Below are 72,089 nucleotides of genomic sequence, written 5' to 3' on the forward strand. Positions count from 1 at the left end.
ACCGACGTCAGACTCACCGGTCTATAATTTCCCGGATCTCCTCTGGAACCCTTCTTAAAAATCGGAGTAACATTGGCTACCCTCCAGTCTTCCGGTACTACACTCGATTTTAGGGACAGATTGCATATTTCTAACAGTAGCTCCGCAAGTTCATTTTTTAGTTCTATTAATACTCTGGGATGAATACCATCAGGTCCCGGTGATTTACTACTCTTCAGCTTGCTGAACTGACCCATTACATCCTCCAAGGTTACAGAGAATTTGTTTAGTTTCTCCGACTCCCCCGCTTCAAATATTCTTTCCGGCACCGGTGTCCCCCCCAAATCCTCCTCGGTGAAGACCGAAGCAAAGAATTCGTTTAATTTCTCCGCTACGGCTTTGTCCTCCTTGATCGCCCCTTTAACACCATTTTCGTCCAGCGGCCCAACCGACTCTTTGGCCGGTTTCCTGCTTTTAATGTATCTAAAAAAATTTTTACTATGTATTTTTGCTTCCAACGCTAATTTCTTCTCAAAGTCCTTTTTTGCCCTCCTTATCTCCGCTTTGCATTTGGCTTGGCATTCCTTATGATCTATCCTGTTACTTTCAGTTGGTTCTCTTCTCCACTTTCTGAAGGATTGTTTTTTGGCTCTAATGATTTCCTTTATCTTACTGTTTAGCCACGCCAGCTGACGTTTAGTCTTTTTTCCCTTTTTTCTAATACGTGGAATATATTTGTCCTGAACCTCCAGGATGGTGTTTTTAAACAGCATCCACGCCTGATGGAAGTTTTTTACTCTGCGAGCTGCTCCTTTCAGTCTTTTTTTCACCATTTTTCTCATTTTGTCGTAATCACCTTTTCTATAGTTAAACGCTAGCGTACTTGATTTCCTAGTTTCACTTCCTTCAATGCCAATATCAAAACCGATCATATTATGATCACTGTTATCAAGCGGCCCTCGTATCGTTACCCCCTGCACTAGATCATGAGCACCACTAAGGACTAAGTCTAGTATTTTTCCTTCTCTTGTCGGCTCCTGAACTAGCTGTTCCATGAAGCTGTCCTTGATTTCATCAAGAAATCTTATGTCCCTTGCGTGTACAGATGTTACATTAACCCAGTCTATATGCGGGTAATTGAAATCCCCCATTATTATTGTGTTGCCCAGTTTGTTTGCGTCCCTGATTTCCTTTAACATTTCCGCATCCGTCTGTTCGTCCTGGCCAGGCGGACGGTAGTACTACCTCCTATTTAGGAGACGCTAAGGGCCAGATTCAGGAGCTGGAAAAAATCTGCACCAAGCGCTATTCTATAAAGGGTGCTCTAGGCAGATTCCTGAGCCCAAAAGTCCTGAAGCCTGGTGTAAATCCTGGCATGCAAGTTGGGTGTATAACCCCAGTATTCTATAACATTGTGCCTAAACATTTGGAATGCCCATGACCCACCCATACCCCTCCCATGGCCACACCCCCTTTTGGGTTGCATGCGAGGCACTTTGGGTGCACAGCGTTATAGAATAGCGCATGCTTAGATGTAGGTATAAATCTAGCTTAGTGCCAATTAACTCCAATTAAGGCCAACAATTGGTTATTAGCACCCCAAATTGACTAGTTTATACACAATTGTGGCTCCATGTCTAAATTTAGGTGCCCAACTTTGGGCAACCTATAAAGAATCTGCATGACTTCATTTAGTCACGGTCAATTATGCCAACTAAAACCTGGTGTAAATCCCAATGCATAAATTAGGCGCGGAGCAAGTATATTCTATTACAACGCGCATAGATTTTAGAAACGCCTATGACCCACCCGATCCACTCCCATAACCACTTTTCAACTATGTGACTTAGAAGTTACACACACCATGTTACAGAATATACTTAGGGCTCCTTTCACTAAGCAGCAGTAAGCCCAACGCGGGCTTACTGCTCGTTAAACAGGAAGGATGGCTGGGCTACCGCAGCAGCCCGGTGGTACTTCCCATCCATAGTGCACCATTATATCCGACACCACACAAATGTATTTATTTTTGTAGTGCTGCAGTGTACCCGATGGTAATCAGGCAGTACCGTACACTGCCCGGTTACCAGCGGTAAGTGCTCCTCCATGAAATGACCACGTGGCAAGTGCTTTACTTGCCACGTGGCCATTTCCTGCAGAAAAGACAGACTTCCCTTTTACCCGCTATGGAAAAATGGGGCCTCGGCATGCGTGGAAAACACATGCCGATGCCAGCGCAGGACCTCTTTTGCCGCAGCTTGATAAAAGAGGCCCTTAGTGAGGTGTGTGCACAAACCTAACTAATGCCAATTAATGCTGATACTGATTGGCTAGTTAAGCACATAAGCACATAAGCACTGCCACGCTGGGAAAAGACCAAAGGTCCATCAAGCCCAGCACTCTGTCTCCGACAGCGGCCAATCCAGGCCTCAAGAACCTGGCCAAAAACCCTAAATTTAATAACGATCAATGGACTTTTCCTTCAGAAATCTGTCCAGACCCCTTTTAAACTCAGCAAGGCCAGCTGCCATCACTACCTTCTCCTGCAATGAGTTCCAGAGTTTAACTACGTGCTGAGTAAAGAAAATCTTTCTCCGATTTGTTTTAAACCTACCACATTCTAATTTCATCTTGTGTCCCCTGGTTCTATTATTGTTAGAAAGCGTAAACAAACGCTTCACATCTGTCCGCTCTATCCCGCTCATTATTTTGCAAACCTCTATCATATCACCTCTCAGCCACCTTCTCTCCAGGCTAAAGAGTCCTACCCGTCTTAACCTCTCCTCATAGGGTAGTCGTCCCATCCCTTTTATCATTTTTGTCGCCCTTCTCTGCACCTTCTCCAATTCCTTTATATCTTTTTTGAGATGAGGAGACCAGAACTGAACACAGTACTCCAGATGCGGTCGCACCATGGAGCAATATAACGGCATTATAACATCCTCATGCTTGGTTTCCATCCCTTTTCTAATAATACTCAACATTCTGTTTGCCTTCTTAGCCGCCGCAGCACATTGACCTCACATGCAACTTTCTTCAAATCAATCACCTAACTTTCTAATTCTTCCTACTTTCTTACTCATCTATATGTTACAACTTTGCCTTACCCTTCACTACCAATTATAATGTTCTAGTACATATTGAGGGGCATAATCGAATGTGAACGCCTATCTCCATGGGCGTCTATGTCCGAAAACGGGTACGTGAAGAGGCGGGACAGACCGTATTTTTGAGAAAATGGACGTTTTTCAACTGGGCATTTGTTTTTTTTAGTGATAATGGAAACTAAAAACCCAGCTCAAAAACGTCCTAATCCGAGCCATTTGGTCGTGGGAGGGGCCTCGATTCATAGTACACTCGCCCCCCTGACATGCTAGGACACCAACTGGGCACCCTAGAGGTCAGTGCGGTGGACTTCAGACAACGCTCCCACATGCATAACTCCCTTACCACGAGTGCTGAGCACCCAACCCCCCTCCCCCAAAACCCACTACCCACAAATGTACAACACTACCATAGGTCTTAGGGGTGAAGGGGGCACCTACATGTGGGTACAGTGGGTTTTGCAGGCCTCCCATTTACCAGCACAAGTGTTACAGGTAGGGGGGGATGGGCCTGGGTCCGCCTGGCTGAAGTGCACTGCGGTACCCACTAAAAGTGCTCCAGGGACCTGCATACATGCAGGCCTCTAGGACTGGTTGCTGCTATATAACATTGGCACAGCAGTTGACACCTGAAGACTAATCTCTCCGAAAACGTCCTTTATTGGAATAAGCACGCTTACTCACAGTTAACTGCAGATCAGAGGTTGTGCCCCACTGGCAAAGAGTCTCCCTGGTACTGAGATAAGCAGTAGGTCAGAGCTGGCAGAATGGTGTACAATGCCCTCTTTCAGCCACATTCAAGGTAAGAACTAAGTTCTGTAACGTGACTAACACGTGAAAGGGATCTAAAACTGGCTTACAAAAATGGCCACTACCTCATGGACTACCGGAAACAAAACAGGGCACACTCTGACCCAGTAAGCAGGGGGAAAAGCACCATGGGAGTACAGCCTACCAACTACCAACATCATGAGCATTTGCCACAAGCTAGTGGAATCACGGAACCCAATACCCTACACCCACCACAATGCATTGCTGATGTGACTCTGCAGTGCGCATAACAGAAAAGGTGTCACACTCACCCAAGAGCCACATCAGAACCAGGGAAACGCTGTCACAGGATAGAAGACATTCTGCTGTCATAGAGGTGGGTACGGCATTTAAGGCTGGCATAGAGGCTGGAAAAAAAGTTTGTAAAGTGTTTTTTTTTTGGTGGGAGGGGGTTAGTGACCACTGGGGGAGTCCGGGGAGGTCATCCCCGATTCCCTCCAGTGGTCATCTGGTCAGTTGGGGCACTTTTTTGGGACCTGTTCGTGAAAAAAAAAGAGTCCAAAAAAAGTGACCCAAAATTGCGGAAAAAACACCTTTTTTTTCGATTATCAGCTAAAGACACCCATCTCTCCTTGGCCGATAACCATACCCCAGTTCCGCCTTCACCATGCCTCCAACACGCCCCCATCAACTTTACCCGTTTCCGCGACGGATTGCAGTTGGAAACGCCCAAAATCGGCTTTCGATTATACCGATTTGGGCGTCCATGGGAGAAAGACGCCCATCTCCCGATTTGGGTGGCAATATAGGCATTTTTCTCTTTCGATTATAAGCTGGATTGTGTTGTCATTGCAAGTAGTATACCATGCCATACTTTGTATTGTTGTTCAAATATTTTTACTGCTCTAATTGCCTATTGCTCATGTTTGATCTATTCTTACTGTACACCGCCTTGAGTGAATTCCTTCAAAAAGGCGGTAAATAAATCCTAATAAATAAATAAATAAATAAAAGTTACGCATATTGTTAAAGAATACGCTTTGATTTCCCCAACAGAAATTAAGATGCTATATACAGAATCCCAGGATTAATGTCCTTTATTAAAATGGCCATCAAAAACAATAGAGAGTGAAAAAGGCAGAATCAATTTTTATAAAACTACTTTCTCAGAAAGAACTCAAGCACTTATATTGAATCCAAAAGAACTCTACAGGATTCCAGCTGTGAGAGGGAAAAGCCACACACTTAAGCTTAATGCTCATTTACCATTTTAGAAAGTGGTGGGATTTTCTGTGGTGCAGTTCATGTCATTGGAATGAAAAACCTCTCTTATACAGTCTATGAAAAAAGGAAAACTTTAGAGGTCTTTAGTGTGTGGATACAAAAACATGTGACAAATAGGAACAAAAATGTGCAGCTTCAATCCAAAATGCGCTTTTCAGCGGAGGCGGCAGCTGTGTATTTCTGAAAAGCGCACTTTGGATTGAAGGTACGTTTTTGAGATCATATATGATTCTGGGCACCCTCGTTTATTTGTTTATACATTTAATTATTTGAGTTTTTAAGTGATTTGATGATTAATTTTTTCCATTGTAATTTTGTTATATTCTAAATTTTAAGGCACTGTATTAACTGTTTGTTAGAGATAATTCCCATATTAATCCCCAAATTCTATAAATTGCATGCACAATTTGCTCACACGATCAATTGAATAATGAGCCAATTATCATAATGAATTATCAGTGCTAATTGGCATTAATTAAATTTTACATGTGTAAATTTACTCACCTAGATTCATGTGTACCTTTTATGCGCAGATCAAAAAAGGGGGCACAGTCATGGGAGGGTCATGTGCAGATCTGGGGTGTTCTTGCAATTAGGTACGTTGCTATAAAATAAAGGGGATCCGTGCCTAATTTAAGCACTGGGACTTACACCAAGTGGAGGAGTATCCTTATGGTTAGTGCAGTGGACTTTGATCTTGGCAACCTGCGTTCAATTCCCACTGCAGCTCTTTGTGATCTTAGGTAAGTCACTTAACCCTTCATTGCCCCGGGTACAAAAGCTTAGATTGTGAGCCCTCTAGGAACAGAGAAAGTAACTGCATATAATGTGTACAGCACTGTGTATGTCTAGTAACACTGTAGAAATGATTATTACTAGTAGTAATATTAGGTTTCACTGGAGTAAATCTAGTCATGGTTCCCAGCACTTAGTACTATTCTTATAAGCACTGTTTATAGCATAGGGTTTAGACCTTTCCTTCAGCTGTGATTTTGCGGTGCTATTTATAGAATTTAGTCCCAAATAGCGAATGCAGTTTAGGGGCCTAAAATTGTTTTGGTGGAACCCCAAAGGCCTTTTCCTAAAGTTGCAAAGAGAAAGCAGCACAATATTTTCTCAACTATGACTTATTTAATATAGATTAGTACAAGAAAGCAAAACCCATTTAAAATCAGTGTCTCCAACTTAAAAAAGTAAGAAAGTCCTAGCAATGATAAAATTTTTAATATAAACTTACATAAAAGCCTGAGAAGCATAGCTGAGTAGCATAGCTAGGCGTTTCCCTGAAAAGTAAAATCATTTTGGCAAATGAGCTCTCAGGCAATGTTTGTAGAATAGCACTAAACACGTTTTTTTTGTGTGTGACGATTTTTTGGGCAACATATGTAGAATCTGACCCGATATGCGATTATTAAGCAGTTGTATGATACCTATAGCCTGGGAAAATCTCCTAGTGAAACATAAACATTATAATGTCTAGTATATACTCAGTATATACTGTAGATTTCATGCCTCAGCCTTCTTTATAAAAGTCTGTTTATCCACAGCCTGCAAAGATTTATAGGTGCATTCAATTTCCAAACAGCCGATAGACAATGCATGTATTTTGGAACTTAAAATATTTATGCAGTAGCTTGCCAGGAAAAACCTGTGGAGAAGCAGTTGGAAGACCACTTGGAAGACGTTTGTGGCCTGGAAATATCTTTAGATTGAATTGGCAGACATCTGAAGAAGGCCAAGGAAGCAGAGAGGGGTATACAGATCAAACCAAATATTTCTCTGAGCAGCAAAAGCTGACTTTTCTGACATTGATTAATGAAGAAAACTGGCACTTCGTAAAGGACCATTCACATATTTTTTTATAGCAAGTTAATAGCAAGAAAGATGAACAGCTTATATTGGTGGCTGCTAATGATGGTTTTCAATGTAATCCTTTTAGATTTCCTGTTAAGTCAAAATATTGTTTAGTTAGCTAATGCATTAGGTTGAAAAAAGACTAATCTCCCCCCCCCCAAAAAAAAAAAATAATAAAAAAAATTCAGCACTATTTAACCAGCCAGGAATGGATCATGACCAGTTCAATAGTGCTTAACCAGCTATCTGTGAATTTTCAGTGGGAGATAACATGACAAATCCCTCCTCTCAGTACCCTTCTCCACCATTGCCAACTCCAGGCTCCGCTCATTTTGCCTTGCCTCACCCTATGCCTGGAACAGTCTTCCTGAATCCCTACGCCAAACCCCCTCCCTACCCATCTTCAAATCCCTGCTTAAAGCTCACCTCTTCAATGCTGCATTTGGAACCTAACCTTTCGAACATATAGGTTGCCCCAATCTGTCTGACCTATCTGATTAACTGTACATTTGTCTTTTTAGATTGTAAGCTCTTCGAGCAGGGACTGTCCTTCCATGTTAAATTGTACGGCACTGCGTAACCCTAGTAGCGCTTTAGAAATGTTAAGTAGTAGTAGTAGTAGTATAACCGGTTATTTCCCACTGAATATTCCCAGTTAGCGCTTACCTCTAGATTCTATACAGCACACCTAGGAATCTGCATCAAAATTGGCGCAGATTCTATAACAATGCACATAACATAACAAGCTAATAAGTGCTGATAACAGCACTTAACAAGCAATAATGAATACTAATTGGCACTAACTAGAATTTAGGCGCACTACTCACTAAGCGTATTCTGTGTGCCAAACTTCTAACATGTGCAGACAAAAAGGAGCATGATTATGGACAGGGAAATGGGTGCTTTATTGGTTTTCTGAAAAATTATGTGTGTAATAATAGAATAAGGCCCATTGCACCTAAATCTATGCACAGGGATTTATGCCAACTTTTCATTAGTGTAAATGAATGCACATAGATTTAGGAACTGATATATCAACTAAACATATTCTATATGCTGTGCCAGCCACCAAACCCCGCATACTCACAACAGCCAACAGGCACCACCAGAAAAGGGATGATAGAGCATTCAGATAGGCCTCACGGCCGCTAGGGAACCTACTCATGCAAAGACCAAGCAAGCGGGCCTCACGGCCAACCGGGAACCGAGTCACACTATGGGAAGGGAGAAAGAATAATAAGGGTTCCATACAGAACTGGGCAACAAGCAGCACACACAGAGCAGAGTTAAGTCACAAAGGAAAGGGTGAGAGGCAGAAGTCTCTAAAGGTATACAAGGCTGTGCCACAGGTGAACAAGAATACAGGAAGCCCCAGAAGGAAACACTCTAGGCTTATACAACACTGCACTCAAGGAAAAAGGAAACCATCTATAAGAATACACTCTAGGCTGAAACATTCATCACACAAGGGAACTAGGCTGTACCTACAGCATACAACGTTACAGGGAGCCCCCACAAGGGAATACACTAGGCTGACAATACAGCAAACAAAGAGAAAGGGAGAACTATTTAAGGAATACACAAAGCTGGCCCCACAACACCCCAAGGGAAAAAGGGAGCTGCTAAAGGAACAAACAGAACAGTGCTACTCAACAGACCAGGGAAAAAGGGGAGAGATAAGCAAACAGGGGAAGCTGCCTATACACACATAGACCAGCAAAGGCATGCTGCACCCTGAACACAGGAGACCGCTACAGCAAACAAAGAGAACTAAAAGAAACAAACAAGAGCAAAATACAAGGGCAGGGGAAGGCAGAACCGCAGGGAGCAGAGTAGAAGCTCAGCACAATAAAGGGAACACCTAGGGAGAGAAAGTTAAACAAACAAACTGGACTTAAGGCACAAGCTTACCCAGACAGTACTACCTTAGATCAGGAGAAAGCAAACCAGGTGTAGGGAGTGAGGCAATCAGGCTCATGCTGGGAATATCCAGCGCGTACGCACATACACACACACACACACACACACACAATAAGCAAGCATGAGGAGAAAGGCTAAACTCCAATGTGAACATAAGCGCAGGCTGGCTTCAGAAAAGCAATCAGAGCATTCAACACCAAAGCAATGATTGCAGGGGAAAGGCAGGCTTAAATGGATCAGAATTCTGACATCTGCTGGCTCAGCCCCTGACAAGCCAATCAGGAGTGAGTCCCAAACATTCCCCTGCCTATCCAGCAGAATCATAAAACTCTCTCAATACCTCTGCTCTTCTGATGACCCAGCTAGGAAATACTGCATTAGCTGGGTCATCTGACTTGGCCAGGCCAATCACATAACCTGCATAGAACCTTCAGTTTTTTTCTCAACACATGGAACCTTTTTTTTTCACTTTTTCCATAGGGAATAATGGGGGGGGGGGGGGGGACACTTTCACACATTTTTGTGGGTCAAGAAACACCAAACAACATCAAATTTACCAAGGTGGCTTAGAATATCTATACCAAAACCCTGGTGTTTCTAAATTCCAAAAATATTCATGTTTTAAAGATGTCCGACATTTTTCTAAAATAAAAGTTTAAAATTATTCAAAACCCCATACATCCCTCAGAAAAATTAGTATAACATCCCAGACACCTCCTCTGTCGAGGAATTTCCAAAAAAAACCCACCATAGGCCTTACAAACATTACCCTGGAGTTTTGTGCCTTATATTATTTTTTTTTCACTAATTTCACCTCCCCCCCTCCCCTCCAGGCCACCTTAGGAATTTCTCAAGGTCCCATAACTACAAAACATTTCAAATAAAACTAACCCATTGCATCCTAGCATCATGTGCCCATAAAACACATGAAAAAAAACCTAAAAATGTATTTGTGTAACCAGACTCCTTACCTTACTTTCCCAAGAGGTCCTCAGTTGACAACCACTCTCTGTTCAGGTCCCAATGGATCCCCAGCAACTGTGATGCAAAACCAGCTCCTGCCTGGTAAATTAAAAAATTTAGGCCCCAGCTTCTGTTTGGGCCTAGTCATGGCTCCAGAGCACCGCTGTGCATGTACAAAAATAGTGTCCATGTTCCAGAGCCACAACCGACCATTTTCCTAGAAGCGCCTGGCTGGAAAACATCATTCACCAGCTGAGCTGCGTCGCAGCAAGCCGTAGAGAGCACAGGTCTGCCAATGGACACCCCCGCCCCTCCAGAACCACCCAGAACTGGAGAGGATGGGGAGAATACCCTAGGAATGGGTTTGTGAACCACCAATCCTTCTCTCCACTTCTTCTGGGACCCCCAAATGAAAGCACTATTTGATTGGTATGACTCTATGCTCTAAGTGTGGGCGTGAATTTAGAGAAGCTTGATCTTGGCACATCAGTGGGCAAATTTTATTTGAAGTCCACCTCTGTTTTTACAATATCTTGCAAGGATTCTAGCTACAACTAAGATGTTGCTTTTGGGGCAAAATATTTATCTTTAGTGTCTCCCTTGGGCTCTCTGTATGTCTTTGCACCCAATTGGGATCGAAAGCTTTTAGACTCATGGACAGTTAAAGGTATAAGAAAGGTGGGTGACTTATATAATGAAGGGAATTATTGTTCTTTTCAATATTTGAAAGAAGTATATGATCTCCCAAATTCTTATTTGTAAGTTCCACATATTGCAAACCTCCCCTATTTGTGATTTTTTTTTCTTTTTCTAAACAGCAAATGCACACTGTTTGAAGATGTTCTGCAATATGGAGCAATTCAGAAAAACATTATTTCTAGATTATATGATTGTCTCTATTCCACAGACATAAAAATCTTTAAATGTGTCTAAGTGGGAGAGAGATTTGGGAAAATATCTTTCTAATAAAGAGTGGCAGGAAATATATGATAATACATTAAACCTCCTGTTTATTAAGCCTAGCTAGCAGCTGCCGTGTGCTAATGCCGACACAGCCCATTCACTTTGCATGGACTGTGTCTGCATTGCACCATGGCTTAGTAAATGGGGAGGGGGGGGGGGGGGGTAAACTTTCTATTTCTTCCAACATGGTGGAGAATGGGGTCACCTTTGTACCACTGGTATAATTATCCATCATGCTTGGTCCACTTCTCCACTGAAAAGTTCTCTTCAAATAGTTTGAGAGGCTGTGGTGGGCTTGTTACTTTTTTCATATATATGGTAGAACTGTCTTATACTTCAGCCTCTGTGAACATTTAGTAGAAAAAATTTTTCTAAGATCTTGAATTTTTCTCTTCCTCTTGGCTCAAGACTTATTTTGCTTTAATGGCACCCTCCAGGATTAAATGTTAGGCAACTACAAGTTCTCTTCCCTTGCTTGGCGGTTGTCAGGAGGGAGGTGGCAAGCTGTTGGGCTACTTCTTTATTACCAACCTGGGATCAACTTAGACCTAAATTGTGACAAGCTTACTACATGAGCAAGCTGAGAACAATGAAGTAAGGTCTCCTAACACCTTTGAAAAAGCTTGGGAGTCTTTAACGCAATGGTATGATACAACAACTGCTGCCTCCTAAATTTATTGGATGCAGAGGAAGGGAAAGGATCTGGCACATCACTCTCTTCTTCTATTTTTTAAAGTTAATATTTCTTTGTTTATTAAAAACGGATAAGATTTTTTAAAATTTTATATACTAGTGTTTTTTTTCTTCCTTTTGTGGAATTATTTGTTTGTATTAATATAAAATTTAACAAAGTCATAGTAACATAGTAAGTGTCAGCAGAAAAAGACCTGTACGATCCATCCAGTCTGCCCAACAAGATAAACTCATATGTGCTACTTTATATGTATACCTGACCTTGATTTGTATTTGCCAACCACTAGCTCCGCCTCCTAACCACCGGTGCTGCCACCCAATCTCTGCTAAGCTTCTGAGGATCCATTTCTTCTGAACAGGATTCCTTTATGTTTATCCCACGTTTTTTGAATTCCGTTACCGTTTTCATCTCCACCACCTCCCTCGAGAAGACATTCAAAGTATCCACCACTCTCTCTGTGAAAAAACTACTTCCAGGCTCATTTTTGAAAGCAAAGGATGCCCATCTTTAGACACAAATCGGAAGATGGACGTCCTTCTCACAGGGTTGTCCAAATCGGTATAGTTGAAAGCCGATTTTGGACGTCCCTAACTGCTTTCTGTCGCAGGGATGGCCAAAGTTCAAGGGGGCATATTGGAGGTGTAGCGAAGGCAGGACTTGGGCGTACCTAACACATGGATGTCCTTGACCCATAATGAAAAAAAAGTGCATCCCTGACGAGCACTTGGACAACTTTACCTGGTCCTGTTTTTTTTTACGACCAAGGCACAAAAAGGTGGCCGAAATGACCAGATGTCCACCAGAGAAAATCGGGGATGACCTCCCCTTACTCCCCCAGTGGTCACTAACCCCCTCCCATCCTCAAAAAACCATCTTTAAAAATATTTTGTGCCAGCGTCTATGCCAGCCTCAAATGTCATACTCAGGTCCATCACAGCAGTATGCAGATCCCTGGAGCGGTTTTAGTGGGTGCAGTGCACTTCAGGCAGGAGGACCCAGGCCCATCCCCCTACCTGTTACACTTGTGGTGGTAAATGTGAACCCTCCAAAACCCACCAGAAACCCACTGTACCCACATGTATGTGCCCCCCCCCCTCATCCCTAAGGGCTATGGTAGTGGTGTACAGTTGAGGGTAGTGGGTTTTAGGGGGTGGTTGGGGGGATCAGCAGTCAAGGTAAGGGAGCTATGTTCCTGGAAGCATTTTATGAAGTCCACTGCAGTGCCCCCTAGGGTGCCTGGTTGGTGTGGTGGCATGTCAGGGGGACCAGTGCACTAGAAATGATGGCTCCTCCCACGACCAAAGGGCTTGCATTTGGTTGTTTCTGAGATGGGCGTCCTTGGTTTCCATTATCACCGAGTAGAGGAGTGTGGTAGCCGTGTTAGTCCACTCTTAAGGTTATCAATAGAAATCAAACAAAATAAAACATGGAAAAGAAAATAAGATGATACCTTTTTTATTGGACATAACTTAATACATTTCTTGATTAGCTTTTGAAGGTTGCCCTTCTTCGTCAGATCGGAAATAAGCAAATGTGCTAGCTGACAGTGTATATAAGTGAAAACATTCAAGCATTACTATGACAGTCTGACAGGGTGGGAGGATGGGGGTGGGTAGGAGGTATACATGGGGACATCAAAGCATATCATTGATATTCTAACAGGATAGGTGTGGATAGGTGAGGGGTGGGGTGGGGGTGATCAACAGAGACATACAGCTTTATGGTTTATAATGGGCTAGGAACCCCAGATCCTTGTTAAGTCCTTTCTGTTGGGTGTTAAAATATTCAATCATTCTGACTTCAAAGGTCTTACGTTCTTGTATGGTTTTAAAGTTACCTTTCAGGATTCTCACTGTGAAGTCACTGGTACAGTGTCCTGGTCCTGTAAAATGCTGACCAACAGGCGTGGGAGCCCTACTGGCACCAGTATTTTTCATATGATGTCTATGTAAATTGAATCTTGTCTTAAGCATCTGGCCTGTTTCTCCAATATAGCATCCTTCGTTACATTTTTTACACTGAATGATATATACCACATTGGAAGATGAGCAAATGAAAGATCCCTTTATGTTGAATATCTTTCCTTTGTGGATGACTGTGGGGTCCTGTGAAATATTTTGGCATAGTTTGCAACTGGATAAATTACCCCCTTCAACCTCATTTCATGTTTTATTTTGTTTGATTTCTATTGATAACCATTATCACTGAAAATCAGAAATGACCAAGTCTAGGGACAACCATCTCTAAGGATGACTTAAATTTCAAGATTTGGGCGTTCCCAACCGTATTATCGAAATGAAAGATGGACGTCCATCTTGTTTTGATAATAAGGGTTTCCCCGCCCCTCCACCGGGATGTTTTGCAAGGATGTCCTCAACAAAACTTGGGCATCTCTTTCGATTATGCCCCTCCACCTGACATTTTTCTTGAGTCTGCCCCCCTTCAACCTCATTTCATGTCCTCTAGTTCTACCGCCTTCCCGTCTCCGGAAAAGGTTCGTTTGCGGATTAATACCTTTCAAGTATTTGAAAGTCTGTATCATATCACCCCTGTTTCTCCTTTCCTCCAGGGTATACATGTTCAGGTCAGCAAGTCTCTCCTCATATGTCTTGTAACGCAAATCCCATAACATGTTTGCAGCTTTTCTTTGCACCGCTTCAATTCTTTTTACATTCTTAGCAAGATACGGCCTCCAAAACTGAACACAGTACTCCAGGTGGAGCCTCACCAATGACTTGTACAGGGGCATCAGCACCTCCTTTCTTCTGCTGGTCACACCTCTCTCTATACAGCCTAGCAACCTTCTGTTAAGCACATCTGCTTTTCCTCATCACTCGCCACATATCGGTTCATAGCATCTTTCATGTTTATTGTTAGAGTCTTATCCATCATGGCTGTTTAAAGGTGTCAGGCCAGAGGTGGTATGCTGGCTGTGATTGATTATAGAGGCTCTAAGGCAGATGAGAAATTTCATGATCCTTTAAAATAGATACCATGGTGAAACTATTACTGAAGACAAAATCAGGTCAATATTGAGCTGTGGCAGTGTCTCTCCCCCCCCCCCCCCCCCCACACACACACACACCCTTTTTTTAAACACTGGACACCATGACTAAGCAAAAATCTAGACATTCAGCATTAGTGGCTAATGCTGAATACAATATAGTGATCAGTGCCAGTGTTATCCTGATGACAATTTTGAGCTTGCAATATGGACAGTTAACTGGATAAAGTTAGGACAGCCTTCCTTAGCCGCCGCTGTATACTGAGCAGAGGGTTTCAACGTATCATCAATGATGACACCTAGATCCTTTTCCTGGTCAGTGACTCCTAATGTGGAACCTTTCATTACGTAGCTCTTTCCCACGTGGATCACTTTGCACTTGCTCACATTAAACATCATCTGCCATTTGGATGCCCAGTCTCCCAGTATCGTGAGGTCCTCACTATCCTCTTATGATTTAACAACTTTGTGTTGTCAGGAAATTTAAGCAGCAGAAAATGTATTGTACTCTTTTGGGATCTTGCCAGGTACTTGTGACCTGGATTGGCCATCGTTGGAAACAAGATGCTGGGCTTGATGGACCTTCGGTCTGTCCCAGTATGGCAATACTTATGTACTTAACTTTGACCGCTCTAGAAGACCGATAAAATGTATGACTGATAAGAGGTTTAAAATAAACACCTGTTTGAAATGACAGAGGATTCCAAAAGATAAGAGACTTGTTTTCGAAAAGAATTCTTCCATTTTATGATCATGGAAAATATTTTCCAGATAAGAGCTTTGAAAATTGAAGATCAAACCTAGAAAACTGTCTTTGCCAATTTAGCAGAAATGTGCAAACTTCAAACTGTGAAGCAGGGTTATGCCTTAGTACACAGATAAAATACTCAAGTTGAAACAGATTAGGGCCAGAGGTGCAGACTCCGGAATAAAACCCAGATTTTATAGAGGGAAGAACAGAAAGACAGATCTCTTTCAGGAAACTGGAAAATAAATTATTAAATGCTTTTGTCTAAATGCAAAGAGCATTAAAAGTAAAATGCTGGCCTTAGACCCAAGCCTGACAACTGAGAATTATGACATAATAGTTATTACAGAAACTTAGCAGGTCCCAAAGGAAGTGGGTGGATAACAGAGGCACCGGATATTCTTTCAGAGCAAATCTTGTACAAAAAAGGCAAAAGGTACTTCTTTATGGAATCTATCAGGGGAAAAAAAATTAGAGCAGCACAAAAATAGCCGGATGTAGTATTAAAGCTTACCTGATTACCATATTTAAACATGAAAATAGCCATGCTTTACACTATATATAATAGAGAAAAGCTCATAATGGTAAAGAAGAAAGCATAAAAATAAAACAATACGGGCATAGATTCTCTAATACTAAAAATATAACTCCTACTCGGAAAAAGTTGATGGATATGACACTGAAGACTTTAAATATAACCTTCCTTACAAATAACTCATATCCCGTCCTGATGAGAGAGTCTATAGAGGATTCAAACTGCCAGCCTTATTTTAACTTTTTTTGAGTAGTGTTGAATAACTGATGGATTGAACAGTATGTCAGTCTCACAGCATGAGTTCTTTATGAATACCTACAGTACTATCAAAGAAGTTTCAGCAGTTAACTCTTTTAAAGGTAGCATTTTCTGTAAATTAGTCATACATGGAACAAGAGGAGTAATTTAGATAAATAAAGTACCATATATATACCCGAATATAAACCAGGATTCTTGGGACAAAAAAAAGGCCTCAAAATGTTATGTGAGATATAGTATAGGAGGTTTCTTTTATTTCTTTTTAAATTACAACTTTTAATAATTACATAGCATACACAAGAAAATAAATAAAAACTCCACATCAGTAGGGAAACAGATGAAAACAAAGCATTAATAATAATAAACAAAATTTAGAACTTAAATGGGGATGAAAAATATGTATATTTTCTATGAATAGGATGAGTTAAATGCCATGCATCAACCAAGTTTATTTATTTATTTTTATTACATTTGTACCCTGTGCTTTCCCACTCATGGCAGGCTCAATGTGGCTTACATATTGTATACAGGTATTTATTTGTACCTGGGGCAATGGAGGGTTAAGTGACTTGGCCAGAGTCACAAGGAGCTGCCTGTGCCTGAAGTGGGAATTGAGCTCAATTCCTCAGGACCAAAGTCCACCACCCTAACCACTAGGCCACTCCTTTTTTGTAATGCCACCACAGTTTTAGATTTCAAGGGTTTACAAGAGGAAGTTGTATCCAATGCCATATCTAAACGTTGGTTAAAATCTCCACCGATGGTTAAATATCCCACCTGATCTACTCGAATACTTAAGAATAATGATCTAATAAACTCTGGGGAGTCACAAACTGGTCCATATATATTCAGAAAAAATATATGTTTAATTTGAAATTGTAGCACAAATTAAAAGCCATCTTCCATCAAAGTCAAAAATATGCTTAGGAGTTTTTAAATAAAATAGGCACTCATCTCTTTTTGTATGATCTCATCAGGTGCCAAAATGAAAGTGGACCAAGAGAACTCATGTACAGATAGTACTAAATTGGAGAAATAGGAGAGCCTTGGAGAACTCCGCAAGGAGATATCCAAGAAGATAAATAAATGCTGTCCTTTAAAACCAAATATTGCCTATTTTTTTTTAAAGATTAAAACCAATTAAACACAGAGACCAAAATCAGATAACATAGATAGTAAAATATTGTGGTTCACTGTATCAAAGGCAGCAGAGATGTCAAATTGCAGTAAAACCATCTCACCACCATCACACAATCTACGTTTTACCTAGGATGGTAAAGCCAATAACAACGTCTCTGTACTATGATACGACCCAAAACCGTACTGAGAACTATGTAAAAGATTATGTTCTTCAATATAGTTTGATTAATTTTGTGATTTGTCATTTAGGGGACATTTCTTAAAAAAGCCTGTGGGGCAAAATATATCATGTTGGATTTGGTTCCCAAAAACCATAAATTATTCAAAAAGACAACAAATAAAAAAACACTAATCCCACAATCAATTATCATCAATCAAAGAAGGGGGATTTGGTTCCCAACCAACTTGGATTTAAAACATCTTGAGATGAGTACTCTTTTTGATAAGGTTTACAAACTTTAAATGGTAAAATATGTAGAATTCTTAATGTTGGGATTTGTTCAAGCTTTGATAATGTTGATATTTGAAATAACATGCTCATTGGATCAATGAGGAGGTGGGTAAATAAATCTTGAAGGTTTAAAATTTATATTTATTTAAATGGCACTGCTGAAATACTTTGTGCTATCTTTACTGGTGGACTCTACTTCCTTGATGATTTTTCAGTATAGGAGACCCACCTGAGGTGCTGTGAAGCTAGTCTTGTGTAGAAAGTTTATCCATAGGATCAGTCACAATTGACCTAGCTGTTTGATTGCTCTTAGGCTTAACTTTATACTTTGCATACTAGATGGAAACATCAGCAAGATACAAGCAAAGCAAACTTACAGTTCTCTAGAATAGATCTTTAAAATCCACTTGGCTCCACTAAAGCTCTGAAGGGGCCTGGTGTGCCCCCTTGGACATGCCCTTATGGATACACACCTGTAGCCACATTGGCATGCTTTTTATCTTCCATCTTCAGCCTCATCTGATATCAGTAGAGAGATGAGTTGTACCTGAGCACTCAGCATGCGTTGGAGGCAAAAACACGTGGAGGGGCATAATCGAATGCGAATGCCTATCTCCATGGGCATCTATGTCCGAAAACGGGTACGTGAAGAGGCGGGGAGACCGTATTTTTGAAAAAAATGGACGTTTTTCAGCTGGGCGTTTGTTTTTTTTAGTGATAAAGGAAACTAAAAACGCCCAGCTCAAAAACGTCCTAATCCGAGCCATTTGGTCATGGGAGGGGCCAAGATTCGTAGTACACTCGCCCCCCTGACATGCCAGGACACCAACTGGGCACCCTAGAGGTCAGTGCGGTGGACTTCAGACAATGCTCCCACATGCATAGCTCCCTTACCACGGGTGCTGAGAACCCAACCCCCCCCCCCCCAAAACCCACTACCCAAAAATGTACAACACTACCATAGCTCTTAGGGGTGAAGGGAGCACCTACATGTGGGTACAGTGGGTTTGGAGACCTCCCATTTACCAGCACAAGTGTTACAGGTGGGAGGGATGGGCCTGGGTCCACCTGGCTGAAGTGCACGGCGGTACCCACTAAACGTGCTCCAGGGACCTGCATACACGCAGGCCAGTGGCGTACCAAGGGGGGGTAGTGGGGGCGGTCTGCCACGGGTGCACGCCGCTGGGGGGGTGCCACGCACCTGTCGGCTCTTCATTTTCATGCTCCCTTTGCCCTGGAACAGGTTACTTCCTGTTCCGGGGCAGAGGGAGCATGAAACCGAAGAGCCAGCAGGCGTGCCGCACCCCCCAGCGGCGTGCACCCAGGGGGTTCTTTCGCCGTTGGATCAGGGGTTCTTTCGCCGGGGGGGGGCGCTGCACCCGGGGGGCGGGGTGCATCAGCGATCCAGCCCAGGTGTCAGCCCCCCTAGGAACGCCACTGACGCAGGCCTCTAGGACTTGTTGCTGCTATATAACTTTGGTACACCAGTTGACACCTGAAGACTAATCTCTCCGAAAACATCCTTTATTGGAATAAGCACGCTTACTCACAGTTAACTGCAGATCAGAGGTTGTGCCCCACTGGCAAAGAGTCTCCCTGGTACTGAGATAAGCAGTAGGTCAGAGCTGGCAGAATGGTGTACAATGCCCTCTTTCAGCCACATTCAAGGTAAGAACTAAGTTCTGTAATGTGGGTAACACATGAAAGGGATCTAAAACTGGCTTACAAAAATGGCCACTACCTCATGGACTACCGGAAACAAAACAGGGCACACTCTGACCCAGTAAGCAGGGGGAAAAGCACCATGGGAGTACAGCCTACCAACTACACATTGTGAGCATTTGCCACAAGCTAGTGGAATCACAGAGCCCAATACCCTACACCCACCACAATGCATTGCTGATGTGACTCTGCAGTGCGCATAAGAAAAAAGTGTCACACTCACCCGAGAGCCACATCAGAACCAGGGTAAGGCTGTCACAGGATAGAACACATTCTGCTGTCATGGAGGTGGGTACGGCATTTGAGGCTGGAATAGAGGCTGGAAAAAAAGGTTTTAAAGTGGGGTTTTTTTGGTGAGAGGGGGTTAGTGACCACTGGGGGAGTCCATGGAGGTCATCCCCGATTCCCTCCAGTGGTCATCTGGTCAGTTGGGGCAATTTTTCGGGACTTGTTCGTGAAAAAAAGGGTCCACAAAAAGTGACCCAAAATCGCTGTAAAAACGGCTTTTTTTTCGATTATCAGCTAAAGACGCCCATCTCTCCTTGGCCAATAACCACGCCCCAGTTCCACCTTCACCATGCCTCCGACACACCCCCATCAACTTTATGCGTTTCCGTGACGGATTGCAGTTGGAAACGCCCAAAATCGGCTTTCGATTATACCGATTTGGGCGCCCACGGGAAAAAGACGCCCATCTCCCGATTTGGTTTGCAATATAGGTGTTTTTCTCTTTCGATTATAAGCAGGATAGTAAAATTTTTTTTAGCTATATTAAAGGCAGGAAGCCGGCAAAAGAATCGGTTGGACCGCTAGATGACAGAGGAGTAAAAGGGGCGAGCAGGGAAGACAAAGCCGTAGCGGAGAGATTAAATTAATTCTTTGCTTCAGTCTTCACCAAAGAAGATTTGGGTGGGATACTGGTGCCAGAAATGGTATTCAAAGATGACGAGTCGGAGAAACCTTTTGTAAATCTGGAGGATGTAATGGGACAGTTCTACAAACTGAAGAGTAGCAAATCTCCTGGACCAGATGGTATTCATCCCAGAGTACTGATAGAACTGAAAAATGAGCTTGCAGAGCTATTGTTAGTAATATGTAATTTATCCTTAAAATCGAGCGTGGTACCGGAAGATTGGAGGGGGGCCAATGTAACGCCGATTGTTAAAAAAGGTTCCAGAGGAGATCTGGGAAATTATAGACCAGTGAGTCTGATGTCAGTGCCGGGCAAAATGGTAGAGACTATTATTAAGAACAAAATTACAGAGCATATTCAAAAGCATGGATTAATGACACAAAGTCAACATGGATTTAGTGAAGGGAAATCTTGCCTCACCAATCTGCTACATTTCTTTGAAGGGGTGAACAAACATGTGGATAAAGGTTAGCTGGTCAATATTGTGTATCTGGATTTCAAAAGGCATTTGACAAAGTACCTCATGAAAGACTTCAGAGAAAACTGGAAAGCCATGGGATAGGAGGTAGTGTCCTATTGTGGATTAAAAACTGGTTAAAAGATAGAAAACAGAGAGTAGGGTTTAACGATCAGTTTTCTCAATGCAGAAAGGTAGATAGTAGGGTTTCCAGGGTCTGTGCTGGGACCGCTGCTTTTTAACATATTTATAAATGATCTAGAGATGGGAGTAACTAGTGAGGTAATTAAATTTGCTGATGACACAAAGTTATTCAAAGTCGTTAAATCACGGGAGGATTGTGAAAAATTACAAGAGGACCTTACGAGACTGGGCGTCTAAATGGCAGATGACGTTTAATGTGAGCAAGTGCAAAGTGATGCATGTGGGAAAGAGGAACCCGAATTATAGCTATGTCCTGCAAGGTTCCACGGACCAAGAAAGGGATCTAGGTGTCGTCGATGTCACCGTTCGGTCGGTTGCTGGCCGTTGTGGCGGCACCGTTGGGTCTTCTTAGCAAGTGCTGTCCTGCCGATTCTATCTGTGACAACGGCCTGCTTTGTCTGCTTGCTGGCTGCCACTTTTCATCTTTTCACTTTTTTGTTGGCTGTTTATCGTTGGATGTTGGAGAGCGTGTGGGTCCCTGCACCAGTTGCCTTGGGAGCAGGAGTGGACAGATACAGGAGCACATTTCAGCTCCGTTTACATCCTGCAAGGTCATCTTGGTGTCCAGTCAAATTTCTTCTCTTCCAGCCACTAGAGGTTCTGCCTACTCCAAGGAGTCAACATACAGCCTGAAGCCCATCCTAACAACATAGCTGCGGACCATTTTTGGACTCTCTTATTCTTTCCCTATTTTCTTCTTTGCCTGTTTCTCCATTCTATCTGATTTGATTGTAATTGTATCACCTCTGATCTGAAACATAGTAAGCCACTTTGAGCCTGCACAACTGTGGGAAAAAGTGGGGTATAAATGTACGATAAATAAATAAATAAATATGTTGAAACCTTGTGCTCAGTGTGCTGCTATGGCTGAGAAAACAAATAGAATGTTAGGTATTATTAGGAAAGGAAAGGAAAACAAAAATGAGGATGTTATAATGCCTTTGTATCGCTCCATGGTGCGACCGCACCTCGAATGTCATGTGGAATTAGAAAAAGCGCAGAGAAGGGTGACGAAAATGATAGCGGGGATGGGAAGACTTCCCTAAAGGCTAAAGCGGCTAGGGCTCTTCAGCTTGGAGAAAAGGCAGCTGAGGGGAGATATGATAGAGGTCTATAAAATAATGAGTGGAGTTGAACGGGTAGATGTGAAGCGTCTGATTATGCTTTCCAAAAATACTAGGACTAGGGGGCATGCGATGAAGCTACAGTGTAGTAAATTTAAAATGAATCGTTGAAAATATTTCTTCACTCAACGTGTAATTAAACTCTGGAATTCGTTGCCAGAGAATGTGGTAAAGGCGGTTAGCTTAGTGGAGTTTAAAAAAGGTTTGAACGGCTTCCAAAAGGAAAAGTCCATAGATCATTATTAAATGGACTTGGGGAAAATCCACTATTTCTGGGATAAGCAGTATAAAATGTTTTGTACTTTTTGGGGATCTTGTCAGGTATTTGTGACCTGGATTGGCCACTGTTGGAAACAGGATGCTGGATTTGATGGATCTTTGGTCTTTCCCAGTATGGCAATGTACTTATGTACTTATGTACTGGGGAACTCCGAGGGTTCTCTCACAGTATACAGGTATCCAAAGAACCTCTTTCTTCCAGCTAGTTCACAGTAATGTAATTATTTCCCAGCATTGACCCCATCCAATGATATCAGCAGGCCAATGCATTGCAGCTGAGAACTCAGAAAGGATACTAGGGAACTTAGAAGGATCCCTCACAGCAGATAAATTCCAAACAATCTTCTTTGTTCTTCTCCCCCGTTCCAGGAGATTTCTACTTCACTTAATTCATTGTCTTCTCTTGTGTGGATGATATGATTTGTAAGTTTTCCTGTCTCCAGCTGAGGATGAAATTAATGCCAAGTAGTACATTTTGCAAATAGAAATTGTTTTATGGACCCATGCCAAATCTGTCTTCACCATCACTTGTTGGATAATGCCATTCCTTTTTGGACTAATGTAGTTACACATATTCTCTACAGGGTCATATCTTAATACGTAGCAGCTGGCACAGGTCGTTTTGATTCTCAAGTAATCCAATTTTCAACCTAATGAGGTTAGGAACTATCATTCTGTATGAAAGTTGCCAGTTTTGGTTAAGATAATTGGGGCTTGTGTACTATCTCTGTTCTAGGGAACTTCTCTGCCTCTCTCAGGTTGAAAAGTTGTAACTTGTTCCTTTTGGCATTTTGGGCTAACTGCAAAAATTCCTTCAACATTGTAATGTGCCATTCTTACCTGGTGATGTAATGGTATTTATGCTTTCTTTTTTGTTGTTTGCTTTCTTTCTTTCTTCAGATGTTTCTTTGCCAGGTAATTACTGATACCCAAAGGGAAAGATGTAAAAGCTCCCCTATGCAAGTAAAACCACATTTTATTCACAGGTGATTAACTACTACTATTTATCATTTCTATAGCGCTACTAGACGTAAGCAGCGCTGTGCACTTCAATATGAAGAGACAGTCCCTGTATCAGGACAGAGAAACAGGACAAATAAGGGATAAGGCTAAGGGAATTACTATGGTGGGAATGATAAAACAGACATTGGTACTGAACAAATGAATAAGGGTTAGGAGTTAAAAGCAGCATCAAAAAGTGCTCCTTTGTACTCCTATGCAGTAGATTAGTCACTGACATCCAGCACTTGTCTTCAAGTGAAAAGATGTATGACATGAAGGTTGCTCTCTCCCACCTTTATCCTAAAGATCTCTCTTCTGCATACACTGTCCCAATCTTTCCTGTTAGTCACTCAAGCAGTTTAGGGGTCCTTTTACAAAGACGCGCTGAAAAGTGGATTGAAGTAGTGTAGGCACAGGTTTTGGGCAAGCGCAGAATCTTTTTTCAGCGCACCCATAAAAAGGGCCTCTTCCCCCCCCCCCCCCCGAAAATGGACATGTGGCAAAATTAAAATTGTGCACGTCCATTTTGGGTCTCTGACCTCATCACCAGCCATAGACCTAGCAGTAAAGAATTTGGATGGTAAGAACCTACGTGTGTCAGATGCCACTTGGCGCGCATCTAAAAATAAAAATTATTTTTCAAACACATGTAGCGGGCAAGAGCCACACGGTAGTCAGGTGGTAAGTCCATTTTGGCGTGCGTTGGGCACGCTTAAGCACCTACGTGGCTTAGCAAAAGAGGCCCTTAGTATGGTAAGGCCACTTCTCTGGCCCAAGCCTGGGTATTGGGAAGAGGGAAAAGTGACTGGGTTTAAACTCCTCTTTACTTTTGCCCTGGCCTTAACTAGCACCCTGGACCTCACAAACAAAGGAGCTTTATACTTTACTAACATACTTACACTCCTGTAGGCAGCTTGGCAGAATGAAACTGTTTCTTCCACAAATCATATCTTCTGACATCACAACTCATTCCCTGGCATTTCTTGTAGGGAGTCAGCTAGAAAAAAATGTCATAGTTATTTTTCAAGGACTGGGGTAAGTTATACCCCTTCCACAGCAATTAATGTACCCAATCAATTTCAGAAACAAAGGCGCTTAATCAAATACTGCTTGAACACTGGGGCATTTAGGGGCCCTGGGATCACATACATTTTATAAAATATTGATTGTATATGCATAGTGTGCATGCATACATTTATTTATTTGGAATAGGTGTAAATTTGTGCGCTATTAGGGATATTTCTGAGACCCTATTTTAAAAAAGACATATAGGTTATGTTGTCGTTGTAAGATAGGCAAAAATAGATGGCTTTTTTTTAATGTTGTTGAGAATTTTAGATAAGCACAGTGTTATGCAATTATCCCCCAAATTGTCCCATGAGCTTGGTGTTTCAAATGTGGGTTACAAATCAGAGACAAAAATACTAGAACCTCATAGGTAAGCAAGGGAGGTAAAGAACAAAATTTACCTGACATGGGGGGTCCTTTTACTAAGGTGCGCTGAAAAATGGCTTACGATAGTGTAGGGTGTACAAAAAGTGGGAGAGCTTTGGGTGCACGCCAATCCATTTTTCAGTGCGCCTGTGAAAATGCCTTTTTTTTAACCAAAAATGGACATGCAGCAAAATCAAAATTGTTGCGTGTCCATTTTGGGTCTGAGACCTTACCGCCAGCCATTGACTTAGCGGTAACAAATCCGGTCGGTAATGACCTACACGCATCAAATGCAACTTGGCGAACATCCATTACATGCATCTGAAAATAAAAAATATTTTTCAGACGTGTGCAAAAAATGAAATTACTGCAAAAGCCACGTGGTAGTCGGGCAGTAACTCCATTTTGGCACATGTTGGGCGCACGTGGATGCTTACGTGGCTTAGTAAAAGGGCCCTATGATTTGCCTGGATTGGCCTTCAGGGACAGTAATTTTTTTTCCTCAGCATACAATGAAGCTGTGGAATTTGTTGACAGAAGATAGGATGAAGGCAGTTAGGATAGCTGGGTGTAAAAGGGATTTAGACAAGTTCCTTGAGGAAAAGTTGATAAATTATTATCAGTCACATAGGCTTGGTAAAACCACTGTTTATTTCCCAGAACAATAAGGAAATATTTTAATCTTCGAGATCCAGACAGGTACTGTATTGTCCACTGTTAGAAACAGGATTCTGTGCTTGATGGACCTTTGATCTAAATCAATATGGCACTTCTTATGGTCCTATGACCTTCCAATCCCCCAAGTGTGGCTGACAATAAGATGCTGTTAGGTCAATGGACATCAGAACTGAGGGCAAGCCATCCGCCAGCCCACTACCACCAGGGCCTCCACTGACAGCCAGCCCTCCACCAGCTGGGTAGCACATATCTACCACATACCCTATTTTCATTTGTGCACTATACGCCACTTATGCACACGCTTACAAGATAATGCTTTGGGAAGACATATTCATAAATGGCACCTATTCTGCATTTCCAGATGTCAGATGTACTTAAATGCAGGTGCGCCTTATATAGAATTGCCCTCAGAGTCAGAGTTACTAGCATGTACTACATACTAATAATGTTGATGCATGGCATTAGTAACTAGATCTTTTGCATAAAATGAAACACTTGATAAAATAGCATATGATCACTGTATTAGTATTTAAAATTAGTAACTCTTACCCACAGTAGGGTGTCTAAAAGCATGAATTTTTGAGATTGAAATTATATTACTAACAACTGATTGTAAAACATGCCTAGAGAAATAGTACAGTAGAATGAATACTGACTGGCCCCCCAAACTATCCAATAATTGCTTTGATCCTTTATCATAATATCACTAAGTATCGCCCAGTAAGGAACACTTCTTTAGTATGGTACAGATTCAACTGTTTCTGTTGATTCCAGGAACAAACAACTGAAAATGGGACCACTGAAAATGAGAAACATTATCATTATCTGGCCATGTTTTGACATCAGTGCAATATTTAAGTTCAGACATCTTGAAACAAACAACTGTAGCACTTCTACAACCAGTGGACATTTTTACTAGGAACTTGGGGCAACCCAAGACAAAGTGAGGATCAGAAGCTATGACCAGATATGTCACAGCCCAAGCCCCATAGAAGAGGGGCTTGGGCTGGAATTATGAAATTCCAAGGAACTCTGGGTAAGCAAGGTGATACCAGAAGAGTACCCTAAGACAGTCCAGAATTGCCCAAACATGTAGATATCTGCCAAAGCCGTTAGTACTCAGGCATGACCTGCTATGGAGGAAAGAGCTAGGGATAGGTCCCAATGAAGAACTGAGGTAGAACTCTCGCCTAACCAATACCTACCTAGGAGGAATCACAAGTCCAAGAACAAAGAAAAGCTATATGCAAGCAAATCTATAAAAAAGAACCACTGCTTACCAGATCTACAGCTTTCGGCTAACCATAAGGCTCGACCAGGCAACCAACTTGACTTAAGACCCAATAAAGAACAGAAGTAACAATTGCAGTGAACCCTAATGTCTTTGGCTGTATCAATTCAAGTTAAATGTCATAACAGGAAGCTGCAATATGTCAAACAAATTCAATCTCAGTCCAGATAAGGACTATACTATAGGAGCAACCACCGTAGACCACAAGCTGGCTATTTGCTATATGTCCAGAAATGCTGAATACACTTAAAAATGCTGGCTACCTATTGAATGATAGATAATGAGCTGGAGCTGACGAGAGAATGAGACTTGGAGGAATATAAATGAGGGCTGTGGAGAAACAAGAATGATAGATGAGATGTGAAAAGAGGGAAACTGAAGACTAGAGGACAAGAAAAGGGGAGAAGAACAAGAGGAACAATGTCAGAAACAAGATAGAGAGGAAAAGAAGACAGGAGAAGAAAGAAGAAATTAAACTTGCCCAGAGTCACAAGGAGATGCAGTGGGAAAAAATAACATACCTTTAATCGCACGACTAATCATGATTACAAATTTGAATCAAAATGTAGTCCTAAATAAATTAAAAAGATAATAAAGTAATGAAAAGATAAGAAATACAAATTACAAATGAAAGAATCTAGAACAGCATGCAGAGTAGCTATAAACAATCTCACAGTTTTCAAAGCCTATTTTTTTTCTCTGTTTTAGAAATTCAGCCCTAAAATGAGACCCTGGAAAAGAACTTAGATAAAGACAACACAAGAAAAGTTGAAAGGAGAGGCTGGGGCCAAGTGGATTGGTAAAATGCAATGCACAGACAACAAAGGTAAAATAGATTTTATTTTCAATTAAGTAGCTGGAAAATGACATCTTGAAATGTGCAACTCTGATGACTTTATATTTTCACACAGTACAAAGGAAATAATTTTCTGTTTCTCCAGTGTTGCATTTCATTCAGACTTCTCAGAGTTCCTATTTCTAGTTTGTGGTTGCTTATTCTGTATTCGAGACTCTGTATTCTGCAGGAGTAGCAGTATTCTGTTAGTGTTTAGTTTCTGTGTAGGAATTTGTAGCAGTCCGGCCATCAGGCTTCCCTTGCCATCTGCTCCATCCAGCCACTTTCAACTGGTCTCCATAATACCTGCTCCCTGCAGAACAAGCATTTTCTTATTCACGATCTAATTGTTTCTCACAAATTGGATTTACTCTGCCTTATAGAAAACTGGTAAATGGAGGCAGATGCCTCTTATATTCACCAAACGACTCCAACTGTTTACTCTGACTATTTAGCTAAAAGAAATCTGTCCACCGCTGTGGTGGCCTCACTGTATTCTAGTCCTCCAAGTTAGTCCTCTCAGGTTTTACATGTGTTCCTCAAGGTTTCCGTCCCCACCACAATACCAAAACTACTATGCTTGGTTTAGTAACCTACATCCTTTCCCAAATGGATAAGTTAAACTCAGTTCTCCTCCTTTCAATTGACCTTTCAGCAGAATGTGACTTAGTAGATCACTCCCTCTTACATCATCACCTCCACCAGGCAGGGCTCCGTGACACAGCCTATGCCTGGTTCAGCATTTATTTAGCCCACCGCTCTTACATTGTACAGTCTTCTTATTCTCGATCAACTCCATTTTGCCTCGTCTCCTGCGTGCCACAGGTTCTATTCTATCCCCCTTACTCTTCAACATCTTCCTAGCACCCCTTTTAACTTTAACACACTTTCTTGGGTTCACCACTTTTTTCTACACTGATGACATCCAACTCTTATATTCTCTTGATCCTCTGAACTTGCATGAAATTTCATTCCTTAATTCCAAGATCATTCAGATTATTGACTGGTTCCTAGAAAAATAAACTGGTTCTCAATCCTAAGAAGTCTAAACTGCTCTTCTTTTATGGATGTGATGATGCTCTTCTAGCCTCACCTATATTCCTCTTTGATATTCCAATCCCTCAAGTTCCCCACAAGAAGGAATACTACTACTGAACAGTCCTTATTCATTCCTTAGTCCTAAGTCAACTTGATTACTGCAACTCACCATATAACTCCCTCAAGTCCAAGGATCTCTACTGCTTATTACGTACTTAGAACACAGCCATTAAATTAATACATGGTGAAGGAAGTATGACTACGTCACACCCCTTCTGATATCCTCACACTGGTTGCCTCTTCTTCAATGCATTATCTACAAACTTTTATTCCTAGTCTTCAAAATTAAATCTACAGGAGATCCTGCTTTTCTAGCATGTCTACTCTCCCCTATGTCCCAACTTGTGTCCTTCGTTCCTTGACCCAACACTGCATAGTTGTTCCACAAGTTTGTGAAGTCACCCAATCAAAAATAGGGCACTGCATTTTTTCAGTACAAGATCCTGAGGTCTGCAACCAGCCTCTGGAATATCTCAGAACCCAAACAGCCCTGGAGTGTTTCAAAGTTGATCTGAAAATGTATCTTTTCCTGGAAGGATTTCACTGACCACCGCTGCTGGCATTTTTGGACCCTTGGAGACTCCCTTACCTAGTGTGTATTCCGATCCCTTACTTTTCTTTATGATATTGTAGTTCACCCCCCCCCCCCCTTCCCTTCTTGGCTGTCTGTGTTGTTTTTTTCTGCATTCTTTCTACTTTCTCTGCCTCTCTCCTACTATGTAGACTGTAAGCCACCCAGCTGGCACTCCTGATGGGCAGGGTAGCAAGCTTTAAAATAAACTTGAAACTTCTGTTTTTCTAGCAAGAAGTATATTAATATTCTAGGGTGTTGCCTTTTAAAGGTAGGGCTGTTGCTATTTGAGTCCTGGACATTAGTGCTGTCTTATTATGGCAGGTGTTCTTTATAGGTCTGGAATAGATATTTTGTGGGGTTGGTTACTGGAACTGTGAAGATTCCCCTCCCATCCCCGCTACCTTTGGGAAGATATTGTTATAGAGGCTCATCTTAATTTTTTCTGCCCAGGGTCAATTCAATCCTAGCTACGCCTCTGAGCTTAGCCATGTTAATATGGTCACAAAAGCTGCGTGCAACATTTCTTGTTCATTTGGAAATGCTTAATTACTAGGAATAAGTAAAGATATTACACTCTAGAGACTTGAAATCTCCTATTTCAAATGACAAAAAATACATAACCTGCAGTAATAAATATATGATCTCAACTGTTCTATGATTTTAGCAACTTTCTGCTAATAAGCTTCAAAAGGTTATATTCCTGTCTTCAACAAATGTAGATGTCTGAATGATGTATGGTCCAAAAAGGCAACTGGAAATGTCTTAGATTTTGTAGCTTTCCAACAAGACAACTAATTTATGGGGTTTGTAAAAATATTTGAACATTTATATTCTTTTTTTTTAAACAATGAAATAATTTACTAGAATCCAAACTGTCACTTATAATACCTGGAACAAAATTTAAAGCCATGATGCCAGAAAGTTCAGGTTTCACAAATGCTTCACTTTTTAAGCTGTGTTCCCTAGTTATTTATTTATTAGACGTGCTACTAAGCAAGCTTAGGGCTTCCTAACATGATAAGCCCATTTATAGCATGATCCTAAAAAGGGCCTTTTCTACTTTTTGAAAATGTTTGTCATGCGCTAATTTTGTCATTAGCGCATGGCAACTGAGAATAACATAGGAGCACCTTACCACCTCTTGTTTAGGAAGCACTAAGGTCTCCCACGTTAATCCCGCATTAACTAGTTAGTGTGCAGTAATGTGAGAGCGCTAGCTGGATAACGCTTCCACGTCCATTCCCTACCCATACCACACCCTTTAAAAAAAAAAAAAAAACCAACCTGCATGGTTAGCACGTGCAAAAGGGAAAATTAGCCTCACACAGTGTAGTGGGTCCTGCAGTAAGTCTTTTTTTTTTTTTGGTTTGTTAAACTCACTTTAGGTCTTAGTAGATCTTAGGGGCCCTTTTACTAAATGGTTTGCCATGCCATGCGGCAACCCAGAAGTACCGCCGCCCCAACACAACACAACCATCAATGGTAGTTCCACCTCGAGCGTACACCATTTCCAGTGCTGTGGAAAGTAAGGGGCCCTTTTACCAAGCTGCGGAAAAAGGGCCCTGCGGCAGGGACCGTTTTTGACACATACCAGGGTCTCTTGTACCGCAGCGGGTAAAAAGTCCCTAAAAAGACATAGCCATGTGGTAAGATTATTCTTACCGTGTGGCCATGCAGGGGGAATACTTCCCGTCACCCATTGAGGTGGTAGTAAGGGCTCCTGCGGTAACCCAGCAGTAACCAGACAGCACGTGGTGCTGCCCAATTACCGCTAGGTTAGCGCCACTTTGGAAATTGTGGAATTATTTTTCGTAGCACGGGAAATGGTATGCTCTCGAGGCAGCACTACAGCCACCAGCTGCATTAGGCTGGTGGTAGTTCCGGGCTGCCATGCGGCAATCCTTTAATAAAAGGGCCCTATTCTGTAATTTTTTAGCACGGTGCTAACTCAGCGGCGCTGCTCAGTTACCACCAGGTTACCACAGGAGCCCTTACTGCCAGTCAATTGGAGGTGGTAAGTGCTCCTCCCCGCATGGCCACGCGGTAAGAATAATCTTACCGCGTGGCCATGTATTTTTTTAGTGGCTTTTCCCCGTTGCAGTAAAAAGGGCCCTGGCACATGGCAAAAACAGCCCCTGCTGCTACCACAGGACCCTCTTTACCACAGCTTAGTAAAAGGATCCCCTTCGGTATTTATTTATTTTAGTGCTTGAACTTGATATATCACCATTTGGGCAAATGCACAGTAAAGCGCTTTAGAAAAAAACAATAAAAAGTTGAACAGAAAGAAAAAGGGAGATGGTGAAAGAGAGAGGGAATGATGGTTACAGAAGGAAGGGAGGAGGAGAAATAAGAGGAGGGAAAGAAGGGTGAAGAGGATAGGAAGGAGAGTAATAGGAGAAATCATAGGGGGACAGAGGAGGAAAGAGCTGCCAGTAATGCCTAAGATTCCAGTATGCCTAGGTCCCAGATCTGAACGACCTAAGAAGCTAAGTATGTAGCTGCCAAGAGGGGGGAAAAGGGGGAGCAAAATTCCCCTGGCCCAGGTCTCCATGGGGGGCCCGGCACAGGGGTCTCTCTCTCTCTCTCCTGACAGGACCCAGGTGATCACGTACCAACAGGAGCAGGAGAGAGGAAACTCCAGCACCGGGAGTGGAGGAGTAGCCTAGTGGTTAGTGCAGTGGATTTTGATCCTGGGGAACTGAGTTTGATTCCCACTGCAGCTCCTTGTGACTCTGGGCAAGTCACTTAACCCTCCATTGCCCCTGGTACAAATAAGTACCTGAATATACCATGCAAACCACTTTGAATGTAGTTGTAAAAACCACAGAAAGGCAGTATATCAAGTCCCATTTCCCTTTCCCTTGCATTGCCTGCCTAGCAGCTACTGGGTCCTCAGGCCACGCATGGTCAGTTTTGAAACTGAGCATGTGCGACTTGAGGAAAGCAGGGGCAGGCAATGCTGGGCAGAGGAAGGAGCTGTGCTGCCTGCAGCTGGCGGGGCCAGCCAAGGTACCTCGGGAGGGAGGGTGTGGCAATGGCGGTGGCCATGATGATTTTGGAGGGGGCAGCGATGGCAATGACAATTCTACCCCAGGATCGGCGGCGGCCCTGCCCTGGACCTGTTTCAGTCTCTTGGCTGCCCTGGCTAAGTACAAAACCTTTATAAATAATCAAATTTTTTTTTTTTTTTTAAAAGGGCACACTGATTTGTGACACATAAAATGAAAATATAGAAATGTGGAATGATTATATTCCGTGCACGTAGTAAAAGACCAGTGAGACTGTGATCATCCTATAGAAAACAGATGAGCACTTTCTAAAACACAAGATAATATTTGAAATCATTTGTTTTGAATTAGTTTATTCAGCACATCACTGCGTGGGAATTTTTGTTGTTGTTTGCAAATGGAGACTGACAGGAAGAATGTTGGGAGCTCTTTTACACATTATGAGTGGATTAATTCATTGCAGGGAATAAAGCTTGTGGGATCAATGATGCACACACACTGAATGGAGAGAGCTGGTTCAGAATAAGGGAATTAAAAAACCTGTTCCGCATTAGTTTAGGGGAGGGGGGATTGGTGGCATGGTTGGGAATGGTCTTGGCTTCTGGTAACATGGGAGAAAGCCCTCTAGAGGGAAAACCCTGTTATGGGTGGTTGCAGGGCCCAGTTAAGGGCTGGTAATTCTGAATCCCAGTAGGTAGAGTGCCCTTAGAGGCTCTCCTGAAGGCAAGAAGAGCAGCAGCCCTTGAGAGTATCACTTGAGGCACAGAGGCTTTTAAGAGCAGCAGCAGGAGTAATAGCAGCCTTTGGAAGCATCACTCGAGCAGTTGCGTAGCTACAGGTGGGCCTGTGTGGGCCACAGCCCACCCAATTTGGACTCAGGCCTACCCAAAATTGTGGCACTCTTGCTGTGGCTGGTGGGAATCCCCAAACTCCACCAGCTAAAGATTTCCTCCTCCTCAGTCAGCCAATGCTCTTTCAAACGGCAGCTGGCACCACACACCAGCCCCTCTGCACATGCTCAGTTTTCACCCATGTGGAAGCACTGAGCATGTACGGACTATTGGCAGCAGCGTCAGCTCAAGTCAAGTGCTACCAGCTGTTGTTTGGAAGAGCAGTGGCTGCCCGAGGAGGAGGAAATCTTCAGCTGGTGCAGTCTGGGGATCTCCTCCAACTCAGGTATTTATTTTGTGTTTGAAGGTGAGGGGGGGGGGGGGAGGCCAGGAGGGACTGAATTCTGTGCCCATCCATTTTGGGCTCAGGCCCACCCAAAATTGGCTGTCTGGCTACGCCCCTGCACTCGAGGCCTTTGGGAGTAGCTCAGAGCAGAACAAAATGGCTTGCAGTGGCACTATCAGTGCCTAGGGCTGAGAAGAGCAGAGGTAGCTCTCTAGTGGGGAGCCCTGGTAATAGTGGTTGCAGAGCCGTATTAAGGGTTGGTAAGCCTGAACCCCAGAGGCTTCTTTTGGAGTGCAGTCAGTACTAGGAGTCCAGCAAGGGAGGAAGCTCTATGGCAATGTTCCCTCTAAACAGAGTGCATGAGTGATTGCTTATATGTTTTAGGAGCATTGCTCACAGATTTTACATAGTTGCTCGCAAATTTATTTCTTTTTTGTGCTGCTTACAGGAATGTATTGCTAATACTGGCACTCAAAAATCACACGAAAAAAAGTTGCACACATCAGGCCACTCCTTAGACTAAACATTGCTCCCTGGATGTGGCCAGCAGTAGGAGCTCAGTGGAGGAGGACAGCTCTTGGGAGGACAGCTGGTCCTGAGAGCTCAGGGGAAACTTCTAGGAAGCTACAGCAGGGACAGGCATAGCCAACCTGGAAGTCCAGCACAGCATCCCCAGCCCAAGAAGTCTCTCCAGCAGAGCGGTGAGATCTCAGGAGACCGAGATAGGGGGGAACTTGCAAGGAAAGGAGAGGAGGGACCTAGGCAATATAGCCACGCCCACACACTGATTAGAGCTTACAGATATTACCTTGGCAAGCAAGACTAAAAGGGTTTAAAAAGGTGTGAAAGACTATAAATTACTGGTTCTAATGATCAATGCTATTGGTTTCAGTGCACAAGTACTAGGTTAAGTTCCAAGACTGTTGAAATTCGTTGGTGTTTGTTTATGATAACTGAATTGATGTGGGCATCATTTCTTAGGCATGCAGGACAGTGTATAGAGAGGTCTATGTAAATAGTTCAATAAAAACTGTTTAATTTATTAGCCAGTTCTGTTCACAGCAGTCTTTTGGATTTTTCCTGAGGGTAAAAGAGGGTAATTCAACAAAAATGTACTTCAGAAAATCAAGTAATATAGCCAATTAGGCATTTTTCTAAACACTTTTCATATATTCAAAAACAATACGAGGAAAAGCCTCAGAACCCTGACAAGCATAGTGATTGCTATAGGACTTGACAGGGTAGATAACTTAATCAGCTGAAAAACCCCTTAGAAAAACTCATTATTCATGGTATGTGATACTTTATATATTTATCTGTCTTGATCTGACCTTGTCATTTTCAGGGCACAGACCATAGAAGTCTGCCCATCACTGCCCGGTAACTTGCTTCCCAGTTACCGGTGTTGCCGTTCAATCTCCGTTAAGATTCCGTGATCCATTCCTTCTAAACAGCATTCCTTTGTGATTATACCACACATTTTTGAATTCCGTTACCAATTTAATCTCATAAGTACATAAGTATTACCACACTGGGACAGACCAAAGCCCAGCATCCTGTTTCCAACAGTGGCCAATTCAGGTCACAAACACCTGGCAAGATTCCTAAAAAGTTCAATACATTCTATGCTGCTTATCCCAGAAATAAGCAGTGGATTTTCCCCAAGTCAATTTAATAATGGTCTATGGCCTTTTCCTTTAGGAAGCCGGCCAGATCTTTTCTAAACCCCACTAAACTAATCGCCTTTACCACATTGTCTGGCATTGAATTCCAGAGTTTAATTACACGTTGAGGGAAGAAAAATTGTCTCTGATTCATAATAAATTTACTACATTGCAGCTTCATCGCATGCCCCCCTAGTCCTAGTATTTTTGGAAAGAGTAAACAAATGATTCACGTCTATCCGTTCCACTCCACTCATTATTTTATATATCTCTATCATATCTCCCCCCCCCCCCCCCCATGGGAGGGCATTCCAAGCATCAAGCATCTAGCACCCTAATGCATTTTAGTAGACATACTCCAAAATGTCTTTTTTTAAAAATGATATAGAGGCTACAATTCCCCCACCCCAACACAAACACAGCTTAGAAAAAGAAACATCCTCTCCATTTAAAGAAAAATCTAGATCTCAAAGACCAATTAGACCATTCTTTAATAAGAACAGTGGAGTAGTGGATGTGTTTTTTGGTTTTGTTTTTTTTATTGAAGCTCTGTTTTAGATTAAAATTCCAAATCTAACCTTACACCTCACAGGTTAAGTCTGATCTTTTCTTCGATTTTTAAAAATGTTTCAATCATATTTTCCATGAGAACAAAAAATAAAAACCCTTGTTCATACACTACATTTTTTTTTGTGTGCGTTATCTCTTCCACACATGTGAGCAGCTAGAAACACCACAGATGAGCTCATCTTTGTAGCTAAAATTATACCTAGCAGTAGAGTAAGTGGAAAATTCCTACTGCATTTGTAAACCACAGAACTAGCTACTGTGAATTGTTGTACTTATTATGATATCAAAGACTGACTGTGGTACAAATGTAAGAGGTATTTATCTTAAAGTCAACTGTAGACACGATGTAATCCTAAAGTAATGGTGTCACATCCTGCAATTTTGTTGTAGACATGTTGCTTGACTCAAACCACAAAAGCAATTTCACATTTTGTAGCCATTTTCCCTTGTTAATTTGTCGTGTGCTTATAGTTTAGTAGGCTAGGCATAGCATGCATGCTTTTTCTGGACTGATTCTCTGCAGTAGCATTTGCAATGCATTTAGAATTAGTTACAAAGAAATTAAAAATAGCTTGTCTAGAATGGAACAATCATATTTGCTTGTTGAACATTGGCCATGAGGTCTCAGAATTTTGTTTCTATGTTTAATTCTTTTCATGTGTTATTCCATTCAGATAGAAAAAGAGATAGCTAGATAGGGACTTTTTTTAAAACTAAACTTTATTAACAGAAGAAATAGCCCGAGTTAACATAGGGCTTCTTCTTTTACAAAGCCGCGCTAAAGATTCCTGAGCAGCAAATAAGAGGAAGCCCATGGGAGTTGAATGGGCTTCCTCTCATTTGTTGCATTGGAAATTGCCATGGCTTAGTAAAAGAGGCCCATAATGTGCCTTGAGCTACTAGCAAAAAGGAGTGAGCTAAATGCTTATAAAGTGATCGTGTTCATTTTCTTTTCTGTTCATGCATGAAAAAATGCTAATTTTGCTAATTAAGGGGCTTACTAAGCCACGGTAAAAAGTAGCCTAGGTTTGTCTGGCGCATGCTGGGCCATTTTTAGCATGGCGGTAAAAAGACCTTTTTTAAAAATGGGGCAGTAAATGTCCGTGTGCTAATATTAAAATTAGTGCACAGCTATTTACCACCTGAGCCCATACCACCACCTATTTAGAAGGCGGTAAGGGCTCACGCACTACTTGTGTGGTAATCAGACGGCGTGCGGCAAGTGGCTGCGCTGCCAATTACCCCCAGGAATGCCCCTCACAGTAGAAAATAGAAAATTATTTTCTACCATGGAAAACTGCGTGTGTAACCTTTGGAACTACCGCTGGGCACCCATGTTACCCCGGCGGTAGGGTCAACTTGGCGTGCGCTACCTGCTTGGTAGCCCTACTGTGGCTTAGTAAAATGGCCCCTAAGAGGCCCTTTTTCTAAAGTTATTGAAATTGCGTGCACAATTTAATTGAATAATGAGCTAATTAGTGCTAACACTTGTCTTGTTAACAACCAATTAATGGCACTAATTAGATTTAATTGAAATATGTGCGCATAAATTTAGACACAGGATCTGTGCCTAAATTTTACATGTGAGCTCAAAAAGAGGGTGTGAAAATGGGAGGGTCATGGAGAGAATGGGGGTGTTCCTAACATTTACACACAGGTTAGGGCTCTTCAGCTTGGAGAAAAGGCGGCTGAGGGGTGATATGATAGAAGTCTACAAGATAATGAGCGGAGTAGAGCGGACAGATGTGAAGCATTTGATTACACTTTCAAACTAAATAATACTTTTAGAGGGAGAGATACCCAACCACCATAGTCCGCACAATAGAAAATATAGAGGGTTCTCTTTTACAACGTTCGCAAGCACAGGGAGTGTTACAGGAGGAAAAGTCTCGAGAAGCTCCTAGACTTACTATACAGTCTTACAGGAGCAGGGCTTCATCATCATTGGCAAAAACCTCCTGTATTACCAAAGCAGCACACAGATCAAACTATAGAACTTAGCTTTGTTTGCCGGGTCTCTTTTCAAAAACAGCCCACAGATCTCTCCGTCGGCTAGTTTGAACGGAACAGAAATTCTTCTGGCCTGTGATCCTGAAGCAGTTATTCGAAACGCTGGCCACCATTGATCACGGTCGGTTTGAAGAGATCCTGTGAAGGGAAGGAAAGAGACCTTGCAGCCAAAGCTAAGTTCAATAATTTGATCTGTGGGCTGTTTTGAAAAGAGACCCGGCGGGCCACTTTTTAGCACTGCTTAGTAAAAGGGCCCCTAAATGTTCAGTTTAGAGTTTATGTGGAGTGCTAATTACTGAGATGTCTGGGGTAGCACCTTGTCATGAAACATCATACAGAGCTTAGAGTGCAACAGTGGTCATGTCCTTCACAGCGGTTGTGAGTGCAGGGAAGGTTTGTTCCATAGTGAAATACCAGACTTATTTGGGATATTCTGCATAATGTGACCTGCTGATTGAAAAGGTACCAACGTGGGGTTACAAATAACAGAAATAAAGGCTATAAAATTTTGGAGGGGCAACTTTCATTTTTGAGGCTCATTTTCAAATCACGTGACAAAGTTACATAGGTTACTATATGGTGCTTATTTTCAAAAGAGAAAAACCTCTAGAGTGGCATAAAGCAGCATTTGGACATTTTTCTCGCCAAAATGTCCAAATCGGTATTTTTGAAACCCATTTTCCAGATGCAGTGAATCCAAATCTCAAGGGGGCATGTTGGGTGTGTGTGTGTGGGGGGGGGGGGGGGGGGGGGGGTTGGCATGTTAAAAGGCTGAATTTATGTGCCCTAAGACTGATGTTTTTCAGCCATAATGGAAGAAAACAAAAATGTCCAGGACTAAAACTGAGAAGTTTTGAGCTAGACCTGTTTTAATAAATACTAACTAAAGGGCCCTTTTACTAAGCCGCGTAGGCACCTACACGCCCAATGTGTGCCAATTTGGAGTTACAACCAAGCTACTGCATGGCCTGTGAAGTAATTTCATTTTTTATGCGTGTATGCTATGCACGCCGGAAAATAATTTTTATTTTCTGGCATGTGGTAAAAATTGGATGGTAACTCCAACTTGATGTGCAAAGGCGATTACCGCATGGTTAACGCGAGAGACCTCACTGCTAAGTCAGTGGCTGGCGGTAAGGTCTCAGATCCAAAATGGACACGCGGCATTATTTTGCCGCACGTCCATTTTCAGCTAAAATTTTTAAAAGGCATTTTTTGCAGGCATGGATCTGTGTGCGCCCAAAACTCGTGCTTACACTACCATAGGCCATTTTCAACGCACCTTAGTAAAAGAACCCCTAAGCCACAAAAAAGTGCCCTAAATGACTAGATGACCACTGGAGGAATAAAGGAATGACCTCCCCTTAATCCCCTAGTGGTCACTGACCTCCTCCCACCCCCGAAAGATGTAAAAAAAACCCCAGTACATACTAGTCTCTATGACAGCCTCAGATGTTATAGCCAGTCCAATCAGTGCAGCAAGCAGGTCCCTGGAGTAGCCTAGCGGTAGGTGCAGTGTACTGTGGAGAAGGGGACCCAGGCCTATATCCCACTCTAACTGTTACACTTGTGGTGGAATATGTCAGCCTGCCAAAACTCACCCCAAACCTACTGTACTCACATATAAGTGACCCCTTCACCCATAAGGGCTATTGTAGTGGTACCTAGATTGTAAGCTTTTTGAGCAGGGACTGTCTCTCTATGTCAAATGTACAGTGCTGCGTGCGTCTGGTAGCGCTATATAAATGCTATTAGTAGTAGTGTACAGTTAAGGGAGTTGGGTTTAGGGTGGGTTTTGGAGGGCTCAGCAGACAAGATAAGGGAGCAACAGTGGGATGTGTACAAAGCCCATCTCTTCTCCCTTGCTTTTAGCGCCTAACCACCTTCCCCATTCATGATACCTACACTGACTACATAGTTTATTACCTTTAGATTGTACGTTCTCTTGAGCAGGGACTGTCCTTCCCCTTGTTTAAAATTGTACAGCGCTGCGTAACCCTAGCAGCGCTATAGAAATGCTAAGTAGTAGTAGTAGTAGTAATGGGAAGTTTTATATGAATCCCACAGTAGTGCCCCCTAAGGTGCCCCATTCCTCTCCTGGGATGTCTGTTTGGCCAGTCTACTAAGAATGCTTATTCCTCCTACATCCTAATGGCTTGATTTTGAGCGTTTTGCTCTTGGACTTTTTTTTTTAATGGACTAAAAAGATAAATGCACAAAGACATCTAGCATGTGATCATTTTCGGGAAAAAAAGATAGAAGTTTCGCTTTTTCAAAAATGGCTATATTTCCAATTTGGATTTGGGACATTCAGTGCAAAACGTCCAAAGTCCTACTTAGACGTCATATCAAAAATGCCCCTCCAAGTAACTTTGTAAGTCTATTTGCTTTGAAAATGAGCACCTTTGTGTACTATTCATGTTCATGTTCTACAGCCTAAAAACTGCAGGTATCTGAAGTGGGATATGTGATTTCTGGGGTTAATTACTTTTTTACTGATAAATGCTTCTCATTCTTTAAAGACATAGTTACTCTCTACCTGAGCCTGAAATTTGGCAAGATTATGCAGTTGACATCCTTCTATCTTGTGGTATATTTAAGTCAAATGCTCCAGTTTTGGTACCTTTTTGCTCAGCGGGTCACATATGTTTTGAGAATAAATAGCTCTTGCTACATGGTGGCCAGATTTGCATGAAGTGCCAACTGTTGTGCACTTAGAAGTGGTTTCAGACACTAATGCAACTGGTGACCAGACCACATCTATACTGGTGCACTGCCAGAGTCATGGGGCCAAAAAACTGTCTTTATTCCATCATAAAAATTCTTCATATCATATCTGTATGCTGTCTCTTGCAACTATATTTGCTTATTTGCTTAGCATTTATCAAAGTCAAGACTGTGCATGTTATTTATTACTGGAATAAGCTTCTTCTTTTTTTTTTTTTTGAGGCAAATTTGGAATTAATTCAACCTACATAGGTGGTCATCAAATCAGTCCTTATCTATATACTATACAGAAGTCAAACAAATCTGTTGCTTTCTGATAAACAGTCATTTTCAGATACCTACTGAATTCTTGCTTTTCTTGCTGCTGTTCCAAAAATTCAGCCCTCCTGGAATACCTTCACAATGAGTAGATTTAAAGCGAGAGGCACACGTTACAGCTTCCATTCTCTGTTCTTAGACAGACCGATGACCCTGAGGCATGAAAACCACAATATGAGGACTAGTATATATAAGCAGAGCAAGTTAGCAAGAGCTGGTATCACAGCAACTATATCAGAACTGCTCGTCAGTCCAAAGAGACCATTGCTCTTCCTAGACTTGTCTGCCTTGTATAACTGTTAGGAAAGTACTTTACCTTCTTCACTGATGGCATAACTCTGAAAGCTTATCCCAAAGCCCTGGTTATCATTCCCTCATAAGCGAAGAGGTACAGGTTGGACTTTGAAGGGGCATCTGGAATATGCCAGTTATATTTCTTGTCAGTCTTTAATGCGGTCTAAACATAATAGTAGGTAAGGTTTCATCTGCTCACACAGTTCTGAGTGATGGGTCAGGATAGATGAAGTTCTGAGGAAGATGCAGATTAAAAATTAGAAGATTGTAGTACCTATACTATATTTTATTATGATGCATACAGTATCTTTGGACTACTTAAATCCTTTTTTGGACAATTTGATTTGATTTATTGATTTTATATATTGCCTTTTACCAGAGTGTAAAGGTGGACCACAGTTAAACATTGAATACAATACAACATAACATAACAATATATATACCAAAACAAAACCCCCAAAAGACCATTACTAATCTCATCAAATAATAAACTCGATATCCTGCTTAAACAAAACATTATTGAAAGAAACCTGTTTTCATGAGTTTAAATAATATATCAATTGCTCCCAAACCTGTCCTGAGAGATCCCAGTCAATCAGGTTTTTAGGATACCAACAAGTAGGGTGGGCTGTCATTTAGAACAAAAGGTCATTCACCAATGATACTACTCATTCTTCCGAAAGAGTGTATATTATGTGCAAAGAGGGCGTACTCTTTATTGAAAAGTGTGCATGATGTGCAAAGAGAGCACACTTTTTTCCGATAGTGCATGCATGCATGCATGAACCATCATGCATCTGTGTACTGTCAGGAAAGAGTGCACTTCTTTGCACATAATGCACATGCTTTAAGAAGCAAGAACACTCATATGCATAGTAACAAATTTTTCAGATACGTAAGAAGCAAAAAGCCTGTGAGGGAATCTATGGGACAGTTAGATCATCAAGGAGCAAAAGGGGCATTCAGGGATGACAAGGCCATAATGGAGAGACTGAATCAGGGCCAGATTAACACTATATTGGGCCCTAGGCAAATATATATTTGTGGGCCCCCCTACCAGGGACCCCATCCCCCACCATCAGTTCACGTCTCCAGAAGTAACAAAAAAAAGTGCAGAGCCTAGCTGTGGGTATGATAGCAGTAATAGTTTGTGAGTGAGCATAGGGACTATGCAAGCACATGCTTTAAATGGAGAGGCTTAATGGGTAGAGGAGAGCTGCCAAGTTACCCAGTTCCAGCAGGCAAACTCTGAGCAAGTCCTGGATTTCTTCAGCCTTATCCTGGTACACACGGGACCCACAGTGCTGATTTCAACTGGTGATATCAGAGATTACAAAAAGAACTCTGACTGGAGCTGGGTAACATGGGTAACTAAGAATATGGTCATCCAAATCATTACATCATATATGGACATCCGTGTCTCATGTATTTTAGATCTGCCGACATACAGCGTAATCTAAACTACATGAGAAAATCATGTCCATGTGCTGGTGACATCCAGCATAAATATCCATTTTACAAACTGAAATGTGCAAACTATGAATGGGGCAAAACAAGGGACATGGACATCTTTGTAGCAGAATATGAATGTCCATATTAGAAAATATACATTCACATGGAGGAGCAGCCTAATAGAGCAGCCAGCTGACAACCAGGGCAGTGCACCAGAGGGCTCTAGTTCAAATCTCACTGCAACGCTTAGTAATTTTCTTTTCTTTTTTTAACTGTGAGCCTTCCAGGGACAAAAAAACTACCCACTGTGGCTTCCTTTATTTCTTCCAGTGGAAAACTGCTTAATTGTAGAATCGTTCTATACCCTGGACATACCAAGTAAAAGGTCTAAATACAGATATAAATCTTGTTGGACATGAACATCCCTTCCCTTTCTGAAATCAGAGTTGTACCTCCATATTTTGGCCCCACCTTAGTCCTCCTCAAAATACACCCAGACCAGATGGGTTTTGCTAAAATGTGGTGAACGGTATATGTAAAACAGTGGAACCTCACCTGAGCAAATGTCACCACATTATCTCACGTTTTATTGGTGGTTCTTTACTAATAATAGACTGTATTATCATGAGGCAGATGCTACATGTGCTTCTTGACATCCTTGCTTTTGGCCTGTAGCATTAACACCACAGCATCAGTATAAAAAGTTTATCAAAGGTCTATATTGAAGTTCTTTAGCTTCTACAGAATGTGGTGGCTTGGATCCTTACAGGCTGTATGTACATCTGAAAAGCCATCACAACATCATATTATTTCTTCTTATTTACAGGTGAGGTTAGAGAACTGTGCACCTCACTAATCTCTGATGAACAAGAATCTTCTTTCACTGATTTATCTATTTGGATTTTGCTCACACCCTTTCAGTAGTAGTTCAAGTTGAGTTACATTCAGGTACACTGGATATTTCTCTATTCCAGGAGGGCTCACAATCTAAGTTTGTACCTGAGGCAACGAAGGGTTAAGTGACTTGCCCAAGAGCACAAGGAACAGCAGTGGGATTTGAACCTACCATTTCAGGATTGCAAGACCGGTGCTCTAACCACTAGGCCACTCCTCCACTGAATAAGCTGATTAGGCTAGTAAAGAGGTGATTGAGAGCTTTTCGGCTGATTGGTTCTAAATGGTAGTGTAACTTACTACTGGAGTTTACTGGTAAAAGAAATTATCTGTAGTTTTGAAAAAAAGTTGAAGATGTTCCAATTGTTTTTAATAGACTGAAATGTAAGCAGGCAAGTTTGTTTTGGATTCCTATTTCAGGCAGGTAATCTGCTCGTATGTTTTGTCTTGCTTTATAATTTTACTGCTGTACTGAATTTTATTAAAAACCAGGAGAGAATTCTAAGATGTTTTTCTCAGACAAATAAAATAGTAGGACATTTTCAGATAAACTATATAGATCATATTTATTATATTGTTTTTCTGCTAAATTTCCTTTGGATAGGTCAACAAGGTTGCTCTGTTAGCTCTCTCCTATATTATATTAACTTTCAATATTTTACCCTGAATTGATGTTGGACTAAGCAGTCTTCATTTGTCTGGTTCTAATTTAGATCCTTTTCTGCGTATGCATACTACATGTGTCCTTCATCAGTCCTGAGGAGCCTGCCGTCCTATAATTGATTCCTGAAGGTTTAAGTACAATGATCAACTAACCACTTTATTTATCATTCATACTTATAGATGAGTTTCTCCTCTTCATAACACTGTGTGAACTTTTAAGAATGTGCATTGTTGTATCATTCTGTTTTGTTTTGTAATAGTGTGTACTTCTTCATTTAGTGCACCACCACAATAGTGTCTGTTATTGCAAAATCACAAAAGCAGCAAAACAGTGGACTAGCACAGCCTATAATACTAATTTTAAATATATGGGGAGAAAAGACCTCATATGGCTCACTTCACAGCTATAACGCCAATGGGCAAGTGCATCAAAACATATAAATGCCCAGTTATAATCGTAGATCAAAAAGTCCCCTGAGTTCAAAGAATGTCCAACATGTATTTATTATAAAGTCGAGCATTTTTAAGTATTGTCTTTTTTTATATAAAATTGTAGAAAGCTGCTGTTACTTTGTAGCTAGCCATATGAGATCTTTTCTCCCCTTATATTTAAAATTACTATTAAAGGCTATGCTAGTCCACTGTTTTGCTATTTTTTGTGGTTTTTCACTTTTTTTATTCAGTGGTTGTGCAATGTTTTTGTTTACATGTTATTGCAAAATGACATGGAATGACAAAACTGAAGAACAAGAAACAATACAAAATGGAATTAAAAATCAACAACCTTAAAGTAAACAAACATGATTTGTCTGCACACCATTAGCTTTTATGTAATCCTTTTTGGTTGATATTGCTGTTCTACTTGCCATATTATAAGAACATAATAGCCATACTGGGTGAGACCAATGGTCCATCTAGCTCAGTATCCTACTTCCAGCAGTGATCAATCCAATTCACAAATACCTGGCAGAAACCCAAATAGTAGCAAAATTCTTTGCTATCGATCCCAGGGCAAGCAGTGGCTTCCCCCATGATTATCTCAATAGCAGACTATGGAGCTTTTCCTCAGGGAACTTGTCCAAACCTTTGTTTCAAACCCAGATATGCTAACCGCTATTACCACATACTGTGGCAACAAGTTCCAGAGCTTAACTATTTGTTGAGTGAAAAAAATATTTCCACCTATATGTTTTAAAAGTATTTCCATGTAACTTCACTGTGTGTTCCTTTGTCGTTGTAATTTTTTAAAGAGTAAAAAATCAGTTCACATTTACCCATTCTACACCACTCAGGATTTTGTAGATCTTAATCATATCTTTACTCTTCCAACTCTTTTTGAAGCTGAAGAGCCATAACCTCTTTAGCCTTTCCTCAAAAGAGACGTTCCATCCTCTTTATCATTTTTGGTCACTCTTATTTGAACCTTTTCTAATTCCCCTATTGGGCTCATTTTCGAAAGAGAAGGACGTCTATCTTTTGACATAAATCGGAAGATGGACTTCCTCCTAGGGATGTCCAAAACGGTATAATCGAAACCCGATTTTGGATGTCTCCAACTGCAGTCCATCGCAAGGATGTCCAAAGTTCAAGGGGGCATGTCGTAGGCGTAGCGAAGGTGGGACTTGGGCATGCGTAACACTTGGATGTCCTTGACCCATAATCGAAAAAAAACAAGTACATCCCTGATGAACACTTGGGCGTTTTCACCCGGATGTGTTTTTCTTATGAATAAGGCACAAAAAGGTACCCAAAATGACCAGATGACCACCGGAGAGAATCGGGGATGACCTCCCATTACTCCCGCAGTGGTCACTAACCCCCTCCCACCCTCAGAAAACATCTTTAAAAATATTTTGTGCAAGCCTCTATGTCAGCCTCAGATGTCGTACTCTGGTCCATGACAGCTCATGCAGGTCCCAGGAGCAGTTTTAGTGGGTACTGCAGTGCACTTCAGACAGGCGGACCCAGGCCCCCCCCCCCCCCACCTGTTACATTTGTGGAGGAAGCAGCGAGCCCTCCAAAACCCACCACAAACCCACTGTACCCACATCTAGGTGCCCCCCTTCACCTGTAAGGGCTATGGTAGTGGTGTACAGTTGTGGGTAGTGGGGTTTTTTTTTGGGGGGGGGGTTGGGGGGCTCAGCACACAAGGTAAGGGAGCTTTGTTCCTGGGAGCAATTTATGAAGTCCACTGCAGTGCCCCCTAGGGTGCCCGGTTGGTATCCTGGCATGTCAGGGGGACCAGTGTCTTAGAAATGCTGGCTCCTACAAGTGCATCCACTCCGCAGCTCCTCAGTACGTCTCCGCTCTCATCTCTCCCTACACTCCTCCCCATGAACTCCGTTCGCTGGGTAAATATCTCCTGTCATCCCCCTTCTCCCCCACTGCTAACTCCAGGCTCCGTTCCTTCTATCTCGCTGCTCCCTATGCCTGGAATAGACTCCTGAGCCGGTATGTCAGGCTCAGTCTCTGGCTGTCTTCAAATCTAGGCTTAAAGCCCACCTCTTTGCTACTGCTTTCGACTCCTAACCATGACTCTCTTACTCAGTACCCTCACTTATCACCCCCACCACTGCAATTTCCCCACCCCTAGCTGTCTGTTCGTCTGTCCAATTTAGATTGTAAGCTCTGTTGAGCAGGGACTGTCTCTTCATGCTCATTTGTACAGCACTGCGTAAATCTAGTAGCACTATAGAAATGTTTAGTAGTAGTAGTAGTAGCTCCTCCCACATCCAAATGGCTTGCATTTGGACGGTTTTGACATGGACGTCTTTGGTTTTGAAAATCGCCAAAAGTCAGAAACGTCCATGTCTAGGGACGTCCAAATTTAAGGATTTGGACGTCTCTGATGGTATTTTCGGAAAGATGGACGTCCATCTTGTTTCAAAAATATGGGTTTCCCCGCCCCTGGATTTCACAGTTTTGCAAGGACGTCCAAATCGCAACTTGGACATCCCTTTCGAAAATGCCCCTCTATCTCTTTTGAGATATGGTGACCAGAATGGAGCATAATTTTAAAGGTGAGGTTGCCCCATGGAGCGATACAGAGGCATTATAATATTCTTGGTCTTATTTTCTATCCCTTTTCTAATAAGTGTATTGTCTTCAGTGACACCTAGATCTTTTTCTTGGGTGTTGACTCTAGCATCAGGTAACTATGATTTAGATTATTCTTCCTAATGTGCATCACTTTGCGTTTGTCCATCTTAAAATTCATCTGTCATTTGGATGGCCAGTCTTCCAATTTCTTATGGTCTTCCTGCAGCTTTTCACAGTCCACATATTTATTTATTTATTTAGTTAGTTAGTTAGTTAGTTATTGCATTTGTTTCCCACATTTTCCCACCTATTTGCAGTCTCAATGTGGCTTACAATATTACAACATGACAGGCGTCAATCAGCATAAGTAAACAAATGAATTACATATAAAGAAATAGATGTATCATGGAATGGTAAAATCTATTCAGAAGTCAGAAAACAGTCAAACTATCAAAAAAGTATGTTTTAAGAACTTTAAATAGTTTTGTATCATCTGCAAATTTAATCACCTCACTCGTTCTTCTGATTTCCAGATCATTTATAAACATGGTAAATAGCACAGGTCCCAGTATAGATCCCTGCGGCACTCCACTATTCACCCTCCTCCACTGAGAAAAATGGTCATTTAACCCTACTCTATGTTTTTTGTCCAATAAACAACTTCTAATCCGAAACAGAATATTCCTCCTATCTCATGACTCTTTAAGGGGCCCTTTTACTAGGCCACGTAAGCATCTACGTGCACCCAATGTATGCCAAAATGGAGTTACCACATGGCTACCGCATGGCTCTTACAGTAATTTCATTTTTGGCATGTGTTCAAAAAATAATTTTTATTTTCCTACCCGTGTATCGGACGCGCGCCAAGTGCACTTGACGCACATAGGTCATTACTGCCAGGTTACCGTGTGAATTTTTACCACTGGGTCAATGGTTGGTAAGGTCTCAGACCCAAAATGGACGCGCTGCAATTTTGATTTTGCCGCACATCCATTTTTGTCAAAAATTTAAAAAAGCTCTTTTTTACAGGCATGCTGAAAAATGGATCGGCGCGCGCTCAAGACCCGCATCTACAATACTGGAAGCCATTTTTCAGTGCTCCTTAGTAAAATGACTGCAATCCACTCACTTTATCTACATATTTTTTCACACCTTCAAAGAAATGAAGCAAATTGGTGAGGCAAGTCCTCCCTTGGCTGAATCCATGCTGACTCTGTCCCACCATGTTTGTCTATCCACCTTATAATCGAAAGAGAAAAACGCCTAGATTTCGACCCAAATCGGGAGATAGACGTTTATCTCACAAAAACGAATAAATCGGTACAATCGAAAGCCGATTTTGGACGTTTTCAACTGCACTCCGTCGCGGATGCAGACAAAGTTGATGGGGGCGTGTCAGAGGTGTGGCAAAGGTGGAACTGGGACGTGGTTATCGGCCGAGGAGAGATGTACGCGTTAGGGCGATAATCGAAAAAATAAAGGCGTTTTTAGCGAACATTTAGGCCACTTTTGTTGGACCCTTTTTTCACACGAACAGGTCCCAAAAAAGTGCTCTAAATGACCAGATGACCATCGGAGGGAATCGGGGATGACCTCCCCTGACTCCCCCAGTGGTCACTAACCCCCTCCCACCACAAAAAAATGATGTTTCACAACTTTTTATTTTCACCATCAAATGTCATACCCACCTCCCTGGCAGCAGTATGCAGGTCCCTGGAGCAGTTGTTAGGGGGTGCAGTGGACTTCAGGCAGGTGGACCCAGGCCCATCCCCCCCTACCTGTTACAATTGTGCTGCTTAATGCTTATTAGTCGTCCAACCCCCCAAACCCACTGTACCCACATGTAGGTGCCCCCCTTCACCCCTTAGGGCTATAATAATGGTGTAGACTTATGGCAGTGGGTTTTGAGGGGGATTTGGGTGGCTCAACACACAAGGGAAGGGTGCTATGCACCTGGGAGCTCTTTTAACTTTTTTTTTGTTTTGGTAAAAGTGGCCCCTAGGGTGCCCAGTTGGTGTCCTGGCATGTGAGGGGGACCAGTGCACTACGAATCCTGGCCCCTCCCACGAACAAATGCCTTGGATTTATTCGTTTTTGAGCTGGGCGCTTTCATTTTCCATTATCGCTGAAAAACAAAAACGCCCAGCTCACAAATTGTCGAATAAAACATGGACGTCTATTTTTTGCGAAAATACGGTTCGGTCCGCCCCTTCACGGATCCGTTCTTGGAGATAAACGCCCATGGAGATAGACGTTTTCGTTTGATTATGCCCCTCCACGTGTTCCGTAATTTTATTTTTTAAGATAGTTTCCATTATTTTGCCCGGCATTGACATCAGACTTCGCTACCCTGCCGACACACCCCGGGAACTTTGGTTGTCCCCACAATGGAAAGCAGTTGGAGACGCCCAAAATCAGCTTTCGATTATACCGATTTGGGCGGCCCTGGGAGAAGGACCCCCATCTCCTGATTTGTGTTGAGATATGGGCGTTCTTCTCTTTAGAAAATAAGCCTGATTGTGACAGATAGACGTTTTTCTTGCAAACATTTTAAATATGTTTTCTATGCAGTTCATCTGCAGTGAATCCAAATCAGAAAGGAGCATGTCAAGGGCATGCTAGGGGTGGGATTTGGGCGTTCCCAAAACCTGGACGTTTTTCTGACATAATGGAACAAAGCAAAAACATCCAGGGCTAAAAGTTGAACACTTTGGTCTGGATCTGTTTCAATAACAACTAAGTCATAAAAAAGTGCCCTAAATGACCAGATGAAAGAAACAGTACATACTAACCTGTATGACAGCTTCAGCTGTTATGGCCAGTCCTCTTAGATCAGCAAGCAGGTCTCTTGAGTAGCCTAGTGGTAGGTGCAGTGCACTCTAGAGAACGGGACCCAGGCCCATATTCTACTCTAAGTGGTACACATGTGGTAGAAAGTGTGAATCCTCAAAAACCTACTGTACCCACATATAGGTGACACCTGCAAACATAAGGGCAATTGTAGTAGTGTACAGTCCGGTACAGTAGATTTTTGGTGGATTTTGGAGTGCTCAGTATACAATATAAGGGGGTCATGGTGAGATGTATACCTACGATTGTTTATGTGAAGTCCACTGCAGTGCCTCCTTGGGTGACCCACTGCTCTGCTCAGCTGGGTTGTCTATAGTGCCAGTCTACTATGAAGGCTGACTCCCCATACATCCCAATGGCTTGCTTTTGTGTGTTTTTCCCTTGGACATTTTTTATAATGGTCACAAAAGACCACAAAACATCTAGGAAACGGCCATTTTCAAAACAAAAAGATAGACATTTTCAGGTTCAAAAATGGCCCTGTTCACTTTATTTTTGGACGTTTTCAGCAAAATGTCCAAAGTTGGATTTAGATGTCATATCGAAAATGCCCCTCCACATTACTCTTTAGTGGAAAAAGAAATGATTAGTTATTTCATTACATTTACATGAAAGTAATCATTACAATTACTAGTTTATTTAAAAAGTAATATATTACCTGTAATAAATTACTTAGGAGGCCTTTCACTAAGCTGCAGTAAGCATTAGCATGTGGTTACCACAGGTTAAAATGTACTACCGCGGGGCATGCTCAGGCATCCCATGGCAGTTTTTACATGTGAACGTGCTGACCATGCACTAAAAAATAGATTACCCAGCCTCCCATTCTCCCTCACACCTTTCTAAGTCCACTATTTTAAAAATTATTTTAGATATTTCATATGTTTATTTTTTAAAAAACATCATGGAAGAAAATATTCTAGTGTCACACAGACACACAATAATATATCTATCAAATCATAGTAACATAGTAACATAGTAGATGACGGCAGAAAAAGACCTGCATGGTCCATCCAGTTTGCCCAACAAGATAAATTCATATGTGTATACCTTACCTTGATTTGTACCTGTCTTTTTCAGGGCACAGACCGTATAAGTCTGCCCAGCAGGATTCCCCGCCTCCCAACCACCAGCCCCACCTCCCATTACCGGCTCTGGCACAGACCGTATAAGTCTGCCCTCCACTATCTTCGCCTCCCAACCACCAACCCCTCTTCCCCTCACCTGCTCCACCACCCAATTTTGGCTAAGCTTCTGAGGATCCATTCCTTCTGCACAGGATTCCTTTATGTATATCCCACGCATGTTTGAATTTTGTTACCATTTTCATCTCCACCACCTCCCGCGGGAGGGCATTCCAAGCATCCACCACCCTCTCTGTGAAAAAATACTTCCTGATATCTTTCCTGGATACAGAAAAAAAATATATAAGTGAAATTAAATAAGTGGACAGCAGATGCCATAGTCTTTAACTAGAAGTTAAACCTACAGTTAGTCCAATGATGAAAAACTACCCCAACTGCAAAGGGTGACATAAATATAACAGAGGGCATTACAATACCAATCAATTATACCATACTGCATCTCTAGCCATATCTCTACCTTGCTTGTGTAATTTAAATCCAATAAAGGATTCCAAATGAATTGGGTCAACAGTATATATCCATTATCATTAAATGCAATTAGACATTTTTACAGGTATCTAGGAAACGTTTGAGCCCCCAGAGCAAGATGCCTGGCCGCAAAAAGATTCACTTTTTCTTCCTTCTCACCTAGTTGCATGCATGAACACCCATAACTTTGTCCCATAAATAACTTCTGTTTCTAGTGAAAATACAAACTACTGTGTTTATTAAGGGGGAAAGGGTCAGCTCAAGGGTATCTGAACCCTAAGCAATCCTTCAGCCATGCACCCCCCATCCTTCACCCCAGGGGTGATGAAAGAGGATGGAATTACTCTCCCTATGAGGAATAGCTAAATATGTTAGAGCTCTTCAGCTTAGAGAAGAGATGGCTGAGTGGAGATATGACACTGCTGCTGCTCCCCAGTATCTCTCCACACTCGTCCTTCCCTACACCCCTTCCCATGCACTCCACTCCATGGATAAATCCTTCTTATCTGTTCCCTTCTCCACTACTGCCAACTCCAGACTTCGCGCCTTCTGTCTCGCTGCACCCTACGCCTGGAATAAACTTCCTGAGCCCCTACGTCTTGCCCCATCCTTGGCCACCTTTAAATCTAGACTGAAAGCCCACCTCTTTAACATTGCTTTTGACTCGTAACCACTTGTAACCACTCGCCTCCACCTACCCTCCTCTCCTCCTTCCTGTACACATTAATTGATTTGATTTGCTTACTTTATTTTTTGTCTATTAAATTGTAAGCTCTTTGAGCAGGGACTGTCTTTCTTCTATGTTTGTGCAGCGCTGCGTACGCCTTGTAGCGCTATAGAAATGCTAAATAGTAGTAGTAGTAGTAAAATAATGAGTGGAATGGAACTGGTAGACATGAATCACTTGTTTACTCTTTCTAAATGTACAAGGACTAGGGAACTTGCAATAAAGGGATAGGGAAATGGGACTTGATATACCACCTTTCTGTGGTATTTGACACCTACATTCAAAGTGGTTTACATATATACAGGTACTTATTTTGTACCTGGGGCAATGGAGGATTAAGTGACTTGCCCACAGTCACAAGGAGCTGCAGTGGAATTGAACCCAGTTCCCCACGATCAAGGTCCACTGCATTAATCACTAGGCTACTCCTCCACTCTACTCCACTAAAGGGGTTAGAATTTGATATATCACCTTTCTACATTTACAATCAAAGTGGTTTACATATTATATACAGGTACTTATTTTATACCAGGTGCAATAGAGGCTTAAGGGACCTTTTTATTAAGCTGCGGTAAAAGGGGCCCTGTACTAGTGGCGGTGGCCATTTTTGCCACATACCAGGTCCCGTTTTACCGCAGCGGGTGAAAATTGGAAAAAATAAAATGGCTGTGCAGTAATTTTGCATTTGTCGCACAGCCATTTCAGATGGAGCACTTACCGTCACCCATTGAGGTGGTGGTAAGGGTTCCTGCACTAACCTGGCAGTAACCGAGCAGCGTGCCGCACTACCTGATTACTGCCGGGTAACCAGCTGCAGTGATATTTTTCCCTAATTACCACTAGTGCCATAAATGGCACTCACTGAGGGAGGTACTACCACCGGCACCTGTGTTGAGCCAGCGGTAGTTCCGGATTGGTGCTTAGCAAGCCCATTGCCGTGCGCCAATCGCTTAGTAGAAGGGCCCATAAGTGACTTGCCCAGAGTCAAAGGAGTTGCAACGGGAATTAAACCCAGCTCTTCTTGTTCTCAGGCCACTACACTAACCATTAGACTATTCCTCCACTACTAAGTAGTACATTTAAAAGAAATCAGTGAAATTATTTCTTCACTCAACATATAATTAAGCTCTGGAATTCATTGCCAGAAGATGTGGTAAAAGCAGTTCACATAAACCGCTTTTAAAAGGTCTGGAGACGTTCTTGGAAGAAAAGTGCATAAATCATTATTAATGTGGCCTTGGGAAATCTTGGGATAAGCAGCATGAAATTTACTTTAGTCTTTTGAGATACTACCAGGTACTTGTGACCTAGATTGACCACAGATGGAAACAAGATAGTGGACTTGATGAACCTTGGTCTGACCCAGAATGGAAATGTATATAAATCCAAATAAATAAATACTTATATTTCACCACCATTTCCAGATATATTTTGTTTAAGTTTAAATAAAGTCCTTTTCAATTTGTCTTGCTTTCTGTTGCCTTTTCTGTTTTTGTCATTATCTCCAATGACATCATGTTCTGGTTACTGTTCCCAAAAATGTTCTTTGACCTGAAAATCTTTCACATTCCTCTCAGTTTGTTAAGATTGGACCCAAAACCAAAAATTATGATCCTCTGACAGAAGTAGTTATCCTAAAGACTACCCAGTAATCTTATCCTTTTAGTTTTGATTTGTTCCAATCAGTTTCTGAATATGAAGTAAAAGTCTTGAACTGCAAATAATATGACAGTTATGGTAAAATGCACAATAAATAGCAGAGAAATACGAACGGGAAATATGTCAGTTAATACTGGAAACTAAAGGGACTTTTCAATAACTCACAGTAACATTTGCTGTTAACTCAGCTTATCATGAAATTTTACTACGTGGTAGTCACAAATTTAATGTGGCACCTATTGAAGGCACTCACTTTTTCTTTTTCTTTTTTTGTTATATTCAGATTAACATGTAACACCAGCTCCAAGTTAATGCAGAAGGACTTAGTGCCACCTATCAAAGAGGCAGTAAATAGTCCTGCATTAACTCTGTGGGCCCCTTTTACTAAGCCGCGTAAGTGGCTACGTGTGCCCAACACGCGCCAAAATGAACTTTCCACCTGACTACCATGTGCCTCTTGCGGTAATTTCATTTTTGGAGTGCATCCGCTGTGTGCGTCTGAAAAATATTTTTTATTTTCGGGTGCACGCCAAGTGGCATCTGACACGCGTAGGTCCTCACCGCGCAGATTCTTTAGCACTAGATCTGTGGCTGGCGGTAAGGTCAGACACCCAAAATGAACGAATGGCCAATTTTGATTTTGCTGCATGTCCATTTTTGGAAAACAAATTTTAAAAGGCATTTTGTGATACGTGCGCTAAAAGATATTTCTGCATGCGCCCAAAACCTGTGCCTACACTACCACAAGCCACTTTTTTACCATGGCTTAGTAAAAGGACACCTGTGTTAGGCAGTTAGCACATATAAGTGCAGCATGTTAACTGCCAAATGCCTTCCAAACCCACTCTCCGCCCATGAGTCACCCCAGCACAAAAAGCACTTAACACTCAGTTTACCACATGCTAACTGCACAAAAACCACAAAGCACCATAATAAGGCTCTGTGCTAGCAGGTTAAACCAGGCATAAAGTTCTTAAGTCTGTTTAGCAATAGGACCCCTAAGGTGGGGGGGGGGGGTTATTCATGAAGCAACGTTAGGGCCTTGGCACACATTAAGGAAATTAACTCACATTAAGGGGCCCTTTTACTAAGCTGCAGTAAAAGGGGCCCTGCACTAATGGCAGCAATCATTTTTGCTGCACACCAAGGCCCTTTTGTTTTTTTAATTAACAACCCTTTTATTAGAACAAATTAACAGCAGAAATGATGCTAAGAGAGATACACAGTGGTTTCTTCAGTGCATCTAATACAATAAAAATCTAACCTCCCAACAGCAATCTCCTACCCCACTCCCTACCCCTCCCACCAATTAGCCACTCAACAGCTTTATAAAAATCAACCTGTATCCACTAGAGGTCCACAAGTCTGTTTCCACTGGGCATATAACACCCAGTCCTTATCAAAGGAGTGCAACCAGAATCGCTAAAGAAAATCAGTTAGAATATATAACACTAAATGATGGGGTAGATATAATAGGCATCTCAGAGATTTGATGGAAAGGACAATCAATGGGACGCTGTGTTAGCAGGGTACAAATATGTAACCTGTTGTTAAAATTGTCCATAGTACCTGAAGATTGAAGGGTGGCCAATGTGTCACAGATTTTTAAAAAGGGTTCTGGAATGATCCGGGAAATTATAGACCGGTAAACCTGACGTAGGTGCTGGACAGAATAGTGGAAACTATTATAAAGAATAAAATTATAGAACACGTAGACAGACATGGTTTAATGGGACAGAGTCAGCATGGGTTCAGCCGTGGGAAGTCTTGCCTCACCAATTTGCTTCATTTCTTTGAAGGCGCAAATAAACATGTGGATAAAGGTGAGCCAGTTGATGTAGTGTATCTAGATTTTCACAGAAAACAAGCCAGATGCTTAAGACAAGATTCAATCTACACAGACATCACATGAAAATAGCCGGTGCCAGTCAGACCCCCACCCCTGTGGGCCAACACTTCACAAGACCAGAACACTGCACCAGTGATTTCACAGTAAGAATACTGAAAGGTAATTTTAAAGCAATACAGGAATGTAAGACCTTTGAAATAAGAATGATTGAATATTTTGACACTCAACAAACAGGACTTAATAAGGATCTAGGTTTTCTAACTCATTATAAAACATAAAGCTGTATTTCTCTGTTTATTTCTCTGTTTATTACCCTCCTCTCACCTACCAACACCCATTCTGTTAGAATATCAATGAAATGCTTTGATGTCCCATGCATACCCCTACCCTCCAACTCTGTCAGACAGTCAAAGTAATGCTTTGATGTTTCTCTCATATATACTATCTGCTACCTCATTTGCTTATTTCCGATCTGAGGAAGAAGGGCAATCTTTGAAAGCTAATCAAGAAATGTATTAAGTTATGTCCAATAAAAAAGGTATCATCTTATTTTCTTTTCCATGTTTTATTTTGTTTGATTTCTATTGATAACCTTTAAGAGTGGACTAACACGGCTACCACACCTCTCTACTCTAGATTTTCAGAAAGCTTTTGATAAAGTTCTTCATGAGAGACTCCTGAGAAAATTAAAGAGTCATGGGATAGGAGGCAAGGTTCTTTTGTGGATTAAGAATTAGTTATTGGACAGAAAACAGAGGGTAGGGTTAAATGGTCATTTCTCCATTATTAAATGGCCCGGCATTGAATATCTGAGCTCAGCATCGACCATGGGAGGCAGTCCAGCTAACTCCCACAGTCTGAATATCAAGCCCATATTGCACTAGTTTTAACCAATAAAATAGTACTACTGTTCTGACTTCAGTAATAGACAGACATACTGGTACAGGGCAGGTGCGCCTTTTGGCCTTTTCCACAAAAGGACAGAAGCTGACAAACTAGAAGAACATAGGAGTGTCTATACTAATTGGTGGGAAGAGCTGGTGGCAGCAGAAGACCCCCCCCCCCCCCCCAAACACACACACTCTCTGACTATATAATAGAAACTCAAGATTGAAACTGTTGTCTTAGGTTCTAGATCCTCCCTGGGACATCACATCTCTAGGGGAGAGACTTATTTAACAGTCGTCTGTATGAAACCGTGTCAAAGGCTTTGCTAAAATCCAAGTACACCACATCTAGTGCCCCTCCCATGTTCAACTGTTTGGTCACCCAATCAAAGAAATCAATCAGATTTGTCTGACATGACCTGTCTCTAGTGAAACCATGCTGCTTTGGGTTCTGCAATCCATTTGATTTGAGAAACCTCCCAATCCTCCACTTTAGAAGCATTTCCATTAATTTACTCACCACTAAGGTCAGACTGACAGGTCTGTAATTCCTAACCTCCTCCTTCCTCTTGTGCAGGGGGACCACATCCGCCTTTCTCCAGTTCTCCAGGACCACTCCAGCCTCTAAGGAATCATTGAAGAGGTCAGACAGTGGACCTGCTAGGACTTCTCCGAGTCCCTTGAGTACCCTTGGATGTATCCCATCAGGCCCCATTGCTTGTTCTACTTCTAGTTTATCTAGCTCCTCATGAACACAGTCTTCTGTGAATTGGTCCTGGTCTACCATACATCCATCCTCATTTGCGTTTGTTTTCTGCAGTCCTTCCCCTGGTCTTTCATCCGTGAACACAGAACAGAAATAAATGTTAAGCAGTTTGGCTTTATCCTTATCAGCTTCTACATATTCCTCCCCCTCAGCTTTGAGTCTCAATGCTATTATGGCACTTCCTCCTGTCACTTATATATCTGAAAAGGGTCTTGTCCCACAATTTTACCATGCATATCTGCTATCTTTTCTTCCATTTGCCTCTTCACTTTCCTAACAGCTTTTCCAGGTATTTTTGCCTGCCTCTCTTATCTTGTAATGTGAGAAGGCTAACCTTCTTTCCCTTACCTTTTCAGCTACTATGTTTGAGAACCAAAGCGGCCTTCTTTTCCTCTTACCTTTATGTAATTTTCTAACATTAAAGTTTGTTGCCTTTAAAATTGCTACTTTCAGTTTTGCCACTGCTGTTCTACTTCCTTCTGCTGCTCCCTTCCAACCAGCTCTTCCTCGAGAAATTCCCCCCATCTTGGCAAAGTTAGTTTTTTGGGCTTTTTTTAAACTCTAGAACCTTCAATCTTGAGTAAGCCTTCTCATCCTTTGTTTTAATATTGAACCACACCATTCGGTGATCACTAGATGCCAAATGATCTCCCATCGTAACATCAGAAACATTTTCCCTGTTTGTAAGCACCAGGTATAGAACAGCTCCATTCTGCATCAGTTCCACCTATCAGTAGTACTTCCCCTTTCCTAGCTATCTTTTGGATGTCTTCAATTAGGTCTCTGTCATTTCTTCTGTGAAGGTGACCTGTATATTACACCAATTTGACCCACAGTCAGTGGTGTGCTGGAGCAGGCTCTCACAGGCTCACAAGAGCCGGTTGTTAAGTTTTTAAGAATTTTGGGAGCTGGTTGTTAAAGTAGGGCCCTCCATGGCTACTTTAACAACTGGCTCCCAAAATGTGGGCTTGGGCCCCCTGCTGAATTCTCTTTTACTTTACTGGTGGGGATGCTGAGCCCTGCCAGCCAAGTAAATAGACTGCTGCTGCTCCCCGCTCCTTGTTTCCAGCTCTGAGCAGCAGGCTGGGACTTCTCCAGCATGTGTGAGAAGTTCCAGCATGCTGCTCAGAGGAAGACATTGGGAGTGGTGGCAGACCATTTATTGGCTGCCAGCAAAGGTATGCCTAGTGTGCCTGCACAAAGGGAGGGAGGAGAGAGAGACAAGTGTTGCTCCCCCCCCCCCCCCCGGCCACACCTAGCCTTTCCAACTGCAGAGCTGGATATGTCCGGAGCAAGAGCCTGTTGTTAAAAATTTACCAGCACACCCCTGCCCACAGTGCTTCTTCCTTATACCATATGTCCTGCAGTTCTGTCACTTTAATATTATTCTTTTCATATAATACCACACCTCCACCCTTTTTTCCTACCCTGTCCTTCCTGAATAGATTATAGCCAGGTATAACTATATCCCAGTCATGGTTCTCTGTGAACCACATCTCCATGACAGTCACAAAGTCCATGTCGGCTTCTATCATTGCAGCTTGGAGATCTAGAAATGTATTTCCCTTACTACGGGCATTGGTATACAAGGCTCTCCAGATATTTCTCTTTTTTCCACTTTCTATAAGGGTATTTGATATCTTATTTTTATTTTGTTACATTTGTACCCTGCGCTTTCCCACTCATGGCAGGCTCAATGCGGCTTACATATTGTATACAGGTACTTATTTGTACCTGGGGCAATGGAGGGTTAAGTGACTTGCCCAGAGTCACAAGGAGCTACCTGTACCTGAAGTGGGAATCAAACTCAGTTCCTCAGTTCCCCAGGACCAAAGTCCACCACCCTAACCACTAAGCCACTCCTCCTCTTACCTTCCTGGTTATTAATGACTTTGGGGCTTTTGTCTCCCTCTGCAGGATTTCTGAGGAACTAAGATATTGTTAATAGGATCCTAACCAGTGAATCAGTGCCTGAGTTCAGATGTCCCTGAGGCTCATAGCTAATATCTTCAGAACTGTAAGTTGAATCCAGTCAATGACGGAGAGCTGAGTTTAATTGCTGTCAGTGCCTGTAGTAGGACTTGTGGATAAGGAGTTACAGCAATTGTGGTAGAAAGGAAGAAAATATTGTAAAGACTTTGTAACTATCACTTGTTACTGTTGCCTCTGCCACTGCTGCCATTATAAGTAACTTTAAAGCTTAAGTAAATCATTGGTTCAGAGCAAATTATTTGGAGTTGACTGAGGGCTGCTTGTTTGGCCTCCTACCAAATCTGGTCATGGCCGTGATGACAAATATATCTGTTTAGGTACTTTCTCACCACCCAGGGTATGCATCAGGTAAACACCTAGGCAACACACCAACCCTAGGTTACACACAAAAATTGCAAAAACATTTGGAACAAGTAGTGCAGGTTAGCTTAGTGGTTAGTGCAGGGGCCTACCAACCACAGGAATTGAGTTCAATTCCCACTGTAACGCCTTGTGACTGTAGGCAAAACACTTAAACCTCCATTGCCCCAGGTAGAAATTTACCTGTTTGTAACATATAAACTGCTTTGATTGTAACTACAGAAATGTAATATATCAAACCCCATCCCCACCTAGTAGACTAGTAGTTAGTACAACAGCATTTGGTCCTGGGGAACTGAGTTCATTTCCCTTTACAGCTCCTTGTGACTCTGGGCAAGTTACTTAACCCTCCATTGACCCAGGTACAAATAAGTATCTGCATATACTATGTAAACTGCTTTGAATGGAGTTGCAAAAACCACAAAAAAGGTGGTATATCAAGTCCCATTCCTTTCCCTTTCCCTTTAGTGGTATGTGTAATAAATATCAGTGCAGTAAGATGAGCTATTTTACTGAAGCTTTAGTAACTAATGGTGATTTTTGTTTTGTATTGATTGTGAAAAAGTACATTTTTCAATAACAAATTAACCTGGTTATTTCTCTTCATAGCACATAAGATGATTCATTTTTTTGGTTTGATTATTAGGGAAGATTAATCATTGAGTCACTTTATTAAGTGCTCACTGATTTAGAAGTTTTGGAGTTTATATTACAGTTGATTTTCATATTCAAATGCCATTGATGAATTATTATTATTTTTCTGGCCTTTTAGTTTTAAAGATTATTGAGCCATTATTCAAATTAATTAATGTGGTTAACTTGAAATTTAACCACATAAATCATTAATGTTTAAAAATGTTGAGCAGCTGCTTGCATAGACATCTGGTCAAAAGTTATATTGTTATGAATAGGAGAGCCAAGAGATGCCCTGTGGGTATGGTCTAAAATTAACCAGAAACCCTGTTAATCAGTACTATATGGCCAACTTTATTTATGGATCCTTTTACTAAAGTTTAGCATTCGCAAACAGATGTTGGCATGTGCTAAGTTGTATAAAATAGAATGTTCAGCATTTAGCACACACTAATGGACATTAGCATGTTAACCTTACATTAAAAAAAACCCCAAAAACTCCTTAGCTAGGAAAACACAAATAGTTTGTCCTAAAAGTTAACCAAACAGCCCTTCACCTACTGATTTAAACAGAAAACTGTGGACTGTGGAAGTGCATTACCCTCTTTCTTTCCTCTTTTCTGTAACATTTATAAAACAATTTTGAAAAGACATTGAGGTGGCCAATGCCTTCATCTACCCTCCTTTCTGCCTGGCCTGTTTGAAAAAAAAAAAAAGCAAATAAAAAAGTCAATCAGAGAGCTGTTTCTCCTACTTTTGAGTTTACTTAATATTTGATACTGCTAATGGATACATCACCTAAGAGGTTTATGTATTTTCCTCCTTTCTTTTCCTTTCTCCTGACACTAGAAGCATCTTAAAAAGTCTAAAGAGTGGAGAGATTCTCTTCCTTCCCTCGTGCCCCTGTCGCAAAGAGATAAAACAAAAGGTACTACTCCCTGCCCTCTGTAGGATGTTATGCTGTCCATAAACAGAGTGCCAGCAAGGGATATTCTCCTTCCTTCTTGTTGTTCAAAAAGTGCATTTCTCCTTTTTTGTGTAACATGACATCCCTAGAGAGGATGGGAAGCAGACAGGGTATGTATGTATGTATTTATGTATGTATTTTTGACAGCTGAGAGGAGGAAAGGAAGGGGATTTCCCTGCTGGTAGAGATTTTAGACATTTTAAGAGAAGGGAGGAAAGAGGATGAGATTGTTGGCCCCCAGTGGTTAATTTAATTAAAATGAGCTTGGCAAGAGGCAGGGAGATAGAGGCATTGGCTTCCTAGCTATCCTGTGTTTTCATTCAATATTTGTGGGCTGGAGGAGAAGAAAAGGGTTGGCAGTGATGGGGGAGGTTGTTTTCTAATAGTGCCTGAGACAAGAATGGAATTCCTGTTTTATCACAGAACTTGGCTGGTTAGTGCATGATTTTCAACAGTAAGGTGACAATTAAGAGTGCACCTCCTTGTAGGTGCCCTGATGCAGCATGAAGAGCACCAATATTATAGACATCTGGGCACCCAGATTCCATTAAAGAATATTAGCAAAACCGAGCATCAATATGTCTTATAGTTAACTGCACACAGTTACACTAGTCGTAGGGATCTTCTTACAAAGCTTCGGTAGAAAGTGGCCTTAGTGCACCCTAACAACAAACAAAGAAGGAAAAACCTCCACAGATGGAAAGAATTCAGATGAAAAACAAGGAGTGGTGTTCTCAAAATAGGAACCAAAATCTCCTTATTGCCAAGCATCAATTCTATGACCTGACACAGCTGTGTTTTGACATAAGCCTATGCTGGCATCAGGGGTCTCTAGAACTTCAAAGCAGATGTCAAAAAAGTGGGTTCACAATTCTTAACACTCCTAGACAGTGTAATAATGTGTAAGTGATTAATCTTCAATGCCGATCAGGCGCTCCTTATACATAGAATTGATGCTCGCAATAAAGAGATTTTGATTCCTATTCTTTTTGTGGACTCCATCTTAGTGCACCCTTAAACGGGTCTTTCCTGTGTGCTAAAGCCATTTCTACTGCACCCAGAAATTGGCCAATTTTCCATTTTCTAAATTAATGGCCATGCACTAATGCTGCTGTTAGTATACTGCCATTAGCAAATATTAGCGCAAAAGTCCTTACTACCACCTATTTTGTAGACAGTAAGGATGCATGTGCTAATCTTGCACTAATCAACGCATGACAATGCCAACATGTGAACTGATTAGCACAGAAGCACCCACTCTTTGCCCTCAGACACGCCCCCTTGTCCAAAAACTAAAAAAAATATATTTTATCACATAATACACACACTTTTGAAACTTGGGAAGCTGTTGAAATTCTTTTAAGCTATACTACTACTAATAATTATTATTTATATAGCAAGCAATAATGAGCACTAAATTGTCAATAATTAGAATTTAGGCACACAACTTACTAAGCATATTCTGTAACAAAGTGTATCAAACTTCTAAAGTGTGCAGGCAAAAAAGGGCATGGTTACAGTGGCGTAGCTAGGTGGGGCTACAGGGGCCTGGGCCCTAAAATTTCATCCGGGCCCCTGGTTTTGCTGGCGGGGGTCCCCAACCCCTGCCAGCCGAAGCCTTCTTCAGTGCCGGTCTCCGGTGCACCACGTTCCCTGCCCTGTGCTCTTTCTTCCTCCTGACATCCTGCACGTTCCTTTAAGTGAAGAGGAAACTACACATTTTTCCTCCTCGAAACTAACTACCTGTTCCTCTGATCCTATTCCCACCCATCTACTTAACACTATCTCTCCTACTGTCATCCCGTTTATCTGTCATATCCTCAATCTTTCATTGTCCACTGTGACTGTTCCTGATGCCTTCAAACATGCCGTAGTCACACCACTCCTTAAAAAACCTTCATTGGACCCTACCTGTCCTTCCAACTATCGCCCTATCTCCCTCCTCCCTTTCCTATCCAAGATACTTGCCTTGACTTTCTTTCATCTCAAGCTATTCTTGATCCACTTCAATCTGGCTTTCGCTCCCTTCATTCAACTTAAACAGCGCTTGCTAAAGTCTCCAATGATCTGTTTCTGGCCAGATCCAAAGGTCTCTATTCTATCCTCATCCTTCTCGATCTATCTGCTGCTTTTGACACTGTTGATCACAGCCTACTCCTTGATACGCTGTCCTCACTTGGATTTCAGGGCTCTGTTCTTTCCTGTTTTTCTTCTTATCTCTCCCAGCGTACCTTTAGTGTATACTCTAGTGGATCATCTTCTACTTCTATCCCACTGTCAGTTGGTGTACCTCAGGGATCTGTCCTGGGACCTCTTCTCTTCTCCATCTATACTTCTTCCCTTGGTACTCTGATCTCATCCCATGGTTTTCAGTATCATCTTTACGCTGATGACTCCCAGATGATTTAAGAAACAACAGTTACCTTTGAGATTTCAGCAGAAATCACATAACAGCACAGCAACTCAGGCTCATGGTATGTGTCAGGCATTCTATTATCAAGTGATTGACTTCACCCTCTTTAAATAAAGAGTATTTCACTATACTGGTGCTACTTGTTATTTTCATCCAACAGGATTCATTGACCTTCTTCAAGCTCGTATCTCGTTTGTACTGAATTAGGGTGCTTTTCTTCAGCAGAAAGGTTCCATAATATTACCCCGATCCCTAAGAACACCTCAATTTCATTGAGAGACGTTACTAATTGCAAGCCTGTTGCTTCTATCCCATTGTTGACTAAGGTAATGGTGGGAATAGTTGGTACTCAGCTTATGAATCCCCTTTCCTCTTTCTCTCTCTTGCAGAAATCCCAGTCAGGCTTTAGGCCTTGTTACAATACTGAGACAGTCTTGACCACCTTAGCATCTGATTTTAGGAAAGCAATCAATCTAAGCTAAGCTTATAGCGATGCAGTTCGATATGTGAATTGCCTTTGACCTCATTTATCATGAGTTGCTTTTAGTCCTGTTGGATCAATTTGAACTGTGTAGGAAGGTTCACCAATGGTTCTGCACTAGATCATATCAGCTTAAGTTGCCAGGTTCTCTTCCGCCATCCTAGTCTCCTGACTGTGGGGTGCCACAGAGCTTGCCGCTATCTCCAACCCTGTTCAATGTTATGATGGCTCTGTTGGCTAAAATGCTGGAGGCAGTGTAGTTCTGCATTTTCATTTATGTGGACAATGTCACAATTTGTATCCCTTTCAAGACTGGTCTTCCAGAAATTGTCCCTAAGATTAGACTTGGTCTTGATTTGTTAGAATCCTGGGCTTCCAAATTTAAATTTAAGTTAAATAGAGATAAGACTACATTTCTTATGGTAACCAACCCCTGCGACCATACTGTATATAATCATTTTACCATTGACAACGTGTCCTACTCCCTAGACACTACACTTTGGGCCCTGTTTACTAAGGTGTGCTAGCATATTTAGAGTGCATTAAAAATTAGCATGTGGTAATGCTAGAGACACACATAGGAATATATGGGTGTCTCTAGAATTAGCTCACACTAAAAATGCTAGCATGACTACAGCGTGGCTTAGTAGACAGGGCCCTTAGGGTAGTGGGTGTATTAATTGACAGTCTTCTCGCGACTGAGCTTCAAGTTTCCTCGTAGTGAAAAAATCTGTTAGGTCTCTTTAGAAGCTGAGGAGAATCAGATCTTATTTCTTGCCTAACATCTTTAGACTGCTAGTTCAGTCCTTGGTTTTAAGTCAGTTTGATTACTGCAATTCCATTCATGCTGGATGTAATGAGGGTGTCCTAAAATGGCTGCAAACAGCCCAAAATACAGTAGCTAGGCTTGTCTTCAAGGTACCACATTTTGATAGAGCCACTTCATTATTATTCAGTCTGCACTGGCTGCCCATTATAGCCAAAATTAGTTTTTAATTATGTGGTTTTGTTTTTCAAATATTATATGGTATGACACTGGATTACATGCACCCTTTTATATCCATTCCCCTATGCAATATAACCTCTGGTTCTAGGGACTATCTTAGACTTCATCTTCCAGATAGCAAAAGAGTGCATTATAAGTCGGTTCACTCTGCAGACTTTACATACTAAGGTGCCAATGGCAATCAAGGCTCAGCCTGATACCTTATTATTTCACAAAAGACTTTCTTTGAGATGTTTCTACCCATTGATGGAGTGTGTTAGATTGTAGATAGTATACATACTTTGTACTGTTATTTGAATATCTTTATTGCTGTAATTATCTGTTGCTCGTGTTTGATTTATTCTTACTGTACACTGCCTTGAATGAATTCCTTCAAAAAGGCGGTAAATAATTCCTAATAAATAAAAATAAATAAATAAATAAAATCAATGGTTTATCATTTAGTTCTTATTTGAATCTTATTTATGCTACTCTGCTCTTAATTGATATTTTGTTCATGGTATTGTAAACCTTGCCTGTCAATTTATTTATTGTAAGCCACATTGAACTCGAGTACGTTCAGGATAATGTGGGGTATAAATGTATAAATAAACAGTGGGAAAACCAAAATTTTATAATTCGGTAGATGTCAAGAAACATTATCTGGCAGTGCACACTGAATTCATGAGAAATTTTACTAGTGGATCGAGCAGCTAAAGCACTGGGTGTAATTTTGATTTCTCATTGTTTTTTGAGTTTCAGATAAATAATTTGTACAAAAATATTTTTAAGCTTAAGCAACGTTAGCCATTCACTTTTTTTTTTTTAATCAAAGCCATTTTTCCCCGTTGGTCCAGAACATTATATTATCTCAATTAGACTATTGCAATGCTATTTACTCTAGAGCAATGGTTCCCAAACCTGGTCCTGGAAGCACCCCAGTCAGTCAGGTTTTCAGGATATCCACAATTAGAATTCATGAGAGAGATTTGCATGCATTGCCTCCACTGCATGCAAATCTCTCTCATGAATATTCATTGTGGATATCCTGAAAACCTGACTGGCTGAGGTGCCACTAGGACCAGGTTAGGGAACCACTGCGCTAGAGTATCCATGAAGATTTGGAAGAAGCTTCAACTGTTGCAAAACATGGCTGCCAGACTGATTTATAGGCAACAAAAGTTTGATTAATTTACTCCTTTGTTTATAAACTTCACTGGCTTCTGGTTCAGGCTCCTGTAAATATTTTATTATCCTGTTTGTTTTTAAGATTTTTTTAATGAATTCGTACCTTTTTATCTGTCCAATATGACTTCAGTTCCTTCCTGAAAGTGAACTTTTAGATCATCAGATTATAATTTGCTGATTTGGGGGGGAGGAAAGGGGGTTAAGAGGGCAATCTCCTCTTATCTCACTTGTAAAGTACTGATGTAAATGAACTCTTTAAAAAAACATAGATGTTCACAGAAGAAAATGTAAATCCTTACTATTCAAGGAAGTAAGCATATTTTTATTTATTTAGTTATGTATACTGCTTAAACTAATAGGTAAGGCTAAGCAGTTTACAAACTAAAATATAGAGAGGAAAGGAATTCCACTTATTATAAGATAGAACAGAAAGTAGTAAAAAAATCCATATTTCACATGTGTATAATGTTTTGGCCCTACCCTAATCATGTCCAAATAACATTCTTTGCCACAAGCAAATCTGAATCTTGTCTATGCACATGTAATTACCAGTATTTACATGTGAAAATTGCAAAAATTGCTTCTGAAATAACCACCTTAACCTACTGTACTCTATATATCATGTGCATAAGTGTTAGTCTCACCCACACCCTGCCTCTTTGCGGATGATACAAAAATCAGCAATAGGGTAGTCACCCCCAACAGTATAGATAACATGAGGAAGGACTTGGCGAAGCTAGAAGAATTTGTTGGCTAAGATTTAATTCTAAAAAATGCAAGGTCGTGCATTTGGGCTGCAAAGACCCAAGGGAACAGTATAGTTTATTGGGTGAAGAACTTTTATGCATGACAGAGGAGCAGGACTTGGGTGTGATGATCTTAAGGTGGTCAACAAGTAGAAAAGGCAATGGCACAAGCTAGAAGGATGTTTGGGTGCATAGGGAGAGGAATGGCCAGCAGGAAAAAAGAGGTGATGATGCCCTGTATAAGACTATAGTGAGACCTCATTTAGAATATTGTGTACAATTCTTGAAACTGCACATTCAAAATGATGTAAACAGAATAAAGTTGGTCCAGAGGGCAGCTACTAAAATGGTCAGTGGTCTTCATCATAAAGTGTATGGGGACAGACTTAAGGATATCAATATGTATACCTTTGAAGAAAGGCAAGAGAGGGGAGATATGATAGAGACATTTAAAAACCTATGCATCATAAATACACAGGAGGTGGGTCTCTCAATTGAAAAGAAGCTATGGAATGAGGGGGCATAGGATGACGGTGAAAGGGGATGGACTCAGAAGTAACCTGAGGAAATACGTCTTCCTAGAAAGGTTACATAAGAGCATAAGAGTAGCCATACCAGGCCAGACCAATGGTCCATCTAGCCCAGTATCCTGTTTTCCAAACAGTGGCCAAGCCAGGTCACAAGTACCTGGCAGAAACCCAATTAGCTGCAACATTCCATGCTACCAATTATGGGACAAGCAGTTGCTTCCCCATGTCTGTCTAAGTAGCAGACTATGGACTTTTCCTCCAGGAATTTGTCCAAACCTTTTTTAAACATAGATACGCTAACCACTGTTACTACATCCTCTGGCAAAGAGTTCCAGAGTTTAACTGTTCATTGAGTGAAAAAATATTTCCTTCTATTTGTTTTAAAAGTATTTCCATGTAACTTCCTAGAGTGTCCTCTAGTCTTTGTACTTTTGGAATGAGTGCAAAATCAATTTACTTCTACTTATTCTACACCTCATCCGTCTCTTTTCCAATCTGAAGAGCCCTAACCTCTTTAGCCTTTCCTCACACGAGAGGAGTTGCATTCCCTGTATCTTTTTGCTCACTCTTCTTTGAACCTTTTCTAATTCCGCTATATCTTTTTTGAGAAACGGCAACCAGAACTGAATGAAATACTCAATGTGCGGTCACACCATGGAGCAATACAAAGGCATTATAGTATTTTCAGTCTTATTCACCATCCCAGTGGAAGTGGTGGATTTGGAAACAGCATCTGCATTCAAGAGATCTTCAGACGAGTACATAGGATCTGTAAGAGGGTGATAGGGAGAGTAGATGGCATGGATTGGCAGACTGGATATGCCATATGGTCTTTATCTGCCTACATTTTGTTTCTATGTTGATACTCCATCCATGTGTCTGTGTACCTGTAAAATACATGCTATATAAAATATGCATGTATTCATAGAATAGTGTTTAGGCAGAACTTTAGCATTTCCACACATATGTGCACATATATGCCCATATTTAATTCTTAAATATGGACATGTGTAATTGGTGTGTAAATGTTAGCACCTGTTTTGTAGAATTAACACTATTGTGCTACTGGGAATTCACAGATAAAGCATTTATATGCATTATCAGCCACAACTAAAAGTACAGGAGAACCTTGTACCAAACTGCAGTAAAAAGTTGCCTTAGCATGTCCTTACGCTAGTCATTCAAATGCGCTAAGGCCATTTTTCCACAGGGGTAAAATTACCAATTGCTAATTTTCCCTTTATCATATGAGCTCCTACCACCACCTATATTGTAGGTGGTGAGGGTTCACATGCTAACAATATGCTAATTGGTTAGTGCACAGCAATGTAGCTGAACCAACTGATTAGCACAGAACATGCCCACTATACTCCCTTCCCCAGACCCACCCCCCAGCACTGCAAAATACATTTTATTTTTTTAGAACATGAGTATTGCGTGCACATACAAAAATTACCATAGGATGCTTGAAGAAGCCCTGGGGTAAGGCATTTTTTTGCTTTGGTGAGCATTTGTTAGTGCTTTCAGCAGCTTAATAAAAAGACCCCCTAAGAGCCTTTGAATACCTAGTCATTAATACTGTTATTTTACTCTGTATCATCCTTGTTACTGCAAAATATAGTCTATTGATTGACTTTCATAGGCTTTGCCAGGTTTTCCCCACAGAACCAGACACTTAGCTCTTTCTGCAGCAAGTTCTCTTGTATTGTACATTTTATACTATTCTCCGTGGATCTATGGGGTTTGTCTGGACCATGTGTGGTCCTATTTTCTCTTAGCAACTAGTCTGTGCTTGAGCAGTCACATGCCGAAGTGTTTGTCAATATGTATTGAAGAATTTCAACATTCATTCTTCCAACTGTCTTCAAGATGCTTCCACAGCTGAAAAGGGGGCTTGCTACAGTTCATCAGAGATTAACCGGATGTAAAACTGGTTCGATTCTTTCTGAAAGGCTAACTGGTTCCAAATTCTAATGCATTCCAGATTCTAAATTAACATTTTGCAACAACTACTGCTTGTGATGAAAACAGAGTAGAACTCCACCCTCAAGAAAGTGCATGTGCTATGTAGCTTCAAGTCTGAACATTGATGTATTCCTCCATCAGTCAACCAAACAGTACAAAGCGCACAAGACAAATCAAAACCTGCCAGTTCTTCTTGAATCTTCCCCTTGATCTAAAAGAACTCAGTAAATGTGACCTCTTTCTAAAAGAAACATTCCTTGTTGACGGAGCCAGCCGTAGCTCTTCTCCAGTTTCCTTCCACTAGGTCCAAGGCAATGAAGAAATGTATTTTTATACTCCGAACACTCCCATCCCGATACAGGGCTCCATCTGTAAGCTGTTAGATGTGCTTAGAATTAATTGGAAAATAATGTAAGAACCCAAGTACTGTTAATCTGGGCAGTTTTATACATTTTAGATCCATCAAAGATTTCACAATTGTTTGAATTTATAGTTACTTTCAAAGTTAACCCTAAGGTCAAAGCCATTTCCCTGATAGAAATGCAACTGCTGCAGGCAAAAATTATTGTCTGGACAGAGTTTATGCAGGTTCATTATTTCATTGCCAGAATGGAAAACTCCAAGCTACGAAATAAACATTTCAAACCCCAGATTTTCAAGGTGTGTACAAGTTAAATGTCAATAAGCTATTTAGATATGCTGAGGTACTAGGCATATGGTAGTGCTAGACCATGAGTTTATTTATTTTATTTTATTGATTGCATTTGTATCCCACATTTTCCCACATTGCAGGCTCAATGTGACTTTCAGAGTTTGGATTCTGACATAGTTAATCCATGATATCATTTACAATTAGTAATGTTCAGAGATTAGGTAAGGGTAGAGAGAAGGAGATTAGGTGAGGGTAGAGATAAAAGAGGGTGTTCTGCAGGGTGCAAGGTGGACTGTAATAACTGTGTGGATTGGTGAAGTAGTTTTGTAAGGCTATGGGTTCTCTTTGTAGGCCTTGTGGAAGAGATGTGTCTTCAGGGATTTGCGGAAGTTAGTTATTTCATCAGTAGCTTTCAGGGCTGTAGGTAGTGCATTCCACAGTTCTCAACTCAAGGACATGCAGGACACCCACAATGATTATACATGAGAGAGATTTGCATACAATGGAGGCAGTGCACATAAATGTATCTCATGCATGTTCATTGTGGATATTATAAAAACCAGACTGGCTTAGTGTGTCCCCAGTCCTGCGTTGAGAACCCCTGTGTTAGACATATTTATTTACTAGTAAAAAAGGCCCGTTTCTGACACAAATGAAATGGGCGCTAGCAAGGTTTTCCTTGGAGTGTGTATGTTTGAGAGAGTGTATGTGAGAGTGACTGTATGTGAGAGAGAGAGTGAATGTGCGAGTGTGTGTGTGAAAGAGAGTGAGTCTGGGTGCAAGTGTGTCTGTGAGAGAGAGAGAGTGTGTGTTTCACACAGATACAGTGTGTGCGAGAGAGAGAATGTGTGTGAGACACAGACTCTCTGTGAGACTGAGTGTATGAGACCAAGAGAGTGTGTGAGTGACTGTGTGACACGTGAGTGAATGTGATACAGTGTGAGACATAGAGTGTGTGAGGGACAGTGTGTGAGAGTGAGAGAGAGAAAGACATTGACTGTGAGAGAGAGAGTGTATGAGAAAGAGATACCTCCCCCCCTCTGGTGTCAGCCCCCCCCCTCTCTCTCTCTGGTGTCTGAGCATTACTGTGCAGGACGCTGAGCTCTGGCTGTGCTTCAAGGAACTGCCCAATCCTATTTAATAGAATGCACCTCCAACATTCTGAAGCCGAGAAACTTCATGTGGTTGGTCACTTCTGCTTGTGACGAACCCAGAAGTACGTGATGTCAATTCAGGAGATGGATACAGAGAGCAGGAATGCCTCAGCCATGCAGTCAGCTTCAGAATGTTGAAGGTGCATTTTATTATATAGGATTATGAAGAGATTTACCCAAGGAGGTGGACAGTAGGTACTTACATTTTGTTAACAGCATAATAATAGTAAAATGTACAGGTATAAACATAAATACAGCAAATTGAAACCTAATAATAGGACTATCATGAAACAGATCAAAAATATACACATTTAACAGAGATATAATACTAATGAAAAGCATCTGCTACTAATCATTTCTATAGTGCTACTAGACATACACAACACTGCACACATTATATGGAGGTATTTTCTCTCACAATCTAAGCTTTTTGTACCTGGGAAAATGGAGGGTTAAGTGACTTGCCCAAGGTCACAAGGAGCTGAAGTGGGAATTGAACCCAGATTGCCAAGATTAAAGTCCACTGCACTAACCATTAAGCTACTACACCATCTAATAAGCACACACACTTAGAA

Source organism: Microcaecilia unicolor, chromosome 3, assembly GCF_901765095.1.
Source record: "Microcaecilia unicolor chromosome 3, aMicUni1.1, whole genome shotgun sequence".
Taxonomy (NCBI): domain Eukaryota; kingdom Metazoa; phylum Chordata; class Amphibia; order Gymnophiona; family Siphonopidae; genus Microcaecilia; species Microcaecilia unicolor.